At 45.6% G+C, this 72089-nt stretch overlaps 1 protein-coding gene across 3 annotated transcripts; it reads left to right on the top strand.

Annotated features, from left to right (window-relative positions):
* The first annotated feature begins 17440 nt into the window (after nucleotides 1-17440).
* Nucleotides 17441-43884, top strand: LOC144480994 (scavenger receptor cysteine-rich domain-containing protein DMBT1-like). Of its 3 annotated transcripts, XM_078200619.1 has the most exons (16): nucleotides 17441-17686; nucleotides 23737-23769; nucleotides 24544-24858; nucleotides 27221-27535; nucleotides 28719-29033; nucleotides 29330-29644; nucleotides 31234-31548; nucleotides 32629-32946; nucleotides 33032-33088; nucleotides 33186-33497; nucleotides 33638-33676; nucleotides 33867-33983; nucleotides 36554-36661; nucleotides 38655-38765; nucleotides 39253-39384; nucleotides 43482-43884. In XM_078200619.1, the coding sequence occupies exons 1-16, from the start codon at nucleotides 17641-17643 to the stop codon at nucleotides 43526-43528; spliced, it is 2895 nt and encodes a 964-aa protein (XP_078056745.1). In that variant the 5' UTR covers nucleotides 17441-17640; the 3' UTR covers nucleotides 43529-43884. The 3 variants fall into 3 exon arrangements, with proteins under 3 accessions (XP_078056745.1, XP_078056747.1, XP_078056746.1); XM_078200621.1 differs by lacking the exon at nucleotides 28719-29033; XM_078200620.1 differs by lacking the exon at nucleotides 33638-33676 and having other exon boundaries at nucleotides 17562-17686.
* The last annotated feature ends 28205 nt before the right edge of the window (nucleotides 43885-72089 follow it).

Here is a 72089-nt window from a genome sequence, read left to right as displayed (position 1 = left end):
GAAAGAGGAGGCTGTGTGTGTGAGAGAGAGAAAGAGGAGGCTGTGTGTATGTGAGAGAGAGAGAAAGAGGAGGCTGTGTGTGTGTGAGAGAGAAAGAGGAGGCTGTGTGTGTGAGAGAGAGAAAGAGGAGGCTGTGTGTGTGTGAGAGAGAAAGAGGAGGCTGTGTGTGTGTGAGAGAGAAAGAGGAGGCTGTGTGTGTGTGTGAGAGAGAGAAAGAGGAGGCTGTGTGTGTGAGAGAGAAAGAGGAGGCTGTGTGTGTGTGAGAGAGAAAGAGGAGGCTGTGTGTGAGAGAGAGAAAGAGGAGGCTGTGTGTGTGTGAGAGAGAAAGAGGAGGCTGTGTGTGTGTGAGAGAGAAAGAGGAGGCTGTGTGTGTGTGAGAGAGAAAGAGGAGGCTGTGTGTGTGTGTGAGAGAGAAAGAGGAGGCTGTGTGTGTGTGTGTGTGTGAAAGAGAGAAAGAGGAGGCAGTGTGTGTGTGAGAGAGAGAAAGAGGAGGCTGTGTGTGTGTGAGAGAGAGAAAGAGGAGGCTGTGTGTGTGTGAGAGAGAAAGAGGAGGCTGTGTGTGTGTGTGAGAGAGAGAAAGAGGAGGCTGTGTGTGTGTGTGAGAGAGAGAGAAAGAGGAGGCTGTGTGTGTGTGAGAGAGAAAGAGGAGGCTGTGTGTGTGTGTGAGAGAGAGAAAGAGGAGGCTGTGTGTGTGTGAGAGAAAGAGGAGGCTGTGTGTGTGTGTGTGAGAGAGAGAAAGAGGAGGCTGTGTGTGTGTGTGTGTGAGAGAAAGAGGAGGCTGTGTGTGTGAGAGAGAGAAAGAGGAGGCTGTGTGTGTGTGAGAGAGAAAGAGGAGGCTGTGTGTGTGTGTGAGAGAGAGAAAGAGGAGGCTGTGTGTGTGTGTGTGTGAGAGAAAGAGGAGGCTGTGTGTGTGAGAGAGAGAAAGAGGAGGCTGTGTGTGTGTGAGAGAGAAAGAGGAGGCTGTGTGTGTGTGAGAGAGAGAGAAAGAGGAGGCTGTGTGTGTGTGTGAGAGAGAGAGAAAGAGGAGGCTGTGTGTGTGTGAGAGAGAAAGAGGAGGCTGTGTGTGTGTGTGAGAGAGAGAAAGAGGAGGCTGTGTGTGTGTGAGAGAGAGAAAGAGGAGGCTGTGTGTGTGTGTGTGAGAGAGAGAGAAAGAGGAGGCTGTGTGTGTGTGAGAGAAAGAGGAGGCTGTGTGTGTGTGTGAGAGAGAAAGAGGAGGCTGTGTGTGTGTGTGAGAGAGAGAGAAAGAGGAGGCTGTGTGTGTGTGAGAGAGAAAGAGGAGGCTGTGTGTGTGAGAGAGAGAGAAAGAGGAGGCTATGTGTGTGTGTGAGAGAGAAAGAGGAGGCTGTGTGAGTGTGTGAGAGAGAAAGAGGAGGCTGTGTGTGTGTGAGAGAGAGAGAAAGAGGAGGCTGTGTGTGTGTGAGAGAGAAAGAGGAGGCTGTGTGTGTGTGAGAGAGAGAGAAAAAGGAGGCTGTGTGTGTGAGAGAGAGAAAGAGGAGGCTGTGTGTGTGTGAGAGAAAGAGGAGGCTGTGTGTGTGAGAGAAAGAGGAGGCTGTGTGTGTGAGAGAGAGAAAGAGGAGGCTGTGTGTGTGAGAGAGAGAAAGAGGAGGCTGTGTGTGTGTGTGTGTGTGAGAGAGCTGGTATGTTTGCGTGTGTGAGAGAGAGGTGAGGGACTGGAGTCAGTGTGTGTGAAAGAGAGAAATTGTCAGAGTGTGTGTGTCTGTGAGATAGAGTGGAGTCAGTGTGAATGTCTGTGTGTGAGAGAGAGAGACAAGAGTTGCAATGTGTGTGTGAGTGAGAGTGTGAATGTGTGTGAGATAGAGGAGAGCTGCTATCTTTATGTGTGTGTGTGTGGGAGAGAGCAGTGAGATTGGGATCAGTTTGTGAGCATACATGTGTGAGAGAAACTGCGTGTGTGTGATAGAGAGGTGAGCGCATGTATGTGTCAGAATGAGGGATGTGAGTGAGAGGGACTCAGTGTGTATGGCTGTGTGTGTGTGGAATAGAGAGGTGAGCGCATGTATGTGTCAGAATGAGGGATGCGAGTGAGAGGGATTCAGTGTGTATGGCTGTGTGTGTGTGTGGAATAAAGAAAGAGGTGTGTCTGTGTGAGAGATAGATGACAGAGTTAGTGTGGGGGGGCCAGTCCGTGCTGTGCGCCGGGTTGGGTAGGGACACTGGGGATCAGCTTGTTAGTGTGTGTCTGTTTGTGTGTGAGCAAGGAGGAGAGTCTTTCTTTATATCACACACACAACCATATACACAGAATCTCTCCCCCTCTCTCACTCACACCCATCATTCTGACTCACACATGGAAGCACTCAACTCTCTATCACACACACACACTTTGTTTCTCTCACACATGTACGCTCACACACTGATTCCAATCTCTCTCCTCTCTCACACACAAACACACAGAGATATCAGCTCTACTCTGTCTCTCACACACATACACACTCTCCTTTCACGCTCTCCCTCACATACATTGCAACTCTTGTTTCTCTCTCACGCACATTCACAGTTTGTGTGTGTGTGTGAAAGAGAGAGAGAGGAGTGTGGTGTGTGAGGGATAGTATGGAGCGCTGTGTTTGTGTGTGAGACAGAGGAGTCTGTGTGTGAGCCTGTATGTGTGAGCGAAACAAGATGTGTGTGTGAGAGAGAGGAATGTGTGTCTGTGACATAACGTTTCAATGTTTGTTGTGTGTGTGTAAATGTAAGACAGAGAGACGAGTTAGTGTGTGTGTGTTTGTGTGTAAGAAAGATGTATATGTCTGCGTGACAGAGATAGACAGGTGTGTGTATATCTATGTGTGTGTGTGAGAGAGAGGAGTGAGTCAGTGAGAGGAGGAGTGTGTTGTGCATGTCTATGAGATAGTGTGTCTGTGTGAGAGAGACACAGGATAGGAATGTGTGGGTGTCTGTGTTGGAGGGATTACAGAGTGTGTGTGTTTGTGAGATAGAGTGAGTGTGAGAAAGAGGAGTGTGTATGCGTGTGAGTGTGTGTGTGTGTGAGAGAGAGATAGTGTGGAGTGCGTGTATGTGAGAGAGAGTAATGTGTCAATTTTTGGCATGTGTGTGTAAATGTAAGATCGGGAGGGAAGTGTGTGTGTGTGTCTGTGTCTGCGCATACGTGCATATTTCTGTGAGAGAGAAAGAGGAGGATGTGTGTGTGTGAGAGAGAGCTAGTATGTTTGCGTCTGAGAGAGAGAGATTTGAGGGACTGGAGTCAGTGTGAGAGAGAGTGTGTGTCTGAGAGAGAGTGTACGTGTGAGAGAGGGAGAATGTGAGAGAGTGTGTTTGTCTGAGAGATTGTGTGGAAGAGAGAGAGAGTGTGTGCGCATCAGTGTGTGCATGAGAGTGCGTGCGTGAGAGTGTGTGCATGAGAGAGAGCGTGTGAGAGAGAGATCGTGTGAGAGAGAGATTGTGTGTGAGGGAAAGCATGCGTGAGAGAGAGAATGTGTGTGAGAGAGAGTGTGTGTGAGGGAGAGCATGTGTGAGAGAGAGCGTGTGTGTGTGAGAGAGATCTGTGTGCAGATGACGGACTGTGTGTGTGCATGTCTGACAATGCGTCCGTGTGAGATAGAGTGTGATAGAGAGGGAGAGAGAGAGTGTGTGTGCGTGTGAGAGTGTGTGCATGTGAGAGAGTGTGCGTGTGAGGGAGAGAGTGTGTGCGTGTGTGAGAGAGAGTGTGCGTGTGAGAGAGAGTGTGTGAGAGTGTGAGTTTGTTTGAAAGAATGTGGGAGAGTGTGTGCGTGTGGCAGTGTGGGTGTGAGAGAGTGTGTGCCTGAGAGTGTGTGTGTGAGTGTGTGTGTGTGAGAGAGTGTGTGTGTATGTGAGAGTGTGTGTGTGAGAGAGTGTGTGCGTGTGAGAGTTTGTGTATGTGTGAGACTGTGTGTGTGTGTGTGAGGGAGTGAGTGTGTGTGAGTTAAAAATGTTTGTGAGGGAGAGCGTGTGTGAGGGTGAGCGTGTGTGAGAGAACGTGTGTGTGAGAGAGATGTGTGTGCATGTCTGACAGTGTGTCCATTTGTGAGAGAGTGTGAGAGTGTTTGCGTGAGTGTACATGAGAGAGTGTGTGCGTGAGTGTGTACATGAGTGTGTGCGAGAGAGTGCGAGAGAGTGTGTGCGAGAGAGAGTGTGTGCGAGAGAGTGTGTGCGAGAGAGAGTGTTTGTGCGTGTGAGAGAGAGTGTGCGTGTGAAAGAGAACGTGCATTTGAGAGAGAGAGTCTGTGAGAGTGTGAGTTTGTCTGAAAGAGTGTGTGGGAGAGCGTGTGTGGGTGTGCATGTGACAGTGTGGGCGTAAGAGAGTGTGTGCCTGAGAGTGTGCGTGAGGGAGAGTGTGTGTGAGAGAGAGTGTGTGTGTGTGAGAGAGAGTGTGTGTGTGTGAGAGAGAGTGTGTGTGAGACAAAAGTGTGTGTGTGAGAGCGTGTGAGTGAGAGAGAGTGTGTGTGTGATAGTGTGTGTGAGGGAACGTGTGTGTGAGGGAAAGTGTGTGTGAGGGAAAGTGTGTGTGAGGGAGAGTGTGTGATAGAGTGTGTATGTGTGTGAGTGTGTGTGTGAGAGAGTGTGTGTGTGAGAGAGCGTGTGTGTGTGAGAGAGAGTGCGTGTGTGCGTGAGAGCGTGTGTGTGAGAGAGAGCGTGTGTGAGAGAGAGATCGGTGTGCTTGTGACAGGGTGTGTGCATGTCTGAGTGTGTCCATGTGTGCGTGAGAGAGTGTGCGCGTGAGAGACTGTGCGTGAGAGAGTGTGTTCGTGAGAGCATGTGTGCGAGAGAGCATGTGTGTGAGAGAGCACGTGTGTGAGTGCATGAGCGTGTGTGGGCGTGACAGTGTGTGTGAGAGAGAATGTGTGAGAGTGTGTGGGAGAGCGTGTGTGTGTGTGAGAGAGAGTTTGTGTGTGAGGGAGAGTGTGTGTTAGAAAGAGGAGTGTGTGTGCGTGTGTGCGCATGTAAGAGAGAGAAGTATCTCTGTGTGTGTATCTCTGTGTGTGCAATGTAAGAGTGTGTTTGTGTGTGTTTCCATGCGAGGAAGTTGGAGGTGTTTGTGAGTGAGTGATAATGTTTTGGATAACTCTCACTCTGAGGGTTCACATCCACCCTCATTGCCACACACCAACACACACTCACACCCGCTGATATTGGGAGTGAGACGGACAGACACACACTCTCCCCCGAATGGTCATCATTATTTATTACTCATGTTTTACCATTATTAATTCATTGCTTCAAAATTGTTTGTTCATTGCCCAGCAAGATGTTTCTGTTTATATCTGAGCTTTATTTTTGAACTCCTGTTTAATGTTGTGCCAATCTTTTTCTTTCCAATCTCTGTTCATCGGCCCCTTGAGTGAAAATAACTGAACCTGGCTCTACACAAGAAGGTTGGAGCAGCCGGTAACCACTGGACCAGAGGAGGAGATTGCAGGTCTCTCACCTTCCTTTCTCAGACGGGCTGGAACAGAGATAATGAAGGCACAGAAACATACGCTGACCATCCACCAGAGGAGCTGCTAGAACTTGGCTGGCTCTTTGCTGACAGAGTTTATGAGAAGAAAGTTGTTGCAGAAACAAGTGATCCGCTGGAAGAGGAGCTCCTGGTTCTTTGTCTCCACTGTCAACGCAGACGCAATCTCTCTGGTCTTGAGGAGTTTGCTCCAATTGCTGAAGGAGTCATGAGAAAGATCACAGGCCAGATGGCAGCAGTGGTCCGAAGCTGCTGTCCCGCTCCACCAAGGTGTTTGTGCCCCAGGAAAAGGACAAGTGAAGGCAAATGTCCACAACTGGCGGCAAGAGAGCAAGAGCACTGTTGGAGATTGAAGACGCGGGGGACAGTGACCCCCGGGGGGTGGTGGAGGGGGTGGAGGGGAGAGGAGCTCGACACAAACTACAAAATACAGGAGGGAGGGGAGTTACATTCGTATTAGCTGTGATTTTCATTTACAATTAGCTTGATTATGCTGTCTGGTCTGCGCTCGTTTTAAGTTAAATCTGTTCCACATGTGACGTGTTTTATATGCTCTTGAGTGTTGTAAATAAAAGGTTAATCCTGCTGCTCAGTAATTGGTGCGAATATTCCTCATTTTACAACCTGTATAACTGTATTTATTCACAATTAAGTGCTGTTAAAGCCAGTTAATAATCGGATTCATGTGTGTTTTCTCGTGAAGTTTTATTAAATCAGTCTATATTTCAACAATTGCCGACCTAAATTCTCAATGGAATTTCACAATTCAATCCCTTTCATTTGAGTTGTTATATTCACTCAACCTGTGATGTAAGACATGCAACTACGCCTGGGAGTTCACTCCCTCCCGCTGCAGCTTGACACACATGTTCATCGTTATGGTGGGGAATGCGGAATAGTCTGTATTTTGTCGAGTGTTCGCCGAGGTTCATGACACCAGACGGCAATTTCATGGTCACCTTACACAACGTAGGTTCCGGAATAATGACCATGAAATCGCCGTCTCGTGTCAAAAGCAAACTATTTGGTCCATTGTTGTAATAATGACCACTTCCATCGAGGAGGACAAGGGCAGCACAGACATGGGAACCCCAGCACCTGCAAGTTCCCCTCCAAGCCACTCATCGTCCTGACTTGGAAATCAATGGCCCTTCCTTCGCAATTTCTGAGTGAAAATCAGTGACCCAGGAAGGCAGCACAACACCTCCCTGGCAAGTGCAACATACATGGGAAATAAATACTGGGCAATTCTGGAATTGCTTCCCTAACGACATTAATCCCACAACACAGACTGCAGCGGTTCAAGAAGGCGGCTCACTGCCACCTTTTAAAGTGCAACTAGGGATGGGCAATAAATTCTGGCCAGCCAGCGACGCCCATGTCCCACCAATGATTCAAAAAGAAACAGACTGAACATTTTATGAATTGAATTTAAATTTCACTATTTGCGGAGGTTTAATTTGAGCCTCCATCCCGGCAGATTTCTCGATTATGAGTCTATTGGTATTGGACCTACTCCACCATATCATGCAGATATACATCATTAATATAACTACATTCAGATTGAAAAATAGATCTGAACAATTCTCCCAACAAATTGTGCGATCGCACAACATGTTTATACTGAGTCACCGAAATAGCGCACATCTCATTCCATCAAGTCAGCAAATGTGGAATATATCTTCATATTCACTGACAGTTAAACTTGCAGTGGTTGCACTGGGAACAAACTCAGACAAATAACACGCTGCACTTAGCACTGCACTTGCTCAATGATAGAGTTACCGGCAGAATTTTGTTCTGTAGCTGCGTTGGAACAGCGATTAGGAGATAATTTGATGGTGTCTTATGACATACATATTATGTGGTCAACTTACATTGGCGGGTATAGGCGAAGAACAAGTTCAAACTGTATCCAATTTTGTGTTATAACTTGTTAGGAATTGATCAATGTGACAGTGCAGAGGGAATTTTAGCTCTGTATTTAAACCATTCCTCTCCCTGCACCATTAGTGCTTCTAGGTGCAGGAAAAATAGGGTTGTTGTAGTGGGAGACTTCAATTTCCCTGGTATAGACTGGAAATCGCTGAGGGCAGGGACTCTGGATGGGGAGGAATTTGTAAAATGTGTACAGGAGGGTTCGTTGGAACAATATATAGACAGCCCGACTAGAGAGGGGGCTATACTGGACCTGGTACTGGGGAATGAGCCCGGTCAGGTCTTCAAAGTTTTGGTAGGGGAACATGTGGCAAATAGTGACCACAATTCTGTTAGCTTTAGGATAGTGATGGAAAAGGATGAGTGGTGTCCCAAGGGTAAGGTGTTGGATTGGTGGAAGGCTAACTTTAGTGGGATCAGGCAGAAATTGGCAGCTGTTGATTGGGAGAGGCTGTTTGAGGGTAAATCCACATCTGGTATGTGGCAGTCTTTTAAGGAACAGTTGTTAGGGCTACAGGACAAGCATGTGCCTGTAAAAAAGAAGGATAGGAAGGGTAGGATTAGAGAACCGTGGATAACCAGGGAAATTGAGGGACTGGTCAAAAAGAAAAGAGAGGTGTATGTTAAGTCCAAGCAGCTAAAAACGGAGGGAGCTCTGGAGGAGTACAAAGAAAGTAGGAAAGTACTCAAACGGGGAATTAGAAGAGCAAAAAGGGGTCACGAAATGTTCTTGGCAGACAGGATTAAGGAGAATCCCAAGGCATTTTATTCATACGTTCGGAACAACAGGGTTGTTAGGGAAAAAATCGGACCTCTCAGGGACAAAAGTGGGGACTTATGCTTGGAGCCCAAAGAAGTAGTGGAGATCCTAAATGAATACTTTGTGTCGGTATTCACAAAGGAGAGGGATGTGTTGACTGGGAGTGTCTCGGAGGGGAGTGTTGAACCGTTGGAGAAAATCTCCATTACAAAGGAGGAAGTGTTAGGTTTGTTAGAGAATATAAAGACTGACAAATCCCCAGGGCCTGATGGAATCTATCCAAGGCTGCTCAGGGAGACGAGAGGTGAAATCGTTGGGCCTCTGACGCAAATCTTTGTCTCGTCACTGGACGCAGGTGAGGTCCCAGAGGATTGAAGGATAGCTAATATGGTCCCGTTATTTAAGAAGGGTAGGAAGGATAACCCGGATAATTATAGGCCGGTGAGCTTGAGGTCCGTGGTGGGGAAGTTGTTGGAGAAGATTCTTAGAGATAGGATGTATGCGCATTTAGAAAGGAATAAACTCATTAACGATAGTCAGCATGGTTTTGTGAGAGGGAGGTCATGCCTCACTAACCTGGTGGTGTTTTTTGAAGAAGTGACCAGAATGGTTGACGAAGGAAGGGCCGTGGATGTTGTCTATATGGACTTTAGTAAAGCGTTTGACAAAGTCCCTCATGGTAGGCTAGTGAAAAAGGTTGGATCTCATGGGATAAAGGGGGAGGTGGCTAGATGGGTGGAGAACTGGCTTGGTCATAGAAGACAGAGGGTGGTAGTGGAAGGGTCTTTTTCCAGCTGGAGGCCTGTGACTAGTGGTGTTCCGCAGGGCTCTCTATTGGGACCTCTGTTGTTTGTGATTTATATAAATGATCTGGAAGAAGGAGTAACTGGGGTGATCAGTAAGTTTGCGGACGACACAAAATTGGCAGGACTTGCAGATAGTGAGGAACATTGTCAGAGGCTACAGAAGGATATAGATAGGCTGGAAATTTGGGCAAAGAAATGGCAGATGGAGTTCAATCCTGATAAATGCGAAGTGATGCATTTTGGTGGGAATAATGTAGGGAGGAGCTAGACGATAAATGGAAGAACCATAAAGGGTGTAGAGACGCAGAGGGACCTGGGTGTGCAAGTCCACAGATCTTTGAAGGTGACGTCACAGGTGGAGAAGGTGGTGAAGAAGGCATATGGCATGCTTGCCTTTACAGGACGGGGCATAGAGTATAAAAGTTGGGGTCTGATGTTGCAGATGTATAGAACGTTGGTTCGGCCGCATTTGGAATACTGCGTCCAGTTCTGGTCGCCACACTACCAGAAGGACGTGGAGGCTTTGGAGAGAGTACAGAGGTTTACCAGGATGTTGCCTGGTATGGAGGGGCTTAGTTATGAGGAGAGATTGGGGAAACTGGGGTTGTTCTCCTTGGAAAGACGGAGGATGAGGGGAGACTTAATAGAGGTGTATAAAATTATGAAAGGCATAGATAGGGTGAACGGTGGGAAGCTTTTCCCCGGGTCGGTGGTGACGTTCACGAGGGGTCATAGGTTCAAGGTGAAGGGGGGGAGGTTTAACACACATATCAGAAGGACATATTTTACACAGAGGGTCGTGGGGGCCTGGAATGTGTTGCCGGGCAAGGTGGTGGAGACGGACACACTGGGAACGTTTAAGACTTATCTAGACAGCTATATGAATGGAGTGGGAATGGAGGGATACAAAAGAGTGGTCTAGTTTGGACCAGGGAGCGGCGCGGGCTAATTGTTCTTTGTTTCTCGTTTCAAGGCTTCATTCTATGATCATCTTGCTGGTGCCAGTGCAGAGCGAGACTGCGGTTAGTTGGGAACCTGTCTCGGGGGCAAGGAATTCAGATGGTGTTCGTAAAGCAGAAGTGGAAATGAATAGGGTTGGGAAGCATTTTCTGATCAGGGCCAGTGTGATCTCCTGGACTCGTTTCGATCGCCTCAGGGGGTCGGAGAGGAATTTCCCAGATTTTTTTTTCCCCATATTGGCCCTGGGGTTTTCACTCTGGGTTTTCGCCTCTCCCTGGAGATCACATGGTCTGGAATGGGGGGGTGGGGGTGAGTCAATAAGTTGTGATGAACAAAGCATTGTAGCTGTGAGGGACAGCTCGGTGGATAGGATATTAGGATGTAGATAGGCTGGAAAATTGGGCGGGGATCCTGGATTCAGGATTCAATCCTGGACCGGGGAGCGGCGTGGGCTTGGAGGGCCGAAGGGCCTGTTCCTGTGCTGTATTGTTCTTTGTTCTTTGTTGCAGGCACGATCGCGCAGTTTCTCAGAGCCGCTGAGTAGTGTTGGTTCGGTGGCTGTACTTGCCACGACGTTCCCACGTGGTCGGTGGGGTAAGTTTCTCGGCTTCTGGAGGCCGTTTCCATCGTGTCAGCCAATTCCACCGTTTTAGTTAGGTCTAGGTTGCCTTGCTCTAGCAGCCGCAGGCAAATGTAGGATGAGCTGATTCCCGCCACGAACGCATCTCGGATCAAATCGTTAGTATACTGGGCCACCGACACAGGCTTGCAATTGCAGGCTCTGGCTAGCTGCTGAAGTTCGCACAGGTACTGCCCCGTCATTTCACCGGGCTGCCGCCGTCGAGTGGCTCGAAGGTGTCGAGCATGAATCTCGTTTGGCGGTTTGTTGTACAGTTTCCGAAGTAGTTCGATGGCCGCTTTGTAGTCAGGGGCATCGCGGATTGATGAGTATACAGTGTCGCTTACCCTTGCGTGGAGGACCCGCAGTCGATCGGCGCCGCTTTGAATGGCTGTTGAGGCCTCGACATAATCTTGGAAACACTTGAGCCAATGATTGAACGTGTTCAACGCACCCGCCGCACGTGGATCTAACGTCAGTCGATCAGGTTTCAACAGTTGCTCCATGGTTCTTTTTTTTTCTTGTTAACCAAATTTGTTACTAATAAAATTGATGCGTGATTAAATCACTCGGGATGCTGTACGTACCCGGGAAATAAAGGCTTTTATTAGTAACAAGAATGGAGCATACTATATAACAATACAATCCCAGACTAAAGGGTCACCCGGCAGTGCAGTGACCTTTATACTGCTACAGGTAGGCGGAGCCAACTGGAGTGTACCACAAAACAATACCAACAGGTAGAACACCCCAACCCTAACCCCAACAGTGTCAACAGTAGTATATACACGAGATACCCATAGTGCTAACCACCTATGGTTCAGTACCCATAGTGGTAACCATCTATGGTTCACCACACGCAGCCAGGCCTGTGACATTGAATCTGAAAGGACACAGTGAACCTAGAAAGGCCTGTGACACTGGATCTCAAATAACAGTTCGAACCCAGCCAGTCCTGTGACATTGAATATGAAAGGAGAGGGTGGATCCAGCCGGGCCTGTGACACTGAATCGCAAATAACAGTTCAAACACATCCAGGCCTGTTTCACTGAATCTCAAAAGGACAGAGTGAACACAGCCAGGCCTGTGACACATAATTTCAAAGGACACAGTGAACACAGCCAGGCCTGTGACTCTGAATCTCAAAGGACAGAGTCAATCAGCCAGGCCTGTGACACATAATTTCAAAGGACACAGTGAACCCAGCCAGGTCTGTGACACTGAATCTCAATGGGCAGAGTGAACCAGCCAGGCATTTGACACTGAATCTCAAGGGACACGCTGAATCAAACCAGGACTGTGACTCTGAATCTGAAAGGAAAGAGTAAACTCAGCCAGGCTGATAACACTCAAACTGAAAGGGCAGAGAGAACCCAGCCAGGCCCGTGACACTGAATCTCAAATAACAGTTTGAAAACCGCTAGGCCTGTGACACTGAATTTCAAAGGACAGAGTGACCCCGGCCAGGCCTGTGACACTGAATCTCAAAGGAATGAGTGAACCCTGCCAGGCCTGAGACCTCAAATCTCAAATAACAGTTCGAACACAGCCAGGCCTGTGACACTGAATCTCAAATGACAGAGTGAACCCAGTGACACCTGAGACATTGAATCTCAAGGGACAGAGTGAATCTAGCCAGGCCTATGGCACTCAATCTCAAATAGCAGTGGGAACACAGCCGGGCCTGTGACACTGAAGCTCAAAGGACAGATTAAACCCGGACAGGCCTGTGACACTGAATCTCAAAGGACACAGTGTATCCAGCCTGGTCTGTGACACTGAATCTAAGGAACAGAGTGAATCTAGCCAGGCCTATGGCACTCAATCTCAACTAGCAGTTCAAACACAGCCAGGCCTGTGACACTGAATCTCAAAGGACACAGTGTATTCAGCCAGCTCCCTACATAAGCTTCCCTCTTCCTTTTCACAAGACATTCCACCTCTTTCATGATCCATGGTTCCCTCACTCGGCCATTTCCTCCCTGCCTGACAGGGACATACCTATCAAGGACACCCAGTATTTGTTCCTTGAAAAAGTTCCACTTTTCATTAGTGCCTTTCCCTGACAGTTTCTGTTCCCAACTTATGCCCCCTAATTCTTGCCTAATCGCATCATAATTATCTCTCCCCCAATTGTAAACCTTGCTCTGCCGTACGGCCCTATCCCTCTCCATTGCAATAACAAAAGACACCGAATTGTGGTCAGTATCTCCAAAGTGCTCTCCCACAACCAAATCTAACACTTGGCCCGATTAATTTCCCAGTACCAAATCCAATGTGGCCTCACCTCTTGTCGGCCTATCCACATATTGTGTCAGGAAACCCTCCTGCACACACTGCACAAAAACTGCTCCATCCAAACTATTTGACCGACCAAGGTTCCAATCAATATTTGGAAAGTTAAAGTCCCCCATGACAACTACCCTGTGACCCCCACACATATCCATAATCTGCTTTGCAATTTCTTCCTCCACATCTCTATTACTATTTGGGGGCCTATAGTAAACTCCTAACAACGTGACCGCTCCTTTCCTATTTCTAACTTCAGCCCATATTACCTCAGTGTGCAGATCCCCCTCGAAATGCCTTTCCGCAGCCGTTAAACAATCCTTGATTCACAGTGCCGCTCCTCCACCTCTTTTACCAGCTTCCCTACACTTACTGAAACATCTATACCCCGGAACGTCCAACAACCATTCCTGTCCTTGTTCTACCCACGTCCCCGTAATGGCCATAACATCGTAGTCCCAAGTACCAATCCACGCTCCAAGTTCATCTACTTTGTTCTGGATGCTCCTTGCATTGAAGTAGACACACTTCAACCCACCTTCCTGTCTACCGATACCCACCCTTGACCTTGATACCTTCCCCACTACCTCACCACCCTCAACACTGACTTCTGGACTACAACTCCTTTTCCCACTCCCCTGACAAATTAGTTTAAACCCCCCTGAAGAGCTGTAGCAAATTTCCCTCCCAGGATATTGGTGCCCCTCTGGTTCAGGTGCACCCCGTCCTGTTTGTACAGGTCCCACCTTCCCCAGAATGTGTTCCAATTATTCACGTATCTGAAACCCTCCCTCCTCCACCATCCCTGCAACCACCTGTTTAACTGCACTCTCTCCCTGTTCCTCAACTCACTATCACATGGCACCGGTAACATACCAGAGTTGACCACATGATTTGTCTTGGCTCTCAGCTTCCAGCCCAGCTCCCGAAATTCCTGTTCTAAATCCCCGTCCCTTCTCTTACCTATGTCGTTGGTACCAATGTGTACCACGACTTGTGACTGTTTCCCCTCCCCCTTAAGAATCCGGAAGACACGGTCCGAGACGTCACAGACCCTGGCATCCGGTAGGCAACATACCATCCTCGAGTCTCTTTTGCTGCCACAGAACCTCCTATCTATCCCTCTAACTAACGAGTCCCCAATAACTATTGCCCTCCCGTTCTTCCCCTTACCCTCCCAAGCCACAGAGACGGACACAGTGCTGGAGATCCTCTCACTGCGGCTCACCACTGGTATGTCGTCCCCCTCAACCGTATCCAAAGCGGAATACTTGTTGCTAAGGGGAACGACCACAGGGGATCCCTGCAGTGACTGCTTCCTCGCAGCCCCTCTCACGGTCACCCATCTATTTTCATTCCTCAGAGTAACTGTATCCCTAAAGCTTCTGTCTCTGGCCACCTCTGCGTCCCTCATGATCCTAAGTTCATCGAACTCCAGCTCCAGTTCCCTAACACGGTTTTGGAGGAGCTGCAGATGGGTGCACTTCCCACAGGTGTAATCAGCAGGGACACTGACGTCGTCCCTCACCTCAAACATACTGCAAGAGGAACATAGCACTGCCTGCACACCCATCCCCTCTAGATACCTTGCCAGTACCAGGTAGAAACAGCAAAAATGAGTTAAACTCACCCCTGCCTCGCCCTTTCCCCCGAAACCCTGTGAGCCAAAGCCCTCACAGCTTTCACTCAGCTTCCCACTCACTCCCCTGCCCGCTCCCGACGTTGCCCGCTGTATAGAGTGACTTTTATACTAAAAGACACAATCTGCCAGAATCCCCTGCCGCCTACTCCCACTTCCTCAGAGTTTAAACCCTTGAAAAAAGCCCGCGAAAAAACGGATTAAATAAATCAATAAATAAATCACAGCACTTTACTCACCCTCAGTACTCCTGCTGAGAATCTCTCCCTCTGTCCTGCACCACTTCGAACAAATGGGCAGGATATCGTCAGAAGTCTCACAACACCAGGTTAAAGTCCAACAGGTGTATTTGGTATCACGAGCTTTCAGAGCACTGCTCCTTCATCAGGTGAGTGATGAAAGAGCAGCGCTCCTCGTGCTCGTGATGCGAAATGAACCTGTTGGATTTAACGTGTTGTTGTGAGACTTCTTACTGCGCCCACCCCAGTCCAACGCCGACATCTCCACATCGTGGTCAGGATGTAGATAGCAGAGAGAGACATTGAATGTTCCTTTGTACAAAGGAATTGAACCATTCCAAAACAGTGCAAAGGTGGGCAAGTGAGTTCGATTACTAATTGCCCCCTAGTGTCCCAAGATGTATAAATTCGGTGTTTAGCGGGATAAATATGTGGCGTTACAGGGATAAAGCATGAGTAAGATGCTCTGTTGGAGAGCCAGTTCAGGCTCGGTACGTCGAATGACCTCCTGCTGCAAAATAGGGATCCTATGGTTCAATCACTGAGTGTTAACCTGTGAGTTCCGGTATTGGGGTTAATGCATATATGATGCGATCTTAGTTGATGCTGAGGTAAATAAAATTCTTCCCCAAGACATTTAGACACTGATTAAACAAACAGTCAAATAACCGATATATTTTTGCGAGGAGATGTGAGACGTGAGAAATTTTAGCTGGAAAATTATGTTCGGCAGACAGGTGCTGCCAAATGGAAAGATGAATGCTAATGATATCAAAGAGCAACCAATGCTTGCTAATTCAACCTCCATAAACTGAATCGATACGCACAGTATTTCCTAAATAACCAGTACGTGGGAGAATAATGAGTCTCCACCCTAATAATGAGTCTCCACCCTATATCAATATCCGAAGCTCTAATTTCCATGGCACCCAGGACCTGCCTAAGACTTTCTCTCTTCACAAAGTGACTGCAGTGCTTAAGCCGCCCTCTCAGTAATAAAGGAAGTCAGGGATGCCAACGTCACAAAATGACCCATATGGAAATCATCCTGTGTTTGTAGTTAATCATTTCATAGATTGGATACATTTTTGAGAACTGAAACACATTGAAATTGACCAAAAACTGTAAAGATATTTTGCAACTAAAGGAGGAGCTGTACCCATTATCCAAAGTTCTTATCTGCTCTCATCTCAACACTATAAGTGAACTTGTGCACCCGGTCTGCTGTGTTAACGGGGGAAGCACTGAGGGATAATAGATATGGGGCTGAATGGTGGACCCACAGCATCTACGCGTGGCGAGGTCTATGTGTTATCGATTGATTTATGCAGCCCAGGCAATCGTTTTAATCTCACACCACTGATTTCAATGTTGTTGAACACAAGTGAAATTTTATAAGGTTTCGCGACACACTATTCCTGGAGTCCCCGATAGCCCTGTAGGAATATTTGTAGATGCCATTCTGTCATATGCTGCTCGTGAATTCATGAAGGTACTTGAAGTTTTACATGTCCCAGTGCACTGCCCGACACAAGTTCGAAAGTCCTATTGCAATCCGTCAATGTTAAAGGGCAGCAGCGACTAACATGCGAGCAGAGACATGGCCACAAGGCCAGGTGCTTCCTGTCTGTTCAGCAAACAGGAAAACGCGCAGCGAGTGTTCTGAGGCTGCGCAGACAGTGAGCTGCTTCGGGATGACACAAAGTATAACTCAATACCAATTGTTCAGCTTCTCAGGAATCATTTCTTCCTGTATGGCACAAATATGTTTGTGGGCTTCCCTTCTCTCAACGCGGCTCTGTGAAGACATTCACTCAAATTACTGTCAAGTTGATCATGAAAATAAAGTTACATTTGTCCAGCAGATAAGAAATATTTCTGAGCCGCATCGTCCCGCCGAACTCTGTCACTCTAAACTGGGCGGAGGCAGCAAAATCGCTCATAGATGGAATGGTGGCCTCGACAGTATGCTCAAAACTTAATTATGTTCAAATAGAGAATAACAGTCTTTTAACAGAAGCATTTCATCCAAGATTTCCGTACTGAGCTGCTACAGATAAGTAGACATGCATAAATTGGGCTCTCTGTCCTTCGAGAATATTGTTCTCCAAATAGTAAAAACTTCGGAAGTTGTTCTTAGAACAAATAGGAAAAGGCTGATTTTCACTCGGACAAAGATTTATTTTTTATTCCAGATGTTACAGATTTGAACTTCTTGCTTGAGTTGCTGCTGGAGTGAAGTCTATTCACTTTTCCCTTGTGAAGATGTTAAAATCAGGTTGTGAATACATGCTGTATTCGGACTCCACTGGATTCTTGAACTGCCGATCAGACTGGACTTGTCACTGATAGATTTCTTGAGGAACGTGAATGGATCTGACATGCAATTTATGCATTTTCTCCACATCGCACCAATCCATTTCCCCTGGATTTAACCTGAAAATTTTAACCCTTATCCTGTCCACGGCCTTCAACTGTTTCTCGGAAATGGTTCGTTGAAGTAAGCGGTTAAACAGTGCAAAAACAATGTACATAATCCAGTGCAGGCCGAATATGATTTGCAAACATTTTCCACATGCATTTCCTTCACTCGCCTGTGTCTCTGCTGTAAGATATGATGATTCGATGATCCGATGCTGGGTTGGTGACTCGTTTCCTTTTCAAAAATGTAGGCCTCATTAGCTGCACAGGACAAGGAGGTGGATATAACTGTCATTGGTATCTTTTATCAAACGGCAATTGACATTTGACACATCAATTCGGAGCATCAATTAGTCAGACGCGAGGAAACATTATTTTCTGAACACAGCTTTCTCAAAGAATTCATTCCTGGAGCGTTTGGTATTTCAGAAAGTGTTGGAAGGACAGCCCGGTACCGATGGACAAAACTCGGTGAACAGTCAAGTCTGATCGCAGTAACCGACAGTCGGGACGATGCTGCGCTCCTTCCTGACTCTAATTACATTGCAGCTTCTCAACTGTGAGTTATTATTGATTGAAAGTATCCCGATGTCTATTGAGAATTCCCGAACATAAAATTTTAACAAATATATAGATACATTGAGCTTTCGTAATAAAAATGTTGGTGACCTATGTAAGGGAAAGTTGATAATTTGAATAATAATTGTCATCTGGAGGTAATGGGATATTAATGTACATCAATTTAACAATGAGAGGAGGCGAGTTCAGTGTCTGAAAAGCTGGAGGATGAAGAAGTGCTCAGCACATTGAAAACCTGCTTGCTTCTGCGTTTGAAGTATTGTAACGCACAAAGGAGCCAAGAACAGGCTAGTGGGGTTAGACTGAATTGATTTTATTCCACCCGGCACAGTCCCTTTGGACCGAGGGGCCTAACACCTTTGCCGAGTATTGCTCCGAGTCCACGAGTGTCCAACGAAAAGTGTATTTAATCGCCGTCTACCTTACATTCGTGAGCAGATTAAATTAATTGGAGTTGAGAAGCAAAATGGACTGTCAAATCTAAATCTGGAAAATTATATATTTTTTCCAGCAGTGTTTTGAATTCCCCGCTCTACTTAGGAAGACGGCTCTGATATATTCAAATTCGTCCTTCGTTGTTATGAAGTGCGCATTGAAATTGGAAATTTAAGTTGCAGAACTTTCAGTTGGTGAATAATTTAGATCCCCAGTTTGTTTTTAACGTATTTCCTTCCAAATATATTTAGAATATAGAACATCTGATTAATGCATGTTTTAATTTCTCGGCCGGGACTTAGGGCAACCTGAGATTTAAATACAAAATTGAATGGAAATGCCGCGCTTGCGCATGGACGACATCTTACTGTAAAACCTCTATTCGGACCACTTGATTTGTGCTGGTACAAATTAGAGCAGTCGCTGTTAGAATCTGCTGAAAAGGAGTTTGAGTGGAAGCCAACTCACTGCGTTTAAAAATGCAGGAATTTTGGCGAGGACCGTCCAGACATATTTCTCTTGATATTTCTCAGTATATTTTCCGTCTGAACCCCGTGTAGAGAGAAAACAAACAAATCATTTAAAATAGCTGCCTCCGCCTCAGACTGTTGGGCTAGGTCTGTGAATAATGCATTTCAACACATTGACTTGAATCGCAATTAATAATGTCATTTATTAATTTCATTAATATGAAGAAAAAACGCATCTTATGTTGATAATGTAATTTGCTAAATATGCGTGATTTGCTTTCTGACGTTTGCTGCTCAATTGCCTCATATCTCCTACCCGTATTTTACCAGAATGTGTTAAATTAATATTTCTATGCAGAGATTTTTTCACGTTCCAATTATTTTTCATTCTCAAAACTATTCCACGCTTTCATTTTCTCTCTGTCTCATGCCGTTTTCTGTGGGAGATCGAGACCTGATCTTTCATCTCCTTCCACAGGCCCACTAGTTTTGTTGAGATTTCAGCCGTTGACTTGGTTCAGTTTCCCTTGGTTCCCAACGTGCCTCTTCTGTTATATTTATTCTTCCCAATGTCACTGCAAATGCTGTTTTACTGATAGGAAAACGCTCCATTACTGTTATCAAACACTTCACGCAGTAAAGAACATACAGTCCGCGAAATAAATTTTAAAAAATACTGATTGGACTTTGCAGTTGCTTATAAGAACATGCTTTGTAAAAGAAAGAAGAACACATTTTATATTGTTTTACCATTAATCCTGTGCTCAAGAGACTCACCTCATTAAACATTGATTTTTTTTGTTGCTACTGAATCGCTAGTTGGGGTTTTATGAAGTGAATGTTGAAATGGTTTACTTAACTTGTAGAATCTTATCATAATACATTTTGCGCAAAGTTACATTTTCAGTTCATTAGTTTTCAAAAACATCAGCAAATGAATAAGAAACTTAGATTTACCACGGAATCCAACTCAGATACGGCAGGTAGGATTAAATATTCTACTGGGTCTGCTGGACAGACGGAATTGAAATTCTAGTTAAACAGCGCAGTCTGGGTGTAGACCGTCGCCACAGGTGGAATAGCATACATTGCAGAATGGAATCTAAGTCAATGAACTGCTTGTGGAATAACAGTAAAAGTTATAATTACTGCCGATGGAATGCGTGCACACATTTGGGATTGATGCTTCTCAGCGGAAGAGCTGTCTGCTCGTCGTGTGGTTCAGTGAGCTGCCTTTTGTTAAACAGATTATTTTGAGTTGGAGAAGTGGACACGGCTGTAAATAGTGAAAAGTTAAATAGTAAATCGAGGTGGGACCAACATTGCTTTAACCGGTTTATTGAGCAATATACTTGATATCAGTGGTACTAGTGAAATAATAGGGAAGTGAAAAATCTGACTTCTTCCGCGAATTTGCTGCATGGGCATTTCTGATTCCTCTTGGGGACAATGAACTTCAGAAATCACAACAAAGCTTCCTAACCAAACATTAACATCAGTATTCTGTACCAGTCACTGGATATTTGTCAACCTCTTCCCAGATACTCTCAATATCCATTAAGCACTCTGTTGCATTTAATGAGATGTGAAAACCTGTTACTCATTCTAGATTGTAGAGATGTGAAAACCTGTTACTGATTCTAGATTGCAGGGAAGCAAAAGCTGTAGAGAAGGAGTATACTGTGGAGGGATTGTCTACAGAGTCTCTGTGGGTGGAAGTTCGGAGTGGGAAGGGGTCGATCACTTTGCTGGGAGTTTTCTATAGGCCGCCCAATTGTAACTGGGAGGTGGAGGAGCAGATAGGGAAACAGATCCTGGAGGGTTGCAATAATAGCAGAGTTGTTGTGATGGGAAACTTTAATTTCCCAAACATAGATTGGAATATCCCTAGGGTAAGGGGATTGGATGGGGCGGAGTTGGTTAGGTGTGTTCAGGAGGGTTTCCTGACACAGCATGTGGACAAGCCTACAAGAGGAGAGGTTTTACTTGATCTGATACTGACCAATGAACCTGGAGAGGTGTCAGATCTCTCAGTGGGAGAGCATCTTGGGGATAGCGATCATAACTCTATCTCCTTTATGCTTGCATTCGAAAAAGAGAGGATCAGGCAAGCTAGGAAAGCATTTATATGGAGTAAGGGGAAATATGAAGGCAGAAGGCAGCAAATTAGAGGAGTAAATTGGAAGGAGATATTCTTGGGGAAATGTACTGAAGAGAGGTGGCAGTTTTTCAAGGAATGTCTGTCTCGAGTTCTACAGGACAACGTTCCGAGCAGACAGGGAGGAATTGGTAGGTTAAAGGAACCGTGGTGCAGAAAGCTGTGCGGGACCGAGTCGAGAAGAAAAGGAAAGCGTCCAAAATGTTCCGAGAGCTTGGCGAAGATAGGGATCTAGATGAGTATACAGCTTGTAGGAAGGGACTAAAGAAGGAAATTAGGAGAGCCAGAAAGTCACGAGAAGGCCATGGCAGGTAGGATTAAGGAAAACCCTAAGGCGATCTATAAATATGTGAAGAGTAAAAGGATGAGATGTGAAGGAATAGGGCCTATAAAAGGTGAAGGCGGGAAAGTCTGTACAGAACCAGTAGAAATGGCAGAGGTGCTTAATGAGTATCTTCCCTCGGTTTTCACAGAGGAGTAGGACCTGGGTGGATTTACTGCGGGCTCAGTTCTGGTCGCCTCATTACAGGAAGGATGTGGAAAAGATTGAAAGGGTGTAGAGGAGATTTACAAGGATGTTGCCTGGATTGAGTGGCATGCCTTATGAGGGTAGGCTGAGGGAGCTCGGTTTTTTCTCCTTGGAGAGACGTAGGATGAGAGGAGACCTAACAGAGGTATATAAGATGTTGAGAGGCATAGATCGGGTGGACTCTCAGAGGCTTTTTCCCAGGGTGGAAATGGCTGCTCCGAGAGGACACAGGTTTAAGGTGCTGGGGGGTAGGTACAGGGGAAATTTTAGGGGGAAGTTTTTCACACAGAGGGTGGTGGGTGAGTGGAATCGGCTGTCGTCGGTGGTGGTGGAGGCAAATTCAATAGGGTTTTTTAAGAGACTCCTGGATGAGTACATGGGACTTAATAGGATGGAGGGTTATTTGTAGGCCTCAAATGTAGGGATATTTTCGGCACAACTTGTGTGGCTGAAGGGCCTGTTTTGTGCTGTAGTTTTTCTATTTTTCTATGTTTCTATTGGCGAATTCCACTGTTTCCTTGTAAAATGTTTTGAACGATTTTGTACAGTTGGCTTCGGCCTCCAGACCTCAGAAATATATCACCTTCTCTCGCAAAGATTGGACACGTGCATGCTTATATTCTAAATGCGATTTCTTCTCTCCAGGCAAGAGTTAATTTGGTATGGCCATACGTTTGGAAATTATGGTTCCACCAGCGACTCATAATCTGTCTATTATGCTGTGAGCTAAATGGTACCAGAGTTTAACGGTGGTTTTCAACAACAAATACAATGTTACGTAATTAATTCCACACGTAAAGCTGATATTTATTTGTTATGTGTTAGGTCCCATAGGTTAACACGTCGATCGACTCAGTCATGAGGAGATATATTTGTTCCCTGACTGTTTTGTACCAATGGCGTTTTATGATCTTAAATGGGCCTACATTTTACAGTACCAAACTTTCCATGTCTCTGTATCTCTTTCAAACAAAGTTAACATCCCACATTCCGACACGGCTTTTGCACTCTTATTATTATACTATTTTTTGTGAGGGCAGTGTCCCTGACAATGCAGCATTTGTTGCCTGTCCCCAGATGTATTCAGGAATATGTCTCTGAGCCTTTTTTTCCCTGACTGGCTGCAGTATATGATACACTGATGCAAGCATAGTGGCGTTACGGATTGAGCTCACAAGAGAATGAAGCAACCCCAATATAGTCCCAACTCAGCATGGTGTCCGACTTAGAAGGGAATGCGAAATTCAAGGTACCGCTGTATGTCTGTCCTTGTGCTTTTAGGTGGTAGAGATTGCGGTTTTAGAATGAACTGTGGAATGGGTTTTGGTCATTTGCTGCTGTGTATCATCTACACGGTACACAGATAATTCAGGTGATGGCTGGCATGTCCAGAAAATCAGGCGGCTTGTATGGTGGCCAGCAACTTCTACTTTATTGCTTGTTAATGTCATTAGTGACCTGATGCAGGAGGAAAGGGGGAACAGGCTCAAGGTGAGAGGGGGAAAGTTTGAGATGTGTGTGGGAAGTTCTTCACAGAGAGTAGTGGGTGCCTGGGACGTGCTGCCAGAGGAGGTGGTGGAAGTAGGCATATTCGCAACATTTAAGAGGCATCTGGATGGGTACATGAACAGGCAAGAAATACAAAGATATGGACGGAGTGAGGGCAGCAGGTTTTTTTTTAGTTCGATCATCCTAATCGACATGAAGGACCGAAGTACCTGTGCTGTACTTTTCTTTGTTCTTTGATCTTGAAATGGGTCAAAGATTCAGTGGGAGAATTACTGAAAGCTGAAAAGTGGAGTTAGACACGGATAGAAAGACGGAATGGATGAGGAGGGTCCAGAGATTCTAGTTGGACCATCGAGAGTTTGAAAAATTTGAGTAAATATTGAAATGTTTTCCCACAATTCTGGCAACGAGGAGCAAATAAGTGAAAGGTGTTTGATATTGTCTATTGATAGTGAAGAGTTAAGAAGGATGACTGAGTATTGTCTGCATTGGAAATAAATGACGCACTCTCCGTATTGTGGACGGCGGTGCAGAGATATTCGAGTAACTTTATCATTGTTACTCTGGGTATCAAGTCATACATTTCATCAACCCAACTGGAGACAAGAATCACTGTCCTGTTGATTCTATTATGTAAACTGGGGACTCAAATGGATTGGGAGATTTAACTGACACAAAATCTCCCAGTTTGGGAATACGGTAACACGTGGTTAAAAGATTTTTTAAAAGATGGAATGAGACCAGGATATTCATAGGCCATAATATCACGGGTGTGGTAATTTGAATAAAACTTTTTAACATCAAGTCCTTGCAAATCATATCATGAAGAAATAACACAGATCCTCGGTGTTGACATTGTGATGTATGGTTTTGACAGTTTCATTCATCTCGTGTTGCAGCGAAGATTAATTTTCAAAATTTCATTTCAGGCAGACCAGGGAACAGTCAGGCTGATCCATCAGGTAATCGCCCTGCAAGTTCATATCTGACATTTTACTGCACTAATCCATCCAACTGAATGTTAAATCCTGAGACAATTTCAGTGTCTTTGTGTTCAATGTTTCCATTCTGGGTCTGCCTGTCAGTTGTGAAGGAAAATGGTCTTGCAATGCTTTTCTGACAATCTTTAATTGCTGCACCCCGATTCAGTACGACATTAAATTAGGTCCCTGAGGAGCAGGGTGAGAAGCAACGCGGCCCCGCTACCGTTTGGAGATAATTTTTCACTTCCCGAGTTACCAGCCAGCGCTGACATGCAGCGCAATTGCTATTGCCCCTCCCACCACCGACATATTAGGGTTCCGCCGAAAACCCGCCGCATCTTTCCGCCCCAGGAAGGGCTGGAGATTACCTGACTGTCTAATTCAGCTCGGTGCAGCAGGGCGGCCCTGTTTCGACAGTGATGGCAATATCGAATCGATACTAGGATTGGCATTTCACGATGTTAGTCCAGGCAGTATGATAGACCGTGGAACATGACAGTCCTGACTGGCACTGATTCAATCAATTATGCGCCTATCGACACTCCCGCCTGATGCAGCAGAATGATGCTTCAAACTTCCAACTGATTCACGGATTGTTCCCACTGTCTATTTATATTCCCGCTTCCACTGCAATCTCGAATATTCTGTCAGGGTTTGTTGAGGTTCTGGACACACTCGATGTTTCAAATTATTCCGATCTGACCTGCCGTATCAGCCGGCCAATAACTGTTGGTTTATTTCTGTATTTTACAGAGGCGGTGAAGCTGAGACTGGCGAATGGGCAGAGTCGGTGCGCTGGGAGAGTGGAGATTCACTACAAGGGACAGTGGGGGACCGTGGATCATGATCTCTGGGACCAGCCGGACGCCGGTGTTGTGTGTGGGGAGCTGGGCTGCGGGACCGCGCTCTCTGCACCGGGCGGGGCTCACTTTGGGGAAGGATCCGGACCCATTGTGACGTATAATGTTCAGTGCAAAGGGAGCGAGACCGCTCTGCGGGACTGTCGCTCTGTTCCATGGGATCACTATGGCTTTTCGCACTCCAACGATGCCGGTGTGATTTGCTCAGGTAAAAAAAAACAAATCTGTCCATCATCTACAGCCTGCTCTCCGGGAAGGGGCGGATAAAGTTTTCTGAGACAGTCCACAGTCGTAAAGAGAGTGGTGAATAATTTCAATATTCTGAAAATAGAAGTGTTCTTACATTAACACCAGGATTTAAGTTTATAATAAAGTAACAGCAATGAGAGTGATTAACAATGACCACAACCGTGCACAGGCCAGCTGTGTCCTTGAGCTGAGCGCTTGCTGTTAGCTCTGTTCAGGAGAGGAGTTGTTCGCTCCTGGTTCCTCACTGATCAGTTCCGATCACCATTCAACAAATAATGAAGCATTCCAGGACCATGCAGAGCAAATCCTGTCCAACAATCGGGCTTCTGCTGAGCAATCGTTTATATTCATCTGTCCGCAGCGTTTGGGTTATTCTGCTGTTTTAACTTAACTCCAAATCGCTCCATTCTTAATGCCTATTTTTTGCATCAGTGTCCAGAAATTGTCCCCTCAGATGAAAATGTGGTCCGAACCCCAGAGATACGGTCGGAGGCACCCCGATCCCCCAACCCTTCGAGCTCTCCACCACCACCCCTCCCCCAGTGCCTCAACCGACACAACCACACGGCAACTACGTGGGGAAGGAGGTGGTTGAGGGAAGCCCAGGCATGCTAATGTGTCCCGATCTTGCCTCTGCAGAGTCAAAAGTTCGGGCATGCTTTGATCGGCTGTCTGTGCACGTAATTATACTTATAGGGAGTCCGGATCATGCGACACTCCGTCGGAATTGGCGGCTGTCGCTGAATTAAATCCGGGTGTCTCGGTCCATGTGTTTGACCTTTACTGACTATTGATTGTGGAGGCCATAGAGCGCTTATCCAGTCACTGCGGCTACTTTCAGAGCTGCAATCACTGGTCAGATTGAACGTGTTCCAAGAGCGGAGTGAGGATGAGAAGGGTCTGGAGGAGATTCATGCGTGCTGGAAACTTCCCTCTATTCTTCCCTCGCCACGAATTCTGCCACAGCTGCTGAATTGTTCCAACGTTTTCTGATTTTGTGTGAGAGGGGACTGGCTGGATATCTCCTGTCTCTCCAAGCGTGTCGTCTTAATAACTGTCATGTAAATCCTCGTCCCAAAATGTTTGATGCTATTTGGAAAGTTTTCTCCCTCTCACACCCTGAATCTGATGAATCCCAACTGTTCCTATCTGATTTCCCCTCGTGTTATTTGTTTTAGAGGAGTTTACCTTTAGAATCTGTCAGGGAGAGAAATCAGAAATGTTATTGGGAGAGAGTTCCTTTGTATTTGAATGAATAGTGCTGGCTCAATTTGGTCATTAGGTTATATTTCAAACAAATGTGCGGCAGTTGATACTTTCTCCAGAATAAAATGAAGGAAGATGAGTTGTTTTAACATTTACAGCTGCTGCAGCTTCAGGCAGATTTCACACAGTGTAAACTGACAGAAGGAGATGTTGTCTAGACTCAGTAACCAGTAGCCTGCGACACTCTCACTGGACTATTTTCCAGAACAGGAGATCCTTTCACGGATGCAGTTCCCTGAATTGCCGATTCCATTCCAGATATGGACTGACCAAAGTTTTTGCAGAAACTCTCCCCCCCCCCCACCCCCCGCCCCCCGCCCCCCATTTCATAGTCGAGCCATCTAAATAGAAATGCTAAAATTCCAGGAGGATTTTTGATTACGTTTTGCACCTGGCCTTTGCATTTTGTGATCTGTACACATGGACCTTCAGTAAAGCTCGAGTGTTGTTTGCTAATCACCATTGAGACGTTCTGGAATCCACCGTTTCATTTCTGCTTGAAGTCCTTTCAGAACGTTCATTCTCAACACTCCGAAAAATAAATATAGAATTTCGTTTGATGCCTATCAGTTCGAACGTCCCTGGGCAAATAATTCCATATGTTATTGATTCAGGTCCGCCTGTTGCACATTGCGATATTTCCCATCACCAGGCGGTAGGGGGCAATTATACTCAGAATTTATTGAGATAAACCAGCGCTCGGTTCAATTTAAGGGAGGAATGGGGAAGAGTGTTCCAGAGGAATCGCTGTGAGACTGAACACGGCTTCTGGAGAGTATAATAGTTGACACCTATTGAACTTAATGAAACATCTTTAATTATAGAATTTCTTAATGCAGAAAAAGGACATTCAGCCCGTTGAGTCGAACCGACAGAGTATCTAACCCAGGTCGCACCCCACGTTTTTACTTCGATCATTCCCCTGAATGTACATCTTTAGATTAAGGGGCAACTAAGAGGAACCAGATTCAGAACCAATCATGATAGAATCTAATTAAGCGGATGTGAATACATTTTGATAATAATTAGTGTGATTCTGATCTGTTGTTATTCAGCCCACAGATTTCCAAAACTAGTATTCGGAGCTTTCACATGCTCCGGCAGATTGGAGATCCATAGCAATATAGAATCTGGCACAGTGTGTGACCTTGACTTGGATTGGAATGACGCCAGAGTGGTCTGTGCTGAGCTTCAGTGCGGAGTCGCTATTTCCGTTAGAAGCGGGGCTTATTTTGGAGAGGGCGCTGGATTAATATGGAACGAAAGATTTGAATGTAAAGGCGGCGAGACAGGCCTGACGGACTGCACCCTTGTTCCTGTAACTCGGTCCGAGTGCACCCACAGGAACGATGTCAGTGTGATCTGTTCCGGTGAGTGCAGACTTGTGAATATTAGAAAAAAAATTCTTAATATTTCAGCAATGGAGAGATTACAGTTCTCTTTCTCTCTAACATGGTCATACCTAACCAGAACATAAGAACATAAGAACATAAGAAATAGGAGCAGGAGTAGGCCATCTAGCCCCTCAAGCCTGCCCCGCCATTCAATAAGATCATGGCTGATCTGACGTGGATCAGTACCACTTACCCGCCTGATCCCCATAACGCTTCATTCCCTTACCGATCAGGAATCCATCCATCCGCGCTTCATATTTCACTGTAAATTTGTTGTAATTTTGAAACATTATTTTAAAGTATGCACCTTTTTTGCAAATCAGAAATGTCTGCGTTTTTATTCGTGGTCTGAAATGAGCAGATTATTATTGTTGATTTAGTACCTTGGCTAAACATAGGCTTCTCTTAAACATTTGATATGACATTATTTGTGGAGCTGTTGGGTAGACGTACTCTGCATCCCAAGCCATGAACCCACTGCATGGATTATAGCAGACAATAACTGTGTTTGCATTTTAAAGAGGTTATTGGCGCAGCAGAATAAATGAAGCGTTTTATATTTCAAGTATCTTGCATTAAACAAAATAATTGAATGAGCTCAGTAAAGGCATTGCAAGTGCATGTTTTACATCCAGCTGTTCAGGTGGAAAATTGTACGAATGTGTAGAGGAGATTTCAAAGCATGGATAACGTGTCAATAATGTGCATAACCTCCAGAATAATACAGTAATCTTTCGAACGACATTTATTTTCTGAATTATCCGGTCCGAGATTCTGTCTAATTTTGGAGGTGCACTTACCATTTTATGCTCAGCTTATTGCTCCAGAGGATATCGTTTTATAACTGCATCGTCATGCAATGCTTAAACACCGTGCACTTTATTTAAAATGTATACTGGACCTGCTGCAAAGACAGTATATTCTGCCAATGGCACATGAGCTTTTCTCTTCAGGATGGACTGTTCTCTTTGGGTTGAAGCACCTTCCTAAAAGCATCACACATAATGTTCATTAGTTTTATATGATCTTTTGTGAATATTGGGCAATGATTGTAGATGCAGATGTAAAGTGTGTTTTCCCGTTCACAAAAATAAACTGTCATGTGTTTTTCTAATTTCGATGTATAAATTATTTGGGTCTGGGTTTGTACGTGAAACAGGAAATCATGGGCCGAGATTGGTTGGTGGAAAGGACAGGTGCTCCGGCCGTGTGGAAGTGCTGCATGGAGAACACTGGGGGACGCTCTGTGATGCTTACTTTGCTTTCGAAGACGCCAGTGTGATCTGTGAGCATCTTCAGTGTGGAGTGGTAGAGAAAATCCCGAGAGGTGCAGCCTTTGGGAAGGGAAATGGCCCAGTGTGGAAGGAGAACTACAGCTGCCGCGGGAGTGAGTCCTGGTTGTGGGAGTGTCCGATTTCATCCGTGGAAGAGTTTAACTGCTCACATGAAAATGACGCCAGTGTCATCTGCACGGGTGAGTCCCGAAAGCAAAACACGTGGTGCTGGGATTAGTGAGGATATTTCTGCATTTAACCGCCCAAATGCTACCCCATCCTTGAGTTCCATAAACATGTATTATTCATCCGCTTATCAATGTATTTGCTTCAAATATGGAGCAGCCACGCTGGCTGTTCAGCCTCCTGTCTGGCTGTGCTCAGCAGCCTCTCATGACATCCTTCACCGGGGAGAGCGGCTCTGGTGAAAGGTAATATTAATTTGAGTTAATTTGCTGCACTGTAACCACTGGTCTCCATGTCTTTCTTCGCCTAGATGAAAACTGGTCACTGAGATTGACGAATGGGGGAAGTCGGTGTGATGGGCGAGTGGAGATTTACCACAATCACAGCTGGGGCAGAGTGCAGGATAGCCTCTGGGACCTGAATGACGCGAACGTGGCCTGCAGACAGCTGGGCTGCGGCGAAGCGGAAGCCGCCTTTTACAATTCAAAGTACGGAGAGGGTGAAGGGTCTGTGTGGGTAAACGATGTCCGGTGTGAAGGGAACGAATCGCATCTCCGAAAGTGCAGCACATTCATATTGAACCCGAATCGCAGTGACAGCATCGGCGTAGGGGTTCTGTGCTCAGGTGAATAAACAGGTCACTTTTCCAGAAACATAAAGGGAAAAATGTAATCTTGGTCAACTGGGGAATATACTTTACTTCTTCCTCGGGAACACGCAGCTGAGATATTTCACACTGGTGCTTGAATGCAGGACAGGACGCCCCGGAAAGAAAATTAAAACATAATAGTTTGGAATATGATGACAATAACAATTTAATAAAATCATTTAACAACTTTACAAATCTCCAGGTAACTTCCCTCTGTAAATTGAGACCAACACAACTAAAGACAAATCGGCAATGGGGACTAATGTGCTGATCAGTGGGGTGGGTTTCAACAGCACAACGAAGAGAGAGGGGGCCACGTTTAAGAAGGGGATTGCAACCTTGTGTCCCAGTCACTCACATAATGACTGTTTAAATAAGTATGAAGAAAGGATTGCTGCATGAAGCGTCAGATGGGAAGGAAAGCCAAAATCTTAGTTAAAGGTAATTTATTCGTAACAAGTAAGGCTGACATGAACACTGGAATGAAATTACAGTGAAATTCCCCGAGTCGCCACAGTCCACCGCCTGCTTGGGTCAATGCACGTCTTTCAGAATATGGGCGGAAACCGGAGCAAACCCACGCAGACACGGGGAGAATGTACAAATTCCGCACAGACAGTGATCCAAGCCAGGAATCAAACCCAGGTCCCTGGTGTTGCGAACACAGCAGTGCTAACCACTGTGCTGCCGTGTGGATTGGATCCATGAGCGGTGATTTTCATGATCGCTCGGGGTAGTGGGGCTGGCTATGGCAGAGCGGTGAGCAGGAGTGGAGAGCATCGATATCTCTGAACATGACCATGATATTTTGAGGCCAATTTGTATTGACGGAAGAGAGTCCAATGCAGATCAAATAGCCAGGGCTGGTGGTGCTGTTGGTCAGTATGGGGGCAGGGGAAAGGATTGGGGAGGGAGGGGGTGCGAGTGCGGGTTAATGCGTGCGCTGGTCGCGGCTGGTGAGTTGAAATGTGCACTGTTCGTTTCGAAAAGTTCTGATTGCATTCACGTGTTTTGGAGGGGCGTCCATCAGAGTAGTTTTGAAATCTGCATTCTTGAGATAACAAGGAACTGATGAACCTTTTGGGTGAGTTCGCAAGAAAGGACACTGTCTGAAAGGTCAAGTCGCTGCCAGCCGACTTGCATATTTGCAGTACCTCTGATATGTTCCGATATATATGTGTGAACTGGTGAAGTATCTGATGAAGTTTGCATGGCAAAATGAGGCAGTGAAAAACAAAGAATCAAATGTCTGCTTAAAACATTCTGTGTGGAACAACTAATTACCACAATTACATAATTGATGATAAAGCAAAACAAGCTGCAATGAGTGGGTCAGATCCAAACCGAAAACGGAAATGTTAATATGGAGAAGATTTGTAAACTCTCCATCATTTATTTTCCCTCCGAACAGAAACTGTTTTTTTCTGGAGCATAGATTATTGTCCCTGTCAACGGCAGTTAAAATGCAGGTTTTAATTGAGCTGGAATTTATACAATAGTTTGAATTTAGCAACGAGATGAATATGTTTAAGAAACATAATATGAAACTTTCATTATTCTATTAGAACACAAGCAGTTAAGGCTCTCTGGCGGTGGAAGCCGATGTGCGGGCCGACTGGAGATTTATCACAATGGGACCTGGGGCTCAGTTTGTGATGATTCCTGGGATCTGACAGACGCTGACGTGGTTTGCAAGCAGCTGGATTGTGGACACGCATTGCGGCTTCCTCTTCATACATCGGCTGGACCTGACGCAGACCCAATTTGGTTGGATGAGCTGGAATGCTCCGGGAGTGAATCATTTCTCTGGGAATGTCCCCATGCATTGTGGGGTAACCATGACTGTAATCATAAAGAAGATGTGAAGATCATGTGCTCTGGTAACTGTCCTAACTTCAGTTACATTCGAACTTTCATACATGAGATATGTTCCTGATATACCTAAGGACGGCGCTTACCCTTCTGTCAAATCCCTCTCTGACTTTTTTTATTCTGGGCGTAATTATTGCTAAAGTATTTCGACAGCCGACTTCTAATGTGTTGCCTTATGTTTCTTTATCCCTCATTTCCTGACATAAATGCATCTTCCACTTAATATCACTGACTATTCTGATCACGAGCCTTAAGTTTCATCAGGTTATGTGTAAAATGTTCCGGATAACGACATGATTTTGCAAAGATATTTGATTTAATCACTTATTTCTCAAGAAGCATGCTGTCACTTTATTCTTCGCATCAAAATTCGCTCGATTCCACTTAGCAGGACGAAAACTAAGTTGTCATTGGCATGTGTATCCTGCCTGGTATTAACATTTTGATACATACTTTGCAGTCCTCTTCAGTATTAACTATACAAACCAGTTTGCTGCCACAAAAGACGTTCATTTTTACTGCCGATTACAAAGTCCCAAGGAGCAGCGACCGCAGCGCCAATCCATGTGAATCTCACACCGGAACTTTTGCTACTTAAGTAACGAGAAACTTTACAAACTTTTTAAATTTACTTTTATACTGAATGCCTAGTTTCCCATTGTCTTTCATGGGCTTTCACTATGGGAACTTTTTGAACCTCTTCTGGTAGTCTGCGCACAGAGCATAAAGCATTGGCCCTCTCACCATTCCGGCAAGCAATCAATCTTCCCCCTCCTTTTTGGGGAGCTGCCCCTTTTACTTTGTCCTGCTTTAATCTGAGTTTGTTTATTTGGTTTGACCTAAAAAGAGGGCAAGCAATCAATCGGGTCCATCATTCAAATATTTCGATTGAAATTCAATGTTGCTTATTCTTGATTATATCTGTATTTCTGTGACCTTTGTGAAATAATTATGGCAAACCGTGAACTCAACTTAGACATATATATATATATATACATATATATATATGTACATATATATACCCACAGTGCACTGTGGATACAGAATTGTTAATTGAACCATGTGGTTATTTATTACTTGCTTGACAGAGCACAAAGAGCTGCGTTTGGTGAAGGGAAAGCATCGCTGTGAGGGCAGAGTGGAAGTGTTCTATAATGGGACCTGGGGAACAGTTTGCTCTGAAAACCTGTATCAAGATGCTGGAACAGTGATCTGTAAACAGTTAGGTTGCGGCACATTCGTTTCCATCGACTATGACGCTCGCTCATTCGGAGAAGGATCCGGACCTATTTGGTTGGATGAGGTCGAGTGCCTTTCACACGAGTCGACCCTTTGGCAATGCCAGGCAGACCCGTGGGGTCAACACAACTGTCATCATCGGGAAGATGCAGGTGTCGTTTGTTCAGGTAACACAATCAATCATTTTGCTTGCAGGTGTGATTTGAAATATTGATGTAGCTCATGGAGTCAGCATGTTTATCTTATCAACAGGGGGAGACACACCGAAGCAAGAGCAGGACAGTGCAAACGGCTGCAAGCGAGAATCAGGTTCTTTCTCAACTTTAATAAAACAGCTACCTGATTGTATTCCTCTCTTGTGCTACATCAAGGTTAATAATTTGTTGATTATCTTTGACAAATTTAGGGCAAAGTTTGCGCTTGGCTGGAGGTAACAACAACTGCTCCGGGAGATTGGAGGTATTGTGTAATAGAGCCTGGGGCACGGTTTGTGATGATTCTTGGGATATGAACGATGCCAGTGTTGTCTGCAGACAGCTGGGCTGTGGCTCTGCTCTCGAGGCCGCAGGAGGGGCCGCTTTTGGGCAGGGTAACGGTCCTGTCTGGCTGGATGAGGTGAAGTGCACCGGAAGCGAAGCCTTTCTGTTTGACTGCCCTTCTTCGTCATTAGCTCAAGCTGACTGTGATCACAAGGAAGATGCCAGTGTGATTTGCTCCGGTAAGTGTTCCACTGATCGGTTCCGTTTGGGACTGTGCGACGTTGTCCGACCCATTTTTGATGAATATAATCCATGTTTTCAGATGTCTTTCTGACCAACAATGCAAATAATTGTGCTCTTTTTACCATATCTTCATCAGGTCCGGAATTATCTCCGACTTCTCCGTCCACACCTTCAGGTATATCTCTGTAATAAATATCAATCACTATTCCAGCTAATTTTACATTGGGATAAATAATTATCACACATTGGCATTGCCTTAATTTTGTCAATTTCTAACGACATTCTGAGTGTTTCCTGATCATATAAGTATTTAAAAACATTGTGGACATTTTATCTCACAAAACTTCCTTGAATCTTTCATCAAGGACATGAAGATGAAAGCACCTCCATCCCTCTGGTGATCTGCATCTCACTCGGTGTCCTGTTAATCTGTGAGTTAATCGCCCTTTTGGCAGTAATGCAGAGGAGATCATCAATAAATGGTAAGGCTCGAATCATATCCCTGAACCCACGCTGAGTCATGGATGTTGCTTCATACATCAGAGGGGATTCTCTGCCGTTTTGCAAAGAATGACTTGGGTACAATTCAGAAACAACTTAACTGAGTATTGGCCAGCAAGTTATTTCAAGCCACATGAGAAACAGTAAAATATTACATATAAATGAGGGAGTCATCTACATTCATATTCCTCCTCCACCCACCAGTCCATGAGACATGGAATGGGCTTTATTTTTGTTGCAATACATTAAAACGTTGATTGCAAGAAATTGAACTCTGATGGCCTGCACTCTCTGGTATTAAAGGCGATGGCAGCAGAGATAGTGGGTGCATTAGTTATGATATTCCAATTTTTCATAGATTCTGGAAAGATACCAGTGGATTGGACACACGCTGATCTGACACCCTTATTCACAAAAGGAGAGACGCAAAAAGTCGCAAACTGTAGACCACTTATTTTGACCTTTGTGGTGGGAAGTTGTTGCAGTCAGTCATTAAGCAGGAGATAACTGATCAATGGAAAACAAAGCGGAATTCACCAGGGTCAGCTCGATTTTATGAAGGGCAAGTTGTGTTTGACAAACTTGCTACAGTTTTTTGAGGATTTAAACAGAGAGATGGATGATGGGAATCACGTGGATGTGGCATATCTGGATTATAGAAGGCATTGGACAAGAGTGTTAGATCCCAGGGGTTGGGCACAGAACATTGGCTTGGATAGAGGATTGATTGAGTGAGAGAAAGCATAGGGTCGGGATAAATGGGTCCTTCTCTGGAGTGAAATTGACTGTAACACGACGGATGACGCAGTTTTCAGTTTTCATCTGTTTACAACCGATATAACTGACCTGCGATTAGGGCCAGAGTGCAACATACCAAGATTCGCGGAGGATCCGAAGATGAGTGGGAAAGCAGGCTCTGTTGAGATTATAGAGGTTACAGTTGGATATTGACAGGCTAGGAGAATGGGCCAGAATGTGACAAATGGAGGTTAATGTTGATACGTGTATGGTCATCCATTTTCACGACAAAACATTAAAAGGGTAAATTATTATTTATATGGGAAGCGCATTCAAAGTCTGTCAGTGCAGAGGGATCTGGGTGTCCTTGTGCATGAATGACAGAACATGAATTTGCAGGTGCAGCATTTCATAAGAAAGGCAAATTGAATATTGGAATTTATTACAAAAGGACCCGGTTTTAAATGTAAAGAAATGTTGTTAACACTGGATAAGGGCCTTCGTGAGACTACACCTGGAGTATTGTGTCCATATTTAGTCTCCGTACCTGATGAAGGAAGTGCTGATACTGGAGGTCGTTTAGAAGATGTCCACCAGCTTGATTCCAGGGATGAAAGGGCTACCAACGAGGAGTGTTTGAATACTTGGGCTTATACTGGGTGGAGATCAAAAGAATAAGGGGGGATCTGATTGAGGTATATAAAATGCTAAAGGGATTGATGAGGTGGATGTTGAACAGATATTCCGCTTTGTTGGAGAGTCGACAACAAAGGCTCATAGATTAAGAGTGAGCCAAAGTAGTTCCAAATCTGGGGTGAGGGACAAATTCCCTCAGAGGGTTGTGAACCTGTAGAACGATTGCCCAAAGTGCAGGGGAGACAGAATCAGTCAGCAGATTCAAGAACGAAAGAAATATGTGTCTCAATGAAAGCTGGACAAAGCTCAAATGAGGCAGGCAGGTTTGTGGATTTGAAAGCAGGATAAGATCAGCCATGATCATATAGCATGGTGGAGCGGGCTCAAATGGCTGAATTGCCCAATCTCGCTCCTATTTCCTATGTTCCACTGTGTTCATTAATTATTTGGCAACTGGCATTTTGTTTCCACTTACAATTGGTTGCAAACCAACACTGAGTTTTTTGCCGTGTCAAGTTCTCTAACAGTACTCGACCCATTTTGAGACGTGATGGTATGAATTTACACAATTATCAATGCCAACACTGCATCCCAGCAAACTATTCCACTAATATTACAGGATCAATGCCGGTGGTATTGTGAGTAGCCTCCCTCTCTCTGAGTCAGATGTTTCACGTTCGGTCCCAAGACTTTATACGAAAAAAGTGTCAGAACTTCCTGTAACACCCTTCCAAGGCAACAATGTCATGCGGTGAGAGTGGGAGATAATCCTGTTCGGCCACGCTTGGTCTGGAATGGCGCTCCTCTGGTGACAGGTCACCGACCAGCTCCATGCTAAAACATGGCCATGGAATTTGTTGAATGTCTGCCTTTTGCACCACTAGTTTTGAACAGATAAACAAAAATATTGCATGTCTCTGAACTCGCAGCGTGTTCTCTTGATTCATATCTTATGCGCTGACCTTCATTGGTCTCTAAATGTCTCAGTGTTCCTTGTGATGGAGGCAGTGGTATCATCACTGGATTGATGATGCAGAGAAACAAAATAAATTCCACCGGACCCTGGTTTGAATCTCACCTCGACATAGAGTGAGATATGAAATCAATAAGAATCCTGAACTGAAATATAGTTCCAGAATGTAACAACATGCTAATTGCCCCGATCTTCCTCCAACAGAATCTGCTGCTGCTAGCTGGGATCCACCTTCTGTTTTATACCAAGCCATTTATGAAGAAATAGATAATATTCCTCCCGCCAAGCTATACACTCAGTCTCGTGCTTCAGGTTTGTGTTCTTTTTAAAACCCAAGCTACACTGCAAAAATGCCGCTTCATGTTTACCCCCTTTAACCATGGGCAAGAGAATCATTACCCTCACCGTGCTCATGTAGAAAGGAGACTCATTAAATGCCCTTATTTATCTTGAGAGGATTCGAGTACTGATTCGATTACCAATGTTCATTATTTTTCAAGAATATTTTTGCCTTCTGTGTAAAAGTAGCGAGTCGAGTAACTGTTTCCAATTTCCAACTGCTTTGCACCTTGCACACATCAAAGTCTGATTTAAATAATAATACGTAAAACATTTGATTGAATATGTAAATCAATTCAATACATTACTGCTGGCCCCATGCACAGCACCTAATTACAGGGACAGATTAGTATTTGGGAAAGTACCTGGAGTATAATAGGTTTGTTTTGCTAAAATGGGTAGTTTTGAAACCATTTTTGGACCGAATCAAAGGAAAAATATAACAAGAAAAAGCAAAAAATAAATGCAAACTATTAAGTATAAAGAAACATCGCCAATGCAAACAAGGAAAAACAATGGGGGAAATGTGTTAGACTCAGTGGAGTAGCGAACTGAGCAAAATGAGATGTGGAATCGGGAAAAAAGATGATGTAATTAGTGAAGGTGACAAAGGAGGACTACTATATTAGTAAAGAATGGAGTGTTAACTGAAATAGCAAAATATTCAATCAAAACGGAAATAAAACGGCCAACTCAGAATTAACTTCAGGTATTTTCGAGGGATAGTTTTTACCAATAGTCAACAATGCTGAAATGACAGAAATATTAATCAATTGTTTGTTTCAGTTTATACCAGAGATAACACTTAAGTTCATGACTTCACAAGCTGTGAATGGGAATGGTATCAACAGGTAGAAACAAAAACGAACTAAAAGCATAAAACTCATTGGAACATTTTCATCCATGCATTTTCAAAGAAAGGAAAATTCGAGCAGAGGCTGAATTGCAGCTTTTCACCGAATCATTGCTCAAAAGAGCGAGGGTGCATGTCAACTGAACATTGCTTTGATGCCATTTTGAGTGGATTGCATGGCTCTGAACAGGATTTCAGTAAAACGATACAGGGTTCAGGAGAAGTTTGAACAAAATTACAACAATGTCAACAGTAAGAACGCTTGAGACCTATTCGAATGGCTGAACAGAATTTTTTAAAATCCCAATTGGCCTATTTATTCTCGTTTCTAGCGTCTGACCCACGGCTTCCATGATTTGTTTTCACTACTGATGGCGGCACGGTGGCACGTGGTTAGCACTGCTGCCTCATTGCTCCAGAGAACTGTGTTCGATTCCCAGCTTGGGTCACTGTCTGTGTGGAGTTTGTACGTTTTCCCCGTGTCTGCGTCGGTTCCCTCCAGGTGCTTCGGTTTACTCCCACAGTCCAAAGATGTGCACGTTAGGCTGATTGGCCATGCTAAATTGCCCCTCAGTGTAGGTTTAGAGGGATTAAAAGCGTAAACATGTGGAGTGACGGGGATAGAGCCTGGGTGGGATTGTTGCCCATACAGACTCTATGAGCCGAATAGCCTCCTTCTGTACTGTCGGGTTTCTGTGATTCTATAATTCGATGGAATTTCACCTCTGAAGATAATAGTGTGGCAGGGCGAAGAGATTCTGGATCAGAAAGTCGGTCAACTGACCCAGACAAAATGGATTTTCTCTTAAATAATTTCCTATTCTCTGATATTTCACGCATTGTCTCTCCGAAACGACTGGGCATTTTGGAGCCAGAGTAACACCGATTGTACAATGAAGTGGGTGCTGGTTCTTCATTACGAACCGCTGCAGTCAGTCTGCTGACTGTTCTCACAAATTGGTGCCATGATCAAATTGCAGGGCATTGTCACAGAGGCGAAGAAGTTGTTGTGATCTCGACTTCAACTTTCTGAATCATTCTCTGCCATGATAACATCGTAATGACTCAACCACAAACAGTTTGCCTAACAAACAATTATTTTGTGCTTACCAGTTTCTTCAACCATTGACTCCTTCAATCACGTTGAATATTACACCAGTCACAGTTTGGGAGACACGGATCCTGGATCAGAATATCCAGAAGTGGAATCCTCCTCTTGCCAGGGTAGGTCGAAGTTCATATCCTATCATTTCCTTCCGAACCTGCTCACTCTGTAATATCAAAATAGCTTCTGAAATCTCCGAATCTGTACACCATGACGTGTACAACATGAAATGGCAGTGCCAAGTAGCTCAGGTATTGCAGAATGATTTCAATTACAGAAATGTTGTGTCTGAAACAATTTCTTACCATTGTTCCCAGCAATATAAATTACATTTTTTAAAAGTTGCATGCATTTCCCCAGAAGCCTCTCTTGGTTGTGAAATGTGTGCGAGTTGGTGGGATCGGTGACTCATTGGGAACGGTATAAACTTCAACTAAACTTGAAAATATTATGGGAAAACTTGGCCCAATAATTCTCCGCGCTCAAACTCACTGGCCTCCACAAAACAATAGAGTTTTAATTACTGTGGAAATAGACATTTGAGGATATGATTCTAACTGTCCCTCATTACTAATTAACTTCAATTCAAATACTTTTACCTCTCAGTTCCTGCTTTGTCAGACTATGACGATGCTGAGGCTGAAACCATTGACTCTCATAGTGGGCACTTGCTGCTGAACCGGGACCCTGACGGTATCTTCACTTTGACAAGTTCCAGCGGTGATCTCGGCACTCTGGGTGAGATAAATCTTTGATTGTTCCTCTTCTTAGATAGTCGATCGGGATCAGTACAACGTAAGTTGATAAGAAATTAGAACAGGATTAGGCCGTTCAGTCCCTCGAGACTGATCCGCCCTTCAGTGGATCATCACTGATCAGACATTCATCATATTGACTCTATTGTTTCAGGGTGTATTCTATCCTCCTACCAATGTATTTTTTCCCTTCCTGTTTTCTACCTCCGTTCTCATGGACCCTATTTCATCCATGCCCAGATGCTCTCCCACAAAAGTGCTCATTTCAGCCCTTATTAACAGTGCTACCCCACCATATTCTCCTTCCCTGCTGTCATTGTGAAAGGTCGAATATCCCTGAAACTTAAGGTCCCAGCTCTGATTTACTTTCAACCAAGTCTCCGTAAAAGCTATTCACTCAAATCCAGGTACCTTAGTTTGCGCTGTCTGTTCATCGAACCTATTCTGAACTCTTTGTGCATTAAGATATAAAGCGTTTAGTGTTGACTTTTTAGCCATTATTAATCATTATTTGTGTTGTGGCCATATTTGCCTCTCGTCCTTGATTAAACCATCACCCGTTTTTGCATTTTATTCTTCTCTCTTTTATTACTGTTTCTCGTGTTTCTCCTTCCTGTGTCACACAGTTTGCGTTCCCATCCACTTGCCAGTCCACTTCATTCCTTCCTAACCACACTATCAAATACTCGCCACAGGACAGCATTTCCTGCCCTGGCCAGGTGCAACTCGTCCAGTTTGTTTTGATCCCACCCACTCCCCACCCCCTCTCACCCCCGCTCCCCGCACCCCCAGAACCGGCCCCAAAGTCCCAGGAATCGTTTGACAAAGTCCCTCATGGTAGGCTAGTGAAAAAGGTTGGATCCCATGGGATAAAGGGGGAGGTGTCTAGATGGGTGGAGAACTGGCTTGGTCATAGAAGACAGAGGGTGGTAGTGGAAGGGTCTTTTTCCGGCTGGAGGCCTGTGACTAGTGGTGTACCGCAGGGCTCTGTATTGGGACCTCTGCTGTTTGTGATTTATATAAATGATCTGGAAGAAGGAGTAACTGGGGTGATCAGTAAGTTTGCGGACGACACAAAACTGGCAGGACTTGCAGATAGTGAGGAACATTGTCAGAGGCTACAGAAGGATATAGATAGGCTGGAAATTTGGGCAAGGAAATGGCAGATGGAGTTCAATCCTGATAAATGCGAAGTGATGCATTTTGGTGGGAATAATGTAGGGAGGAGCTACACGATAAATGGAAGAGCCATAAAGGGTGTAGAGACGCAGAGGGACCTGGGGGTGCAAGTCCACAGATCTTTGAAGGTGACGTCACAGGTGGAGAAGGTGGTGAAGAAGGCATATGGCATGCTTGCCTTTATAGGACGGGGCATAGAGTATAAAAGTTGGGGTCTGATGTTGCAGATGTATAGAACGTTGGTTCGGCCGCATTTGGAATACTGCGTCCAGTTCTGGTCGCCACACTACCAGAAGGACGTGGAGGCTTTGGAGAGAGTACAGAGGAGGTTTACCAGGATGTTGCCTGGTATGGAGGGGCTTGGTTATGAGGAGAGATTGGGGAAACTGGGGTTGTTCTCCTTGGAAAGACGGAGGATGAGGGGAGACTTAATAGAGGTGTATAAAATTATGAAAGGCATAGATAGGGTGAACGGTGGGAAGCTTTTCCCCGGGTCGGTGGTGACGTTCACGAGGGGTCATAGGTTCAAGGTGAAGGGGGGGAGGTTTAACACAGATATCAGAAGGACATATTTCACACAGAGGGTCGTGGGGGCCTGGAATGTGTTGCCGGGCAAGGTGGTGGAGGCGGACACACTGGGAACGTTTAAGACTTATCTAGACAGCTATATGAACGGAGTGGGAATGGAGGGATACAAAAGAGTGGTCTAGTTTTGACCAGGGAGCGGCGCGGGCTAATTGTTCCTGGTTTCTCGTTTCAAGGCTTCATTCTATGATCATCTTGCTGGTGCCAGTACAGAGTGAGACTGCGGATAGTTGGGAACCTGTCTCGGGGGCAGGGAATTCATATGGTGTTCGTGGAAGTGGAAATGACTAGGGTTGGGAAGCATTTTCCGATCGGGGCCATTGTGATCTCCTGGACTCGTTTCGATCGCCTCAGGGGGTCGGAGAGGAATTTCCCAGATTTTTCTTTCCCCATATTGGCCCTGGGGTTTTTCACTCTGGGTTTTCGCCTCTCCCTGGAGATCACATGGTCTGGAATGGGGGGGTGGGGGTAAGTTAATAGGTTGTAATGAACAAAGCATCGTAGCTGTGAGGGACAGCTCGGTGGATAGGATATTGGTATGTAGATAGGCTGGAAAATTGGGCGGGGATCCTGGATTCAGGATTCAATCCTGGACCGGGGAGCGGCGCGGGCTTGGAGGGCCGAAGGGCCTGTTCCTGTGCTGTATTGTTCTTTGTTCTTTGTTCTTATTCGGCTTTTTGGATCTAATGATTTTTAACCCATTTGATTAATACCGATGCAAATCATGACAAGTGACTGCTCAGCGCCCCCTGCAGAATATCCTCTAACCGCTCTGAGACATCCTTGACGCGAGCACCAGGGACACAACATATCAGCCTGGAGGATCGTTTCCAGCCAAAGAAATGCCTTTCAATTTCCCTGACAATTGAATCTCCTATAAGTATTGCATTCCCACATCTTCTGCTTCTTTCTCGCACAATGGAGCCAAATGTGGTGCCATGAATTGTGATGTTACTCCTATCAAAGGTAAAGCTATTATCCCAACAGTTTCGCAAAAGTGGTACCTCCGCGCCAGGCCCTATATATTTTCTCTGCTTGTTTGCCTAACTCTAAGGGGCGATTGAGCATGCCCAATGAACCTAATCTGCACTTTTTGGACTGTGGAAGGAAACCAGAGCACCCGGAGGAAAGCTCCACAGACACGGGGAGAATATGCAAACTTCACAATCAGGTCGGGACTGAAAACGGGGTCTCTGATGCTGTGAGGCAGCAGTGCGAACCACTGTCTCACCGTGCTGCCCTTATTTTGTTTTTATTAATTAAAAAATTCTGGACTTCAGATTGGTATTTAGATTGAAATAAACCATTAAATTAAATTGCATCATTCCTTCAAACTCAGCCCTGTGACTTCCCGTTTCACGAAGCTCCAGACAAGGCCACACTGAAGTACCTTCTGTTTTTGCCCCGAAATTCAAGGCTTCCGAAGCGACATTAATCCTGCTTTCTAATTAACTAGCTCCAGCTGAGAGGTTATAAAAACTTGTTTTCAACCAGTGATTAAAATTCACACAATCATTTCACAATTAGTTCAACACTTCACAAGTACTTGTATTATATTCCAATATTTAAATATTGTTGTTTTTGTGCAATGTTTAATTGATTGCTAAATTAATGAACAAAGTTGACTTCAGATTGAAATTTAGCATTTCATGGATACTGTGAGGAAATCCCTGTCATTTCTGTTGTCCTTCATGGAGTCCCATGCTGCGACAGCTTTCTGAATTGATTATCCCCTCTGATTATTACTGCAATCTCCCACCCTCTTGTGTGGAATATACTCGCTCTGGTGTGCAGTCGATCAAAGAATAATGCGGCATTTGGTTTTAGTTCCTGTCGCCAATGCGCAGAATTGTATTAAACAAAGAATCCATTTTAAGCCCAAAGTTCACTAAAAATATGTCTCCCCCCACAGTGTACAGTAGATTCGCATTGACCCCTCTTATCGGTTCTTTCCACGCCAGCTAAGAATAACAACGTTATCTCTGGCACAAGCCTGGGGTTTTACCTGTCATTGGGCAGTGACAATGCATCTCCGAAGATATACATATGCAATATACTGCTCAACCGTATTTTTATGACATTTTGCAATGGGAGTGCCAGTGGAGGGATGTGACCTGTCTCACGTGGTTTCTGCTGTGATTTCCTGCAGTATTTTCAGTGGTGTTTTACATTGAAGGTATCGGAGAGAATGTGCAGTGTGTTTTGCATAGAAAGAAACAGCCAGTTGAGCTGGAATTTAATACAAGTGCTTGTGAAGTGTTGAACTGATTGTGGAAATGATTGTAATTCTCACTCATTTCTCTTTTACTGTTTCAGGTCATAGTCATCAACAAATCCAGGATGTGACGTCCTCAGACATATGAATCATGGCACTAAATGAAAGCGAACGCCCCTTAACTTTTCCACAAATATCGCCATGTCGAATATGCTTTAAGTCTAGATATAAATATTGTTGTTTTTGTATCAATAGGTTGTTACTTCATGCTGTGTTTTGTCTTTTTTCGTTTTGCGTGAAAAAGTAAACGTTCGATTCAATGAACAATGAGAAACAACGTAGAATGTATATCGAGTATTGCACTGTCCATATTAAAGCTGTAACATTGCATTGCATTGCGGAACGGAGCAGTTACTATAATTCAAAATTTGATGTGTATTTTTGTCAAGTGCATTTGAAATTTATTTCGTAAAAGCTTTTCTTTAAATAAAGATTAGGGCAGATAAATACATGATTTGTTTCCGTTATCGTCACTTAATGCACTCTAGATTGTCATGGAGGCGAGGGGGAGGGTCCACTGCATTTCCCAAGCAACTGAATACAACACGATGTTGCGTCCCAGCACTACCGCTCGTACTCGGCACCGGGAGATGTGAAGATGCTGGTCAGATTTCCATGTCTCCTTTTCATTATAATTTCACAAGATTTATATCCAGTAATCCATTCGTTTTCATTTACTCCAGATCAGCCCCTGCACTATCGCCCGGCAATTCTAACCATCCTTCGGTCGTTACGGCCATTAAAATAAAAATATGCATCAGCTGAAGACCGTCATTTGACAAATACATAAATACTGGGAATGGTGATAAAACTGAACAATTCAGTACCATGTTCTGAGCGCAGATTAAGACGGAAATGTTTAAATATCGGCCCACCTCGCTCGCGCTAGTTTTCTGCCACTGAACTTGCTGTGTTCCGCTGTGTCAGGTCCACAACGACTTGTTGTCAATAAAGTAGTTGAGAAGAGAGTCGCAGAGACAGTGGCACCAGTGGTTGGAGGAGAGGGTTTATTTATTAGTATCACAAGTAGGCTTACCTTGACATGCAATGAAGTTACTGTGAAATCCACAGTGACGCCTGTTCGGGGAGATTGAGTGAGTATTTAGCATGCCCAATCCTCCGTTAACACATCTTTCTGAACGTGGGAGGAAACCAGAGCACCCGGAGGAAACCCACACAGACATGGGGAGTACGTGCAGACTTCGCATAGAAAATGACCAAGCTAGGAATTGAACCCGATTCCTTGGCACTGTCTCGCAGCAGTGCTAACCACTGTGCCACCATGCGAGTGAGAGGAGGAGGAGACACAGAAACACCAGCTGTGGGAGGAGAGTGACAGAGCCAGAGGGGGAGAGGCAGTGACACCAGCGATGGTTTGAGTGAGTGACCGAGGGAGGGGGGAAACAAATCTTTCAGCGGTGGGAGGATAGAGTGACAGAACCAAAGGGGAAAAGACAGCAACTCCAGCGATTGGAGGAGAGAGTGACAAGGCGAAAAAGGGAGAGAGAGTGACACCAGCCGTGGTCGGGGTGACAGAGCGAGGGGACGAGAAACAGGGACATCAGCGGTGGGAGAAGAAAGTGACAGAGCGAGAAGGGGGGAGCACAGCTGCCCCACCAGTGGGATGAGAGAGTGACAGAGCGAAGGGGAGAGTGACAGCGACACCAGCGGTGGGAGGAAAGAGTGCAGAGAGAGAGAGGGAGTGACACACCGAGACCAGCGGTGGGAGGAGAGAGTGCCAGAGAGAGAGGGAGTGACACAGCGACACCAGCGGTGGGAGGAAAGAGTGCAGAGAGAGAGAGGGAGTGACACACCGACACCAGCGGTGGGAGGAAAGAGTGCAGAGAGAGAGAGGGAGTGACACACCGACACCAGCGGTGGGAGAAGAGAATGCCAGGTGAAGAAGCAGTGAAATTGTTTCAAATTTCTGTCAAATTGGGGAATTGTGAGATTATTCGTGAAAGAGTTCAGAAACATGTTGGGTGTAACGTTGGGTGTAATCATACAAGGAAATGGGAAATTTGGCATACATTAGGAATTCATTAACTAATCGCTTACTGTACAACAATAAAGAAATATTGTCCGGTAAATGGACGACCCCATGTTGCAAATAGTGGCCCCTCGTTCTAGATTCTTCAGCAAGAGAGAACATTCTTTCCACATCTACCCTTTCAGTACCCTTCAGGATCTTAGAGGTTTTGATCAAATCGCTCCTTACTCTCCTAAACTGCAGTGAATGCAAACCTCATCTCGCCAGACTTATTTCATCAGCAAGCAGCCCTTTACAGATATTAGTGCAGGACACTTTTCCTGAACTGCTTCCAATAAATTTGCATCTTTCCTTAAAAAAGGAGACCATAGATGTACACAAGTCTCCTGTTATTATCTCACCAATGCCCTATCTAACTGAAGCACAACCTCCCGAATGTTGTATTCATTTCCCCTCACAGTAAATTTTACCCTTCCATTCGCTTTCCCAATGACTTGCTGCAGCTGGATACTCGCTTTTTTGCGATTCAAGCACCAGGACACCCAGATCGCTCTGCATTTCAGAGCTCTACCGCCTCTCATCATTTGGATAATAAGCTTCTTTCGTATTATTCGCATCAACATTGCGAATTTCCCTTTACTTCACTTCATATTCCATTTGTCAGGTATTTGCCTCCTTCTGCCCTCATCACAATTGTCAACCAATATTTGTGTCATGAGCAAATTTGGCAACCGTTCTTTCAGTCCCTTCATCCAAGTAATTTACATACAAATCGTAAAAAGGTTGTGAACCCAGCACAGATGCCGATGGCACACCACTCGTCTCAGCCGTTCAAACAATTCTCCGTTTCCTGTTGGCGAGCCAACCTTCCATCGGTTACGTTATCCCATATATCAATAAATTACATTTTGTGCAAAACCTTAATGTGGAGACAGCTGACAAGGTGACAGAGTAAAAAAAAAGACGTGCCAATGTGGTGACGCATTTCATCTGCTACCAGGACATCGACAAATTGAGATAAGATGGTGGATATATCAACCTCAACATTTCATAAACCATTCATCCCTCACAAACCTCCCACATCTTACAACTCTATCCCAACCACTCATCAGATCGGGAGATGGAAAATGTGTCAGAGGTAGAGAGAACTGGAGAGAGAAACAAAATACATTGAGAGCGCCTGATACTTTCACAAGCCAGACTATGAGATGTCCCTTCACTAGAAACAGAGAGACGGAGAGACAGGGTGAAGCATTGAGATAATGGGGAGACAGTGAGGAGGAAAGACCGTGAGAGGAAGCGCTAGCGAGAGGGGGAGACGACGATAGAGGATGACAGCAAGTGGGAAGTTAGAAAGTGAGGGGGGGGGGTCGGATGGGGGGGGGGGGCGCGGGAGCAAAAGACAAGGGGAGAGAGCAAGAGCAAAGGGATAGAGCAGAAGGGAGAAATATCGAGAGCGGGAGGCAGGGAAACGAGGCAACTGGAGAATGGGAAAAAGAGGGAGCGATGATAGGGCGAAGAAGACACAGCGAGAAGGAAACAGCGGGAGGGAGATAGGTAGCTGGAGGGCGAGAGCGAGAGCAACGGAGAGCAAGAGAGAGAGGCAGAGAGAGGCTTAGAGCGAGACAAAGGGAGAAAGAGGGAGAGACAGTGTGAAGTAAAGAGTGAGAGACAGCAGGAGAGAGGGAGAGAGAAGGAGGGAGAGTGGGAGACTCGCATCGGGAAATTTGCCCATCACCTTCACATCATTTGCAATTTTGTAACCTTCCAGTCAATGCAGACATGAAGCCTGTGAATCATGGGCAGGCGGACTCTGTGTGGGAAGTACGCTGTCTCGGCTGAAATCCGGATGAAGGGAATGTATTCCAGCTAGAAAACGTGGACATTAATCTCACTGAAGCAGGGGCTGATATTCTTGTATCTGTCAGTGTGTCGATGATGAGGCGGGGGTCACTGTGGGTCACTTTCAATAGAGACTGGATCACAAAACCAAGAAAGGGTGACCGAGGTTCGGAAAAGTTTCTATTCCTGTGCATGAGCGTCTTTGGCAAGGTCACCATTTATTTAAAAAGAAAACTTTATTATCCTTCTGAATGTGGCTGTGAGCCAACTGCTCGAACCCGTGGTGTCGGTAAATCCACTGTGATCTTCGAGAGATTTCCAGGTTTTTGTCTAAGCGAAGATGAGAGAATGGTGACACAGTTCCAGGACAGTAACATACGCGTCTTGGAAGGTAACCTGCAGGTGTTGATTTGCGAACTTATTGCCTGTACCTCTCCTTCTCAGTGATAGAGGTCCTGTGTGTGGAAGATGCTGTAGAACGGGGTTTGGGGACTTATATATTGTTTGTTATATATTCAACGCACTGCTGTCATTGTGTGACAGTGAGGAAGGGAGTGAATATTAAACATGTCGGGGAAAGGGGGAGAGATGGGATGGTGAGGGAGGTGAGGGGAAGTAGTTGGAGGGGCTGTGGCAGTGTCGTAGAAGCGATGTTTCGATACTGGCTGCTCTCAAACCTCTTCTCTATTGTGAATCTATTTTCAGCCCCGTATGTAATAAACTGCAAGGAAGAGATGTGTTTTTGCTTCTGAATGTGAACTAACCAATTGATTTAGAAGAAAGTTCAGGATATCTTTGGGGCTTTTGGGAAATTTCAGTCCTGAACTGAAGCCATTGAAGCTGAAAATGTAATAAAACTGAAATCCTCTTTTTACCTCTGATGAAGGGTCACATGGACTGGAAACGTTAACTCGGTTTCTGTCTTGACTTAAGAAGCCAAACCACTGTCTGGGTCTAAGATGTTTCTGGACCCTCAGGATTTTTGCACCATTTTCAGGGCAGTTCAATATTCAACACTAGTCGAATGTTTTATTTTTATCGTACTTGACTGAGTATTTCAGTGGTAATAAATACAGAAAACAAAACCTTAGCGTGCAAAATCGCGAATTCAATTCAAATTTGCAAATCGGACGTTCAGGAATACAATATGTACTTAGTACGTGGGAGAGTCGGTTTGAATTCTAAATCTATATTATAACACCATGATAACATGGTGTTAGCTGAATCAAATAAGAAATTGCGTTCATATAGCGCCTTTCGGGGAGATATTGTGTTGTCTCGGTATTGGATTACATCACGGTCTCACTGTTTATATCACAACTGTGATGCATGCACATGGATCATCCGTGTATTTGTCGAAAAAAAATATCTTTGTACGTCAAATTATATTGGGCTGAAATGTGGAAAGAATACAGATCTCTGAAACCAGCAGAGTGATGAAACGCATTTACATCCTGACTAAAAAGTCGAAATCACATCATGACGGTGATGTTTATTCGAATTGTTTTGAATGATGATCAGTCTAATGTTTTAGAATACGACCCAGTGTAGTTATAGCCCAGTGGTTAAGCTGATGGACTGGAAATACATGGGAGTCTCCCGGTTCGAATCCTGCCCAACATGTTTCCCCTATTCCTCATTCAGTTTCAAGTTTCACCACGTTCCTTTGGGATGGATCATGCCTTACCCGGAAGGGTAACCCCTGCCTTTCAACAATGAGAGATGTTTTTATCATCCTTATTCACGGAATTTCTGCCTTAAGTACACGAATGATCGGCCTAATGGGTGGCAGTGATCTTTCTGAGCCTCTGTCCCTTTGTGTAAGTCACTCTATGTTTAATTATACATGTGTCTGCCTGTGTGAACAGATGCGCGTGTGTACGTTCGTGTGCAAGTTTCTGCTTCTCCCTGTCTGCGTTATTTCCGTTCATTTATCCTGTGTTGTTTTTTATTAGTTGTGTGCTTGTCAGGTGCTTTTCCTCAAATAGCTTTCCAATTCCCTTTTCAAAATTGTTAATGAAATTACCTACTGCCACCTTTCGGTCCCATCAAACATGCTCCCGTCCTTTCTCTGTCTTTTGCCACTGCCTTGATATCCATGACCCCTGGCAATTGACTTTAAAGCAGAGGGAATCATTTCCTGCATACTCCATCCAGACCTCACATCGGGAAAACCAGAATAGGTTATTTTCTAATCTATGTTCGAAGCACAACAACTCAAACTCCTCCAACAACTCCTTATAACTGAAGCATTTCATCTTTGAAAATCTTCCAAAAGGTCTCCGCTGTCCCCTTCCTAATCTCTGTGCTGAAGTGGTGGCCTGCAGTAAACACAATACTCCTCATTAAGATCGAAATGTTAATGTTAAAGTTCCACACAATCCTGGTGCTTTTACAAACGATTGCTCGAATTGATAGATCTATTGGGAGTCACCGGCAATCTCCAATTTCAGGATAACCTTCAACTTTGTTAAAATTACTTTTAACCTTGGACTGCACGATTGTTTAATGTCGACCTGGTCAATGACCATCATTGAGATTCACCTGAACATTTCAATAAATATTCCATTGTTTTCTAAATAAATATTCGAACATTTGCACCGTCTCTGCGAGTGTCACAGTTGGCGATGAAGCAATGTTAAATGGACAGCTTAATGTGACTGGATAACCATTTGGATTTATAGAAGTGTTGTCAGAACTGGGAAATTGCGACGATGAGGAAAGATCGGCTTGGCCAGGGTTGTTTTGCTGAGAACACATGAGGCGGAGGGAGACCAAACTGAGGTGTCCAAAAATCTGAGGGGCCGAAACAGGGTGGAGAGGAAACAGCAGTTTCCCCGGAGCAGGGAGACGTCACTTACCGGGGGAGTGGGGTTCGCACAGATTGAAGGGGATTGCTGGGAGGATTAAAGGGGATATTAGGAAGAAGCTTTTCACTCAGAGTGTAGTGGGTGTCTGGAATCCGTTGTGTAAACTGGTGGTTCAGACAGAAACCCTTCGACTCACTCGATCAGCACCCGGATCTGTAGCTGAAATGTTGTAACCTGTAAAGATGGGGCTAGGGGTTGGGTCACTAGAAGGTGGGATTAGAATGGAATGCTAGTTTCTATTTCTCGAGCTGGTGCACCATGGGATGGGCTGAATGGCCTCTTGCTATGCCGTAACCAATTCTCTGCTTTCTCTTACCCTATCGGTGGGCCAGGTGGAGGAATGAGTTGTTTTTAAATAAGAAACGAGCAGGAAGGCGGGGTAGGTGGGGAGGTGGGGGGGGGGGGGGGGGGAGGGGAGTTGGGGTGGGGGGGGGGGGGGGGGGAGGGGAGTTGGGGTGGGGGGGGGTGGGGGGGGGTGGGTATTGAGGCAACGCTGAGTTCACCCCCCCACCCAATAATCAAAGTGAGTTAGAAATCCCCCCGCCCGCCCCGTGTTCAAAACAAATACATTTGCCCGAGTGGCAGCACGGTGACACAGTGTTTAGCGCTGCTGCCTCACAGCGCCAGGGACCCGAGTTCGATTCCAGCCTTGGGTCACTGTATGTGTGGGGTCTGCACGTTCTCCCCGTGTCTGCGTGGGTTTGTTCCGGTTGCTCCGGTATCCTCCCACATTCCAAAGATGTGTGGGTTAGGGGGATTAGAGGATGAATATGCAGGGTTAGGGGAATCGGGTAAGATGCTCTGTCAATCCAGACTCGATGCACTGTAGGGATTCTATGGTTTTAATTGGGGCTGGTTTGATACCAAGGGAAGAGCGTCAAGCTGCTGCGCGGACAATTCACTCTCTGGCTTTAAACGCTCTGCAATGCAGAGACTGGAGAGGAGTGTACAACAGGGAGCAGCATTGCAGCTTCTTTCCCCCCATTGAAACTGGGATTGTTGCTCCATCTGCTGCACCATCCCAACCACATCCACTGGGGGCAACCTGGACAATGGGCTGCAGGGAGACCTGCGCCTGCGCCACAATCACACCCACCGCCGGCGGCCATCTTGGGTTGCCAGGGTTGACGGCCGGCGGCCATCTTGCGTTGGCGTGGGAGAACGGCTGGCGGCCATCTTGCGTTGCCAGTGGAGACGGCCGGCCCTCTTTTTAGGTCAAACCAAATAAACAAACTCAGTGGAGACGGCCGGCGGCCATGTCAGGGCGACAGCTTCAATGGGGCGGCGACCCGCCCGCTACCCTCTGGGAGAATTCCCCTCATGCGCATGCGCACAGGCAGCTACATGTTAATCTTCTTTAAATGTTGATGATTTTAGTTATGATCCTCTCGTCACAATTTCGGTTCCTGCTCGATCCACGAACGTCGCTTCATTTTCTATTTTTTTTTAAAATGTGACTTGTGCGATGCCGTCTGGGCGAAAGTTCTGCACATGCGCAGTTGAGCCGCCGGCATTTTGATATAAATATGCATTTTATTTAATTTTAATTCCGTTCCTGGCGGGTTGTCCGGCTCAGAATTTCTCTCACTTTCTCCATTTTATTGAAAAATAAAAGGCTGGGAGGGCCTCGCGGTGACTTCATAACAATATGGCGACGGTCCTGCCCCTCCACAGACCGCGGATGTTCCACCTCTGAACAGCGTCCAGGCATATTCCGTATGCATGGAGCCATCCCTGCGCCTCTTGCGGAGGAGGTTGTCAGGTTTGGCCCTGCGCGGACCGGACGTAGGGGTGGTCCTGTCAGCTTACACCGATGACGTGCTCCTCATGTTCACGGACCCGGCTGACCTGCGGAGGATGCGAGAATGCCAGGCGGTGTACTCCGCCGCGTCCTCCGCCAGGATCAACGGGGCCAAGTGCTCCGGACTCCTTGTTGGTCCTTGGGAGATGGACCACCTTCCGGAGGAGCTCAGGCCTTATACCTGGAGCAGGACCAACCTCCTCTACTTGGGGGCCCATCTCTGCCCAGCCGAGGAATCCTGGCCGGCGAACTGGCGGGAGCTGGAGGCCAAAGTCTCCGCCCGCCTGAATCGCTGGACAGGACTGCTCCGAGTGCTGGTCCTACGGGGCGCGAGTTTGCGTCATGAACCAGCTGGTCGCCTCCATGCTGTGGTACCGGCTGGTCCCTTTGACCCCTCCCCCTGGCTTTGTCGCCGATATCCAGAGAACCCTCGTGCGGTTCTTCTGGGACAATCGACTGCACTGGGTCCCTGCTGCGGTTCTGTATCTCCCGCTTGAGGAGGGCGGACAATGTCTGGTGTGCCTCTGCAGTCAGATAGCGACCTTCCGCCTCCAGGCCCTGCAGAGGTACCTTTACGTTGAGCCCCCTCCACAATGGTGTGCCATGGTGACGTATTTCTTCCGCCAGTGGCACGGCCTCAATTATGACGTGCAGCTCCTGCATATCGAACTGGGGCGTGCTTCAACCGCGCTACAGGAGTTGCCCGTCTTTTATGAGGAACTCCTCACTGCCTGGAACACAGTCGCCTCGCGACGCAGCTCCCCCCCATCAGGAGTAGCGGCTCTCGTGCGAGAGCCGCTGCTCAGGAATCCGCTCCTCCAGCCGTATAACTTCAGGTGGCTGGCAGAGAGGAGGGCTGTGGACGCCGGGGTGTCCAGAATCGGGGACGTGCTCGATGGCGGAGGGGCGGGCTGGATGAGTCCCCGCGTGCTGGCTGAGCGCGTGGGGACGACCGTCCGGCAAGCGGCCAAAGTCATCCTAGACCTTAGGACGGTCGTGCTCGGCCCCAAAACTGCACGCAAACTCGAGGCGGCGCAGGTGTGCGGTGGGATCCCGACCGAGCGTTCCCCTGTTAGGATGGAATTCCACATTGGCCCAAAACCTCAACCCCCCTCCCTGGGTGAGGTGCCCCACAGCCTGAGGCGCCTCGCGGAAATGTCCTCCGTGCCTTTTTCTACTGTGCGGAGGCGTTTCCTGTGCGGGCTGCTGCTGCACACCTTCCACTCCCGCCTCCTCGCCTGTCGCCCGGATACACCTTGGTGGGCCGTGTTGCCGCCGGGCGGCGGGGGTCCCCGCTGGAGGTCCCTCTACAGAGGGATCTCCCCCAATTACGTCGGGGACCTGGGGTGGAGGGTGATGAATGCAGCAGTGCCGCACAACCCTAGTATTCACTGGTTCACAGGCTCCGAAGACTGCCCTTTCTGTTGCCTTGTGGAGTCCATGGACCATGTCTATGTTGTGTGTCTTAGGCCGCACTCCCTTTATGTTTTCCTAAAGAACCTTTTATTGATGTTTTGTTTGCACTTCAGTCCCACGCTCCTGATCTACGGACACCCGGTGCGGAGAGGGGAGGGTCGGGATGGCGACCTCCTTGTGAACCTGCTCCTGGGCCTGGCAAAATGCACCATTTACCGCTCCAGGCTGCGGGCGATCGAGGGGGCCGTCCACCCTGACTGTCTCCCCCTCTACCGCGGCTACGTTCGCGGCCAGGTGTCCCTGGAGAGGGAGCATGCGGTGTCCACGGGCGCGGTTGACGCCTTGGGGTGCATTATCGACCCTAATAATCACATTTTAATTTGATGTTTTTAAGTTTCCTTTGTACTTTGATTTCTGTTCGGGCTGTTGCCCCTCCTTTTGGGGAGCTGCCCCTTTTACTTTGTCCTGACTTAATCTGAGTTTGTTAATTTGGTTTGACCTAAAAAGAGGACAGCGTCCAGGCGCAGATGACACTGGGTGGAGAAGCAGCTGGAAGCGCTACAGCGACCCCTGGCGACCAGGAGGAGAAACAGCAGTCGCACCAGTGTCGTCTCTGCCCAAAAGCTTCCCCAGTTCAGCTGTTCAGAGGCACTGGGAACCAATTCAAATGTCAGCACCTTCTCAAATTTACCCCCATCCACATCCGCCTCCCTCCCTCCATCCCTCCCGACAACAAGAACCATTCATTCAGCACAACAGCTTCCCTCTCATTCCCCCAGCCTGTATTCCAGACTTTATCAAATCCACTTTGCTCCCAGTTACACCGTTAGATATTACAATTAAAACTTCATCATCTCTCCAGTTTAATATTTGTTCAGGGTGATCATAGACATCAGATAAATAATCAAAGCAACTCCCAGTGGGTGAGAAATCCACTGGAAGCTGCACCTGAATCTCCTCTTGTTTGGTCAATCATAACAGACCAATCTGGGACATTGACATGTAATAATTGACTTCAACAGCTGAGGCGGCATGATAGCACAGTGGTTAGCACTGCTGCTTCACAGCTCCAGGGACCTGGGTTCGATTCCCGGGGGATGGTGGTGGGAAGGGGCGGTGCTCAATTAAACTTACAGAATACCGAAAGGCTTGGATAGAGTGGATGTGGCAAAAATGCTTCCATTCGTAGGACAGACGATGATCCGAGGGCACAGCCTCAGAATAATAGAACACAGAACATTACAGCGCAGTACAGGCCCTTCGGCCCTCGATGTTGCGCCAACCGTGAAACCAATCTAAAGCCCCTCTAACCTACACTATTCCAATACCATCCATATGTTTATCCAATGACCATTTGAATGCCCTTAATGTTGGCGAGTCCACTACTGCTGCAGGCAGGGCATTCCACACCCTTACTACTCTCTGAGTAAAGAACCTACCTCTGACATCTGTCCTATATCTATCACCCCTCAATTTAAAGCTATGCCCCCTCGTGCTAGCCATCACCATCTGAGGAAAAAGGCTCTCACTGTCCACCCTATCTAATCCTCTGATCATTTTGTCTGCCTCTATTAAGTCACCTCTTAACCTTCTTCTCTCTAACGAAAACAGCCTCAAGTCCCTCAGCCTTTCCACATAAGACTTTCCCACCATACCAGGCAACATCCTGGTAAATCTCCTCTGCACCCTTTCCAATGCTTCCACATCCTTCCTATAATGCAGTGACCAGAACAGTACGCAATACTCCAACTGCGGCCGCACCAGAGTTTGTACAGCTGCAACATGACCTCATGGCTCCGAAACTCAATCCCTCTCCCAATCAAAGCTAACACTCCGTACGCCTTCTTAACAACCCTATCAACCTTGGTGCCAAATTTCAGGCATCTATGCATATGGACACCGAGATCTCTCTGCTCATCCACACTACCAAGAATCTTACCATTAGCCCAGTACTCTGTATTCCTGTTACTCCTTCCAAAGTGAATCACCTCACACTTTTTCGCGTTAAACCCCATTTGCCACCTCTCAGCCCAGCTCTGCAGCTTATCTATATTCCTCTGTAACCTGCAACATCCTTCCGTACTGTCCACAACTCCACCAACTTTAGTGTCGTCCACAAATTTACTAACCCATCCTTCTACACCCTCATCCAGGTCATTAATAAAAATGACAAACAGCAGTGGCCCTAAAACAGATCGTTGCGGTACACGACTAGTAACTGAACTCCAGGATGAACATTTCCCATCAACCACCACCCTCTGTCTTCTTACAGCTAGCCAATTTCTGATCCAAACCGCTAAATCACCCTCAATCCCATGTGTCCGTATTTTCTGCAGTACCTTACCGTGGGGAAGCTTATCAAACGCTTTACTGAAATTCATGTACACCACATCAACTGCTTTACCCTCATCCACCTCGTTGGTCACCTTCTCAAAGAACTCAATAAGGTTTGTGAGGCACGAACTACCCTTCACAAAACCGTGTTGACTATCCCTAATCAAGTTATTACTTTCTAGATGTTTATAAATCCTATCTCTTATAATCCTTTCCAAAACTTTGCCCACAACAGAAGTAAGGCTCACTGGTCTATAATTACCAGGGTTGTCTCTACTTCCCTTCTTGAAAAAGGGGACAACATTTGCTATCCTCCAGTCTTCTGGCACTATTCCTGCAGACAATGAGTACGTAAAGATCAAAGCCAAAGGCTCTGCAATCTCCTCCCTTGCCTCCCAGAGAATCCGAGGATAAATCCCATCCGGCCCAGGGGGATAATCTATTTTCACACTTTCCAGAATTGCTAACACCTCCTCCTTATGAACCTGAATCCCGTCTAGTCCAGTAACCTGTATCTCAGTATTCTCCTCGACAACATTGTCTTTTTCCTGTGTGAATACTGACGAAAAATATTCATTTCGCACGCCTCTCCGATCTCTTCGGACTCCACGCACAACTTCCCACTACTATCCTTGACTGGCCCTAATCTTACCCTCGTCATTCCTTTAAAGTGAATAAAATGATGACCCTTTAGTACCGAGATGAGCAGCACTTTCTTCAGCCAGAGGGTGGTGAATCTGTGGAATTCATTGCCATTGTGCAGGCCAGTTCATTGAGTGTATTTAAGACAGAGACATAGAGTCATAGAGGTTTACAGCATGGAAACAGGCCCTTCGGCCCAACTTGTCCATGCCACCCTTTTTTTTTACACACCTAAGCTGATCCCAATTGCCCGCATTTGGCCAATATCCCTCTATACCCATCATACCCATATAACTATCTAAATGATTTTTAAAAGACAAATTTGTACCCGCCCCTACTGCTACTTCTGGCAGCTTGTTCCAGACACTCACCCCCCTCTGTGTGAAGAAATTGCCCCTCTGAACACTTTTGTATCTCTCCCCTCTCACGTTAAACCTATGCCCTCTAGTTTTAGACTCCCCTACCTTTGGGAAAATATATTGACTATCTCGCTGATCTGTGCCCCTCATTATTTTTTAGACCTCTATAAGATCACCCCTCAGCCTCCTACGCTCGAGAGAAAAAAGTCCCAGTCTTTCCAGCCTCTCCTTATAACTCAATCCATCAAGTCCCGGTAGCATCCCAGTGAATCGTTTCTGCACTCTTTCTAGTTTAATAATATCCTTTCTATAATAGGGTGACCAAAATTGCACACAGTATTCCAAGTGTGGCCTTACCAATGTCTTTTACAACTTCAACAAGACATTCCAACTCCTGTATTCAATGTTCTGAAGATGAAACCAAGCATGCTGAATGCCTTCTTCACCACTCTGTCCACCTGTGACTCCACTTTCAAGGAGCTATGAACATTTACCCCTTGATCTCTTTGCTCTGTAACTCTTCCTAATGCGCTACCATCAACTGAGTAAGTCCTGGCCTGGTTCAATCTACCAACATGCATCACCTCTCATTTGTCTAAATTAAACTCAATCTGCCATTCATCAGCCCACTGGCCCAATTGATCAAGATTCCGTTGCAATTGGAGATAACAAAGAACAATACAGCACAGGAACAGGCCCTTCGGCCCTCCAAGCCCGTGCCGCTCCCTGGTCCAAGCTAGACCATTCTTTTGTATCCCTCCATTCCCACTCCGTTCATGTGGCTGTCTAGATAAGTCTTAAACGTTCCCAGTGTGTCCGCCTCCACCACCTTGCCTGGCAGCGCATTCCAGGCTCCCACCACCCTCTGTGTAAAATATGTCCTTCTGATATCTGTGTTAAACCTCCCCCCCTTCACCTTGAACCTATGACCCCTCGTGAACGTTACCACCGACCTGGGGAAAAGCTTCCCACCGTTCACCCTATCTATGCCTTTCATAATTTTATACACCTCTATTAAGTCTCCCCTCATCCTCCGACTTTCCAGGGAGAACAACCCCAGTTTACCCAATCTCTCCTCATAACTAAGCCCCTCCATACCAGGCAACATCCTGGTAAACCTCCTCTGTACTCTCTCCAAAGCCTCCACGTCCTTCTGGTAGTGTGGCGACCAGAACTGGATGCAGTATTCCAAATGCGGTCGAACCAACGTTCTATACATCTGCAATATCAGACCCAACTTTTATACTCTATGCCCTGTCCTATAAAGGCAAGCATGCCATATGCCTTCTTCACCACCTTCTCCACGTGTGACATCATCTTCAAGGATCTGTCGACTTGCACACCCAGGTCCCTCTGCGTATCTACACCCTTTATGGTTCTGCCATTTATCGTATAGCTCCTACCGACATTAGTTCTACCAAAATGCATCACTTCGCATTCATCAGGATTGAACTCCATCTGCCATTTCTTTGCCCAAATTTCCAGCCTATCTGTATCCTTCTGTAGCCTCTGACAATGCTCCTCACTATCTGCAAGTCCTGCCAATTTTGTGTCGTCCGCAAACTTACGTTTTTCACTGTCCACTATACCACCAATCTTAGTGTCATCTGAAAACTTATGAAACATGCTTCCTATATTCTCGTCCAAATCATTAATATAAATGACAAATAACAGTGGACCCAGCACTGATCCCTGATGCACAGCGCTGGTCAAGGCCTGCAGTTTGAAAAACAATCTTCCACAACCACCCTCTGACTTCTGTCAAGAAACCAATTTTGTATACATTTAGATATCTCACCCTGGATCCCGTGAGGTTTAGCTCTGTGCAACAACCTCCGATGTTAAAGGCAAGGTAAAGAGCTAAATACATTCTTGATTGGTAAGGGGATCAAATATTATGGGGAAAAGGCAGGACAAAGGGAATGACAAACTTATCAGCCACGATTAAATGGCAGAGTCGTCTCGATGAGCAGAACAGCTGAATTCTGCTCCGATATCTCATGGTCTCACGAGTTTCACGCTCACTGTTCGCTACAAAATTTGTACTGGTCCCCCCGTCTTTATTAGCGTCAGTGGACGTATTAGTTTCAGGATTCGAGTGATTCTCAATTAGCATTTAACAAATTAACCAGCAAGCATTTAATTTCAAATAAGTAGTTATAAAGATTGTAAAATTAGGAATATTCATTACAATTACAGAGCGGCAGCATTAACTCTCTCTCTTCCAAGACTCAATAACATACATCATGTCACATTATGAGCAGTATTGAGTGAAACTAGCACAGACCAGACAACACAATAAAGTTAATTTAAACAATAAATGATATGAATAGTTTGTTCTGAAGAAATGATACCATTTTGAAAGTGATTAATTCATTGTCTTTGAAGAATTTCCCTGATTCAATGTGACGTTTTATTGGTGTTGAATATCGATCCACTTTTCAGCGCCGGCAGCTGCAACTGCAGATGGATGAAAAACAACTAACTGGCAAACGTCAGGTAAAATCTGTCATGGTAAAACAAACAGTTTTATAAATAATGGTAATATTTGACATCATGCCTCCGTCCTGAGATCTTTGGGATAATCCAAAATAAATCATACATTCAGAAATTAAATAAAGCGAAATTGAGTGTGCAGGAACAGACTGAAATTGTGAATTATAACTTTCTATGCAATAGCTCCGCATCTGCACAGTGAGATATAAGGAACAAGGAAAGAGGACACTGCTTTTCCGAGGCTTTGATCTGGTGCAATGCTGCGCCAGTGTTCCTTTTTTGCTTTCGTTCTGGGGATGTCGGCTTCAGAGGAAATGTTTTCATTTGTTGTCCAACTTAAATTTCATTTGGCTACGGGGTGATGAGAATTCATTAACCACTGCAGCCCATGTGTTTCTTGCTTGTTGTGGTTTGTGATGTATGTTTCCGTGGGTGTGTGGCTGTGTGTTGTTTAAGAGAGATTCTGTGTTTCTCTCTGTAAGTCTGTGTTGCAGTACATGGATAAGAATGTGCAACTATGTGGGTTTGTGTGTGTGTGTTTGTGAGAGTGTTTCTTTGTGCCTGTGAGCATGTGTGTAAGTTTGTCAGTGTGTGAATGAGTGTGTAGGTGTCAGTTTATATCTGTGTGTATGTGTGTGCGTGTCTGCAGGGATGTGTATAGGATGTCCGGATGTGTCTATGTGTATGATTATGTATCTGTATGTCTGGGTGTGAATGTTTCCATGCTTATATCTCTCTCTGTATTGCTGTGTGTGTCTGTGTGAATGTTTTTGTGAGATTATGCTTGTGATTGTGTTTTTGTGTGGGAATGTCAGCAGCTTTGTGAACAAAGAACAAAGAAAATTACAGCACAGGAACAGGCCCTTCGGCCCTCCAACCCTGCACCAACCATGCTGCCCGACTGAACTAAAAACCCCTACCCTTCCGGGGACCGTATCCCTCTATTCCCATCCTATTCGTGTATTTGTCCAGTCGCCCCTTAAAACTCACGATCGTATCTGCTTCCACTACTTCCCCCCTGGCACCGAGTTCCAGGCACTCACCACCCTCTGTGTAAAAAAACTTGCCTCGTACATCTCCTCTAAACCTTGCCCCTCGCACCGTAAACCTATACCCCCTACTAATTAACACTTCCACCCTGGACAAAAGCTTCTGACGTTCCACTCTGTCCACACCCCTCATAATCTTGTAGACTTCTATCAGGTCACCCCTCAACCTCCGTCGTTTCAGTGAGAACAAACCAGGTTTCTCCAACCTCCCCTCATACCTAATGCATTCTATGCGAGGCAACATCGTGGTAAGTTTTTTCTGTACCGTCTCCAAAGCCTGCACATCCTTCTGGTAGTGTGGCGATGAAAATTGAACACTATATTCCAAATGCAGCCTAACTAAGGTTCTATAAAGCTGCAACATGACTTGCCAATTTTTAAACTCAATGCCCCGGCCGATGAAGGCAAGCATGCCGTAGGCCTTCTTGACTTCCTTCTCCACCTGCGTTGCCACTTTCAGTGACCTGTGTACCTGTACACCCAGATCCCTCTGCCTATCAACACACTTAAGGGTTCTGCCATTTACTGTATATTTCCTATCTTTTCTAGACCTTCCAAAATGCATTACCTCATATTAGTCCGGATTAAACTCCATCTGCCATTTTTCTGCCCAAGCCACCAACCGATCTATATCCTGCTGTATCCTCTGATGGCCCTCATCGCTGTCTGCAAATCCACCAACTTTTGTGTCATCCGCAACCTTACTGATCAAACCAGTTAGTAATTCGTCCAAATCATTTATATATATTACGAGCAGCAAAGATCCCAGCACTGATCCCTGAGGAACGCCACTTGTCAGTCCTCGATTCAGAAACACACCCTTCCACTGCTACCCTCTGTCTTCTATGACCCAAGCCAGTTCTGTATCCACCTTGCCAGCTCACCTCTGAGATTGAGATTATAAAGCAGAAATATATTCAACCTTAGTATTGGAATCAAATGAACCAACCCGTGCGTTCGGGTTTTAATCGTTCCAGAAATAAATGAAGTAACATTTACCGTGTGTGTGTGTTTGTTGTGGGTTAAGGAATGGTCATCCTGCTTCACCAGAGTCAACAGTGAAACTTTCCCTGATAAATATGTGGGAACTTTTGTTGAAGTTGATAACTGGCAGGGTAAACAGGGGCAGGGTGTGAGAGTGGAGGTCGAGCATTTGGATTCCAATGGAGCTGCTCTCTGTGTCACCGAAACCTGTGGAATTGTAGAACAAGAGCTGCAACATGGGAATAGTTTGTTTTGAACTTATTTTTTGGTCGAGAACAGACAAAATGTGGATAAAGGTTGTAATTGTCTTTTAAACTGTTTGTGTTTTCAATGTTCAAAGAATCAATCTGTGAAATTGAGACAATTATCTTGGAAACATTAAAAAACCGTCAGCAAGATCCAGTGCATCACAGAATTCACTGCAGAAGGAGGCCATTCGGCCCATTGAGTCTGCACCAACCACAATCCCACCCAAGCCCTATCCTCATAACCCCATGCATTTTATCCTAGCTGGTCCCCCTGACACTAAGGCGCAATTTAGCATGGCCAATCCATCTAACCCGCACATCTTTGGAGTGTGGGAGGTAACTGGAGCACCCGGAGGAAACCCACACAGACACAGGGAGAACCTGCAGACTTCACACAGACAATGACTGAAGCCGAACCCCGAATCGAACCCCGGTTCCTGGCGCTGTGAGGCAGCAGTGCAAACCACTGTGCCACCGTGCAAGATTAAATATTGACAATGTCAATGACACAGGAATTACAGAGTGCAGCACAGTTTACCCACTCCCATTCTGAATGGGATTAGTGTCTGATAACTGCACCAAATGTGCACATTACAGTCTGAGATAATCTCCTGACAATATCTCCCATGGGGAGTGACTGAACAGAGTTCATGTACATGTCTGGTGATAAAAGGGTTAATTCACCAGCCGAGGTTCCTGTTACAAACTTCAATCCCTGACAATATTGTTCAATATCCACACTTCAGCAAGTGGTTCCCAGATGCAGACATGGGAGTTACTGAACTTGTCTGAGGCTCACAAAGAGCGCACACACACAGTTCTCTCTCTGGAAAGTTATCTTTGCTGCTCCCTTTTGAAAGGAGGATGAAGAGTCTGTTGCTGAGAACACTGACAACACATTGCTGCTTAAACAATGGTTTGTAGCAAGCTTTCCTTCAGTGTGGAGACGAATACTGCAACAGTTTTCCAGCTGGGAATCCCAAGGAAACCAGGTAAGCAGGAAACTCACAGCCTGGCTGGAGGGGCTGATTGAATAGGGAGGGAAGGGGGCAGGAATGAAGGGTTTGGAACGGACTGTCGAAGATCTTCACAATTCAGGATTTCACTGTAACCGGTGGAGCAGCAATGTTTATGAATTGAAATGTTCACACGAACACTGTCAGTCCCAGTCTGGATCCCTGCAGCGACCTCAGCTGTCTCTCTCCATTTGGACTGAACTGATTATTAAACAGCCTGAAACAGATTAAAGATGAAACAGGAAAGAAACAAATTGAACAACAAAGTAACAGGAGACTGGAGTTAATTGGACAAATCTTCTGGTCGTTGGATCGCCAGAGACCAGACACACAACTGAAGATGAGCATCAGGAACCTCTGGCTGTCCTGATGCACTGATCCACATAGGAATTGACCCAGAGCTATTAACCTTTATTGGGGAATACCTCCTCAATAGCCCTTGAACAAATCTGACTAAGCCTCCCAACCCAGCCTCACCCTGTCCCAACATCTCCTAACCTGACATAGAAACATAGAAGATCGGTGCAGGAGGCGGCTATTTGGCCCTTCGAGCCTGCTCTGCCATTCATCACAATCATAAGACCATAAGACCATAAGACATAGGAGCGGAAGTAAGGCCATTCGGCCCATCGAGTCCACTCCACCATTCAATCATGGTTGATTTCAACTCCATTTACCCGCTCTCTCCCCATAGCCCTTAATTCCTCGAGAAATCATGGCTGATCTTCCAACCCAATAGCCTGATCCTGCTTTCCCCCCATAACCTTTGATCCCATTCACCCAAAGTGCTCTATCTGGCAGCCTCTTGAATACATTCTTGATCAATCCCCTGACTGAAACTCATCACCACAGAACCAACCCCACCCCACTACCCTCTCCAAAGTTATTAACCAACGCCAACCCTCCAACATACAACCCCATCTGACTAGACCCCAACACAATACCAACTCCCAGCCACCACCCAAATTCCCAATTGACCCTCCAACCGAATACAACTCGACCACCCTCCCAACACCCATAACTAATTCTCCAACCTCTCGCCAGCTCCCTGACTGACCATTCATACAGCAATAAACCAACGCATTCACTCCACCATTCAACCAAAACTTATGGAGCTCCCCGGCATCATTGTGCTGGAAATAGGGGGTGTAATCTCTCTTCCCTGACACTAATTTGCTCTGATGGAGCACCCCGGGGTCACTGTGCTGTTAATAGGGTGTGCGCTCTCTCTTGCCCGACTCTACTCTGCTCTGATGGAGCTTCCCACGGCCAGTGTCCTGGAAATAGGGTTTGTGCTCTCTCTCCCCCAACTCTACTCTGGACTGATGGAGCTCCCCAGGGTCACTGTGCTGTCAATAGGGTGTTCTCTCTCACCTCGCCAACTCTGCTCTGATCTGATGGAGTTCCATGGAGTCACTATGCTGTGAATAGGGTGTCTGCTCCCTCTTCCGCAACACGACTCTGAAGTAGCTCCCTGGAGTCAAAGTGCTGTAAATTGGGTGTGCGCTCTCTCTTCCCCGAGTCTGCTCTGATGGAGCTCCTGGGGTCACTGTGCTGTAAATAGTGTGTGTGCTTTCACCTCCCCAAGATCTTCTGCACTGATGGAGCTCCCCTGGGTCATTGTGCTGCAAATAGTGTGTGTGCTCTCTCTTCCCCAACTCTGCTCTGATGGAGCTCCCTGGAGTCACTGTCCTGAAGACCCCGGAGAAATATGCAGGAATTTCCGGTTTGGAGAATTTTCACACATACCGACAATCTGCTGACCGTTGCTGCTGCTTGGAAGATTCTGGACAATGTACATTTTAAATTCCATTTATATTTTAATTATTGCACTAAAAATTAACACAAGCACTCGCCAGATAAACTCCAGACTCCTGCAGGTCAGTATGAGGCGGTGGAAAGCAGAAACAGATTGGTCTGTGAAGTTGTTTGAATGCAGGTACAGAATCCTCAGTGACTGGTTTGTACTGAGAGCGGAGGCGAGATCCTCAGCACAAGAATCTCTGAGAGCGTTTTAATCCAGATCAGAGAGAGAAAATTAACAGGAATCAGACTAAATCCCCAGTATTTTAAATAACACTGAATAACAACAGTAAAGTATTTTATGAGAGACATTCAAAACACAACTTGCATTTTTATAGAATGAGGAAATACTCAATGCTGAAAATGAAATATGAATAGAATATGGTGGAAATGCTCAGCTGGATGGGTAAATATTTGTGAAGAGAGAAACAGGGTTAAAGTTTGAGCTTTCATTGGAACTGGGAACGGGCAGTGAATTGACAGGTTTGAAGTGACAGCGGTGGGTGGCTGGGGCAGAAACAAAGAAAGGACAAACTGGAATTACAGGAGTGATTAAATGATGAATGTGATGATGGGACAAGACAAATCACAGGATCCCCATGTCCTTACTCGGAGTGGCTTTGGAAGGACATGGGATGGTCAGTGTTTTGGGAATGCAGTATGTGGTGAGGTTGAAGATAATGGCTGTGACTTCACCAGAAGCTCTGAAGTCCCAACATGGGGATTGGAAATGAGTGGTGTGTCCGTGTGGGCGGGATAGGCAGAGTTATGAAGGTGATATTGTCAGAGGCGGACAATTTACGGATGGCAGGCAGGGGGGAGCTGTCCACTCAGAAAGCCTGGGTATTGGGCAGTCCCGGTTCAGGCAAAGCTGGCACCATCTCCAAAGGCAGCCAGCAGCACTTTCAAACACAGCAGCTCTGGAGGGAGTAGCGAGAGACCTCTGCTTACCGAATGAGGGGCTGAAATAACAGAAAGCAGGGCAAGGGTTGCTCCCCAATCACTAATTCCTCCCTGGAGGGGCTCCTCACGGCTGCTTGGGATCGGAGGGAGGTGCTGTTCCCTCAGGATGGGAGGAGATTATCCCATCGATACCAGCCAGTCTGGATGGAGATTGCTGGGAGGTGAGCAGGTTTGAGACACGTGGTTGCAGTGTGGAAAAGGATCAATGTCCTGATGTGTTCTGACAAGGTGAGTGCAGCACAGCCTGATATGTGAATAAGGATGAGAGTGAAATTGTAGAAAGAACATCTCCACCCAGCCACTGGCAATGCAAAGGCAGCAGCATTGACTGTCAGAGACATGTCCGTTAGACTATCACCAGCAGAGGCTCGTGCAGGGTTTACCAACATTATCACGTGGGCAAACACATGGCAATGTTTTTCTCACTCAAGGGGCCGATGAGTAAATTTCAGAAAGAAGTTCGGCACAGCAGAAATTTCAATTAAAAACTAGGCTGAGATATGAAAAGAAACAACTTGCTGAGCACAATAATGAGGAATAAATAAAGATGAGAATTAGAGTTTAATCCTCATCGATCACAAATTGTTTCTCTCCAACATTTGCTGCAGATTGGCTCAAAAACCCAGCAGCAGCAAACGTGGGAAAGAAACGGCATGTGATTGGAGGAGCAGCTCCATGTAGATTCTTCCATTCAAACTGAACTGTGTGACTGAGATTTTGGAAACTCACTCCGGGGGCCACATTGAGGGGCTTCGAGGGTCACATTCAGCCCTTGGTCCACACGTTGGACAACCCTGGGTTAATGCATGTGTTTGGTGAGTGAGTAATAATGTGTGCGTTTGGAAAAAGAGCAAACAATGTCAGGGAATGAGTGGAGAAGAGTGGAGACACCTAGATCTTGCCATTCTTACGCCAATGGAAGATGAAGTGCTGCATCAGGAAGGCCTGGGGCAGAGTGGGCAATCGCTGCTGGTGAGATGGGTTGTGGAGCTGAGAGAGTGAGTGGCCAAATGAATGGGCACAGGAGAGCCTCTGGTGTGTACAAAACATAGAGCTTGTGTATCCATCACTGGTCACAGAGAGCAGTCTGAAGGACGTATTGGGATAGGAACAAAATAACTAGCAGCAGCAGAAGGCCATTCAGCCCCTCGAACATACTCCATCACGGCTGATCTAATTCTCATCTCAACTCTTTTCTCTGTCGCTTCCCCTTGATTCTGTTCTCAATCCAAAATCATTCCAAACACAGCTTTGAATATATTCAATGACTCTGCCTCCACTGGTCTCCGGGGAGAGAATTCCACTGACTAGCGACCATCTATAAAATACATGTCTCCACATTCAATCTTATGGGACTGGCAATTACATTTTAAAATTTGTCCCCTTGTTCTGGTCTCTCTTCCAAGAGGAAACAGCCTCTCAGCAGCCACCCTGTCTCATCCCCTCACGAACTTATTTGTCTCAATGCGATCACCTTTTAATCTTCTGAATTTGAATAGATATTGCTCCTATCTGCTCAAATTTTCCTCATAAAATAAACCTCTCCATCCCAGGGATCAGTCGAGTGAACTCTCTCTGAACTGGTTCCAACACAATTCTATCCTTTCTTAAGTAAGGTGCCCAACACTACACACATTACTCCAGTTGTGTTCTGATGAAGGTTGTGCAAAACTGCAGCAGAACTTCCCTACTCTTACCTTCCTTTCCTATTGCAATAAGAACGTTAAGAAATAGGAACAGGAGTCAGCTATTCAGTCCTTCAAATCCGCTCCATCATTCAATGTGATCATGGCTGATCTTCTCCTTCAACACCACTTCCAGCATTATCCCTGCATTCCTTGATGTTTTTAATAAGTAGAAATCTATCGCACTCAGTCTTGCACAAACTCAATGACTGCTCCCCGCAGCTTTCTGAAAAATTCCAAAGGTTCACCAGCATTCTAATGGAAAACAAATAGTCCTCATCTCAGCCTAAATAATTGCCCATTATTCTCAGACTGTGTCCCAGGTTTTATACCCTCCAGCCAGGGGAAACATCCATTCTGCACCTGGCCGATTGAGTCCCGTAAAATTGTATATGTTTGAATAAGATCTGCTATCATTCTTCTGAAGGCCTGAGAATAAAGTTTTTTTTGTTCCTCATAGGGCAACCCATCTGTCCCTGGCCCTATTTTAGTGAACCTGCTTTCCATGCCAAGTACATCTTTCCTTCGGTCTGGAGATCAAAACTGTACACAATACTCCAGGTGTGGTCTCAGCAAGGCTCTATATAATTGCAATGAGACATCTTTGCTCCTAAACTCAAATCTCTGCGATTAATGGCTAACAAACCATTTGTTATCTTAATTGCTCACATCTTAACTTTCAGTGCTTCATGATCAAGGACATCAAAATAACTTTGGAGTTGTCTTAATTTGTTTTTTCCTACAAAATTGGATAACCTCATACTTTTCCACATTGTCGTCCACCTGGCAAACGTTTGGCCGCTCCCTGAGCCTCTCGACAACCCCTTGAAATATCTTTGCATCCTCCTCACAATTCAGATTTCCACTTAGTTTTCTATCATTTTCAAATTTGGAAATATTATATTTGATCCCCACATCCATATCATTGATACAGATTGTGAATAGCTGAGACCCAAACACTGGTCCCTGGGGTACTCCACTAGTTAGGGGCTGTCAACCCAAAAAATAAGCCATTTATTCCAACTCCTTGTTTTCTGTCCATTAACCACTTCTCAATCCGTGCCAGTATTACACTCAATCCCATGTGCTCCAATTTTCTTTAATAACATCTCGTGTGTGAATTTATCAAAAGCTTTCTGAAAACTTAAATATATCATATTCACCAGTTCCCCTTGTCTATTTTGCTAGTTACATCGCCAAAAACAGTCGAACAGGATTGCTCAACATGATTTCATAGAATTCCTAGTGTAGACGGAGGCCATTCAGCCCATCGAGATACTCTGATGGAATATATTACCAAGGTCTGCACCCCATAATCTCAAATTTACGAGGGCTAATCCACCTAACATACATATCTTGGGACACCAAGGACAATTTTACCATGGCCAAACCATCTACCATGCATCTCTTTGGAGTGTGGGAGGAAACCCATGCAGGCACGGGGAGAATATACAGACTACACACAGACATTCACCCAAGGTTGGAATTGAAACTGGGCCCCTGGCGCTGTGATGCAGCAATGCTAACCACTGTGTCACCATGACAGCCTTTCATAAATCCATGTTGGCTCTGTCTAATCCTGCCGAATTCCAAAGTGTTCTTTATCACTTCCTTTATTATAGATTACTATCGGATTTTCCATACCATCAATGTCAGACTAACAGATTCTAACTAACAGGACCAAATTCCCCTCCAATTCAATTTTCAAGTTTGCTGATGACACCACCGTAGTGGGTCGGATCTCAAACAATGATGAGACAGAGTACAGGAATGAGATATAGAATCTGGTGAATTGGTGCTGCAACAATAATCTCTCCCTCAATGTCAACAAAATGAAGGAGTTTGTCATTGACTTCAAGAACCGTAAAGGAGAACATGCCCCTATCTACATCAAAGGGGATGAAGTAGAAAGGATCGAGAGCTCCAAGTTTTTAGGTGTCCACATCACCAACAAGCTGTGACCGACACTATAGTTAAGAAAGCCCACCAACGCCTCTATTTTCTCAGAAGACGAAGGTAATTCGGCATGTCAGCTACGACTCTCATCAGCCTTTACTGATGCATCATGGAAAGCATTCTTTCTGGTTGTATCACAGTTTGGTATGGCTCCTGCTCTGCCCAAGACCGCAAGGAACTACAAAAGGTCGTGATGTAGTCCAATCCATCATGCAAATCAGCCTCCCATCCATTGACTCCGTCTACACTTCCTGCTGCCTCGGCAAAGCAGCCAGCATAATTAAGGACTCCACACACCCCGGACATTCTCTCTTCTTCCTTCGGGAAAAAGATACAAAAGTCAAGTCACGTACCAACCGACTCAAGAACAGCTTCTTCCCTGCTGCTGCTGAATAGACTTACCTTGCATTAAGTTGATCTTTCTCTCTACTCTAGCTATGACTGTAACACTACATTCTGCACTCTCGCATTTCCTTCTCTATGAACGATATGTTTTGTCTGTATAGCGCGCAAGAAACAATATTTTTCACTGCATATTAATACATGTGACAATAATAAATCAAATCAAATCAGATCTGCAGTTGCCTATTTTTCCATAACCCCACATATTTACATCACTAATCCCCCTAACCTACACATCTTGGACACTAAGGGGCAATTTAGCATGGCCAATCCACGTAACTTGCACATTCTTTGGACTGTGGGAAGAAACAGGAGCAACCGGAGGAAACCCACACAGACACAGGGAGAACGTGCAAACTCCACACAGACAATCGCCCTAGGCTGGAATGAATCCAGGTCCCTGACACTGTGAGGCAGCAGTGCCAACTATGGTGCCACATCTTCGCTTAATCTAATAGTCCTTTATTTAGCAATGGTTGGAACACTTCTGCTGCTGTTTTTTCAAATGAAAGGAATTGAGTTTTGTTGGAAACAGCACACATTTGCACATCCCCATGTCTAAAATACATGGTGGTGGAGTCTCTCTGTTTGTCACAAATGACAGTACAGTGGCGGTGGTGAACTTAGTTCAAATGATCAAGATGCAGAATCAGTTTGGGTAGAGATAAGAATTAGCAAAGTTAAAAGATCACTTCTGGGAATCATTTCTAGGCCCCGAACAATAGACATCATCTCTGACATAGGAGAGAGGAAAAATAATGGGGTCTTGTAAAAGCTGTGAGATTTTGTGTTTTGCACTGGAACGTGCTTCTCCAAGAAACTCCTTGAATATATTCTGCGGACTAATCTTCTATTCAACTTTTGACTATCTGATTCATGCAATCGAGATGCTTTTTAAAAGACCTAATTCAGGAGCAATTTATACAGTAAATGGAAGAACCCAGAGGAACATTGACATATAGAGGGTCTGTGCATACTGGTCCACAGATCCCTGAAAGTGGCAACACAGGTAGCTGACGTGGTTAAGAAGGCAGACAGTATGCTTGTCTTCATCGACCAGAACATCGAGTATAAAAGTTGGCATGTTATGCTAAAGTTGTCTGAAAATTTAGTTAGGCCACCTTTGGAATACTGCCTGCAGTATGTTCATCACACGACCAGAAGGATCTGGATGCTTTGGAGAGGGTGCAAAGAACGTTTACCAGAATGTTGCTTGGTCAAGGCGGACTAAGGTGTGAGGAGAGGTTGGATAAACATGGATAGTTTTCACTGCAAAAAGGGAGGCTGAGGGTTGACCGAATAGAGGTGTACACTATTCTGAGAGGCATCAGTATGGTGGATACTCAGAGACTTTTCCCCAGGGTGGAATGATCAACTACAAGAGGGCACAGGATGAAGGTGAGAGGGGCAAAGTTTAGGGGAGACCTGTGGGGTAAGTTTTCTCACAGAGGGTGGTGGGTGCCTGGAATGCACAGCCAATGGAGGTGTTGGAAGCAGGCATGTTACCAATGTTCAAGCTGTATCTTGATAAACACATGGACAGGAGAGGAACAGAGAATGGAAACCGCGTATGGGCAGTAAGTACTGGGTCTGGATAAGGATTAGGAGTCACCGAAGGCCTGGTCGGCTGAAGGGCCTGTTACTGTGTTGTATGGTTCTTTGTTCTTATTTGTATACAAAGATTAAGATCACCTGTGATGATTGCAGTGTGCTTTTACAAGACCACATTATTTTTCTTCTCTACTATGTCAGAGATGATGACTATTGTTCGGGGCCGAGAACTGATTCCCAGAAGTGATCTTTTAACTTTACGAATTCTTATCTCTCCCCAAACTGATTCTGCATCTTGATCATTTGAACCAAGTTCACCTCTCGCCACTGTACTGTCATTTGTTACAAACATAGAGGCTCCAAAACCATGTCCTGTCCTCCATTCACTGTCACCTATTCACTCTCCTCCTTTTCACAAATCAATGGATGCTATGTCCAGGGACAGTCGTGCACCTCGGAGGAGGAGAGGACCTCAAAGGGTGGACCATAACATTATTGCCCTGCACCCTCGACATAACGAATTGTGGGAGAGACATCCCATTGCTGAGGGATGAGAGAGAGAAGCAACAGGAGTCAGAGTAAAAGCAGTTCTTCTTCTTCAAATACCAGGGGTCAAATTATATTGTTGAATATGCAGTCATTATAAACACAATCTCACACAGTCTGCTACTTACTACAGTTCCTGTATTTTACAGTCTAGATTCCTCAGAGCAACAGGCAGCAGTCTCAATCATGAATCTCCCAGTTTATTGTAACCCAGATTCAGATCCATCAGTGAGCGGTTTGTCCTGAGAACAGGGGCCAGGTCCTCGGCACAAGAATCTGTGAGAATATTTCCTTTCAGACTGGAGACGAGGGAGAGAAAAATAACAGGAATCAGGGTAAATTCCCAGTCTATTTAAGAATAAGCTTATAAACAATAATAATGTACAGTGCGGGACATTCAAGAAACACAACTTCAGTTGATACAGAAGGCAAAATACTGTTCATGCTGTAAATGTGAAATATGAATAAAATATGCTGGAAACTCTCAGCAGAACAGGCAGTATCTGTGACGATAGAAACAGATTTAGCTTCAGTTCAATTAGCTATAATTGAAACTTGGAAGTAGCAGAGAGTTAAATTGTTTTAAGTGACAGGGAGCTGGGGATGGGCAGGTGACGAAGAAAGATAAAAGTGGATAAAAGATAAAATATAAAAGTTTACTCTCTGGAGCGGAGGAGGCTGAGGGGAGACTTAATA

This window comes from Mustelus asterias, chromosome 30 (genome assembly GCF_964213995.1).
Source record: "Mustelus asterias chromosome 30, sMusAst1.hap1.1, whole genome shotgun sequence".
NCBI classification, from domain to species: domain Eukaryota; kingdom Metazoa; phylum Chordata; class Chondrichthyes; order Carcharhiniformes; family Triakidae; genus Mustelus; species Mustelus asterias.
Note: the sequence above shows the minus strand (reverse complement) of the source record. Positions and strands in the feature narration are given on the sequence as shown.

What these genes read in the sequence shown, in the direction of transcription:
- LOC144480994 (XM_078200619.1), top strand. Translation starts at nt 17,641, where the DNA reads ATGCTGCGCTCCTTCCTGACTCTAATTACATTGCAGCTTCTCAACT. An exon ending in TGCAGGTGTCGTTTGTTCAG is followed by an intron (nt 32,947 to 33,031) that starts GTAACACAATCA and finishes TCTTATCAACAG; the next exon opens with GGGGAGACACACCGAAGCAA. An exon ending in CGGTGATCTCGGCACTCTGG is followed by an intron (nt 39,385 to 43,481) that starts GTGAGATAAATC and finishes TTACTGTTTCAG; the next exon opens with GTCATAGTCATCAACAAATC.